The sequence below is a fragment of the Schistocerca cancellata genome, chromosome 1 (assembly GCF_023864275.1).
Source record: "Schistocerca cancellata isolate TAMUIC-IGC-003103 chromosome 1, iqSchCanc2.1, whole genome shotgun sequence".
NCBI lineage: Eukaryota > Metazoa > Arthropoda > Insecta > Orthoptera > Acrididae > Schistocerca > Schistocerca cancellata.
Window position 1 is genome coordinate 117721379 of NC_064626.1, and position 72089 is coordinate 117793467.

Genomic DNA, 72089 nt, shown 5'->3' on the forward strand with positions numbered 1-72089 from the left:
ATGCAGCTTCCACGGAGATTGTTTTGCTTTTGAAGAAAGGAGGATTTTTACTTTATTTTTAACACGTCGGAGAGACTTGTGTTTTCCTTCTCCTTATCCGACAGACAGTTCGGACTGGTCGGGAGTATACTTATTCCTTTGACATGTGAGTCGATACTTTTATTTCTTGTAACTGTTTCCATTACTTATTTTACTGGCCGCCACGAAGCATTTTGAACATACTGTCATGGAACGCGTGACGGGTGTTCCTACCCTATGACTGAGAGGACTAACTCAGGCAGTATTTGATTTTTTATTCTTTTATCAAATTTTATTCTTTCTTTTATAGCGTTTCGGTGCACAGCGCCTGATTCGCTGTCATTATTTTATTTTATATTTTTATGGAGTGTAGGCGCAAAGCGAATCCATCGCTGTCATAAGGGGCATGCACTTTCCCTTCAAGAGGATTATAGTTTTCCTTCGTTGCTTCGATCGCGGTGAAAATACAAAAGAACTTTTCCTCGCAGGAATTTAGTAACTCCGATTTCATCGCTTCACCTTGAAGATCAACGTCTTCCACAGGACGTCGATGCGCAAGGACCCTGCACCGAGGAGTTTCCGCTTTTCAACTGAATGGCCAGTGCAACAGTTCGTCTTTGATGATTGGAAGAAATAACGTTTTCTTTTAAAGCTAAAGAAGCTCGCCGAAGAAGGCGTAATTGGAGAGCGCAAGGCCGGGCTATAAGGGGAGGACGGGCAATTTTTAAAAATGTGTGCCAATCACGAGATGGGAATTGACATATGGGTAACCACAAGCGTCTTCAAAATGTGAAAATTGTTGTGACTTCAGTTCTATGCTTAAATATGTTAACCTTACACATACAAGCAAAATTCTCGTAGATCCATGACGCTGCTATGTGTAAATGCTGTAAAAGCGGAACCATATCTTCACGCCCCTGTTCACGGGATTTTTTTCTTTCAATACCCAATTTTTACCTACAGATAGAAATATAGCAATAGAACGCACATTTTGTACAGAAACAAATGCAATGAAGAGTGAAATAATTTTGTATTACTTCACGAGTCAATGTATGTAATCCCAGTCATGATCTTTAATTCTTCCAGCCCAAGGTGAGAGGGTTTCAGTTTTCTCGGCCACAAGTGAGAAAAGTAGACAGTTTCACAACAAGATATTGTACTATGGTTCCTTAACTGTTCCCAGTAAGCAATGGCACTCTGTATCTATAGAAACGGCGGCAATTTTCGCTTCAGCACAGGGGGCTTTTACTGGAGACTGCCAGGAGTGGACTTGGTGGATGCATGAAGGGAGAAGACCAGACAGAGATGTCTGACGCTCCGCTGACGCTTGCAGAAAACTACATTAAGTATGATTCCCGCCTATAACTGACGGCGAGAGAGATGCATCATCTGTCCACTTCTCATCGAAGCACACTGTCACCAAGCAATGGCCGACGCTTCGAGCACGGCATGGAATTGCCAGGGAGGTGATGCAGCTAACGTTCCTGGTAAATGTGCTAACAGGGCACACACGTCCGTTGGAGTGTATACATATGATGGGTACCGGCTGTGACACAGCAGTCAACCAAAGTGAAATAATGTGACTAATCGTACAGTGTTCCCAGTGTGTCGTTTACCACTTTGTGAGTGGATGCTGTTCTAAAGAGCGCAATTCCCATTTATCTGTAAGCAGCGCACGTGAGCGAATCTAATAGCAGGACTGTGTTACTACGATTGTACAGAGCAACTCTGTCAATACGCAGGTGTTTCAATCAGTAGAGCCATGGTAAACAGAGCGATTCGGAGCGATGTATCGTGCCTGTTACATAAATAATGAGTCTTTGATGTAATTGCTTCAGAGAAATATGAAAGTAAGCCTATCAGAAAAGTAACGCGAGACATGTAGCACGGGTCATGTCTTGCAGAATCGCTTACATCTGAGACCGTCGCTTGTATAGCATCCCTTTGGCGCAGAGGATAGCGCGTTGGACTTCTAATCCAAAGGTCGTGGGTTCGATCCCCACAAGGGAAGGGCAATTTTTGAGTCTCTTCGGAGTCGTGGGCCCGAACACATCGCGCGCTCGCTCCGGCGTGTCGGGCGGTGTTTACGTGTGCTTCGCGGTCGGCGGCGGTTCGTCGCGGTGCCTGTTTCTTCGCTGCGGTAGTCAGCTGAACTGTAAGTTAAGATGGATTCTGAAGACCGAGAAAATAATATCCAATGCGAAATTGATAGAAACGTCACCCGACCGTCTGCTTTCGAAATTCATTCGTGGATGAAAAATGACTTGAAAATTCCTGAAAGTGATGTGCTAGGCTTGCAATTGGACGCGTTCCTTAACTCTTTGTTTGTAAAATTGAAATGTCCGGAACTGTGTGATGCCCTCGTGAGTGAAAACGGTGGTGTACGAAAATTCAAACACTCTGACGGGACAATTAGCAATGTTACTCTGTCTAATGCTGGTTTTGGTATTCGGAATGTGCGAGTATTCAATCTTCCGTTTGAAACTAGGAATGAAACAATAGCTCGTAGCCTTATGCCTTATGGCACAGTTTTGTCGATTACGAAAGAAAAGTGGTCGTCCGCTTACATCTATCAAGTTGAGAACGGTATCCGTAGTGTCAAAATGATTGTGAGGAAGCACGTTCCTTCGTTTTTGGTTATGGCCGGCCACCGGGCTTTTATTTCGTATAGTGGTCAGCCCCAGACCTGCTCCTATTGTAATGCCACAGACCATTTTCGGCAAAATTGTTCTCGGCGTCGGCGCCCTGTGCAGTTGCCGCCCCGTGGGCAAGATGACGACGCGTCGTACGCTGCCGTCTTGTTAGGTGTTCCACGTTCACCGGCACGTTCCGCGGACACGGAAACACCGTTAGATGATGCGGTCGCGATGGATACCGATGCCCCTGCCACCGGTGCTGATTCTGTTTAAGACATGTCCGTACCTTCTCAGTCAGTTCTCGCAGCTACTGTATCGCTTCCGCCTCCGGCTGTGCCTGAAGTTCCGGTGCGGGCCGCATCAGAACCCGTGCAGGTGGCCACCCCCCCAGTTGCTCTTGTGGATACGTCAACCTCAAATTTCGAACTTCAAGGTGTTCCGGACGGGTCTCTTGCCTCACAGGAACCGAAGCCAAGGCGTGAAAGTGTTTCGGAGAGGCGTGGTACTACTGAACGCTTCCGCAGTGCCAGTAGTTCACGGATTTTAGAAAAACGATCCTTTTCTCGCGGAGAACGCAGCCCGTCTCCGGAGTGGAAGCAGGTTCCACGTCCGAAGTCGAAACAAAAACAAAAATCGGTGCAAAAGCCGGCGCACAAGCCCTTGCCCCGCCCCGTAGTCGAACCTCGGCCGTCGGTTGCGGCGGGACGTCGTCAACTACGTCCTGTGCCGAGCAGTCAGCCAGCGCCTACGACAAGTGTGTCGGAAGACAGGCGGGAAGAGGTTGTACGGCAGTTAAAGGAAATGTTGCACCACTCTGATGTAAATCTCGTAATGGACACTATGACGTCTCAGGAAACGAACCCGGCCCAACATTCGGTTAAGCGTAAGGCTGAAGACACTCCCAGCGGCGCACGCGCCCCCCTTCGCAGGATTCCGCGTCCGCACCTCCCACACAAGAACCGCCTATTTTGGCTGCACCGTCTGCACGTTGTGACTGGGCAGACGATATGGAGGAGGAGGGTGGGTCCACCCCTGCCGTCTAATTTGTTTTATTTGTTTTTCCCTATAGTATATGGTAGCACGCCCACCATGTGTCATTGCTACTATTAATCTTAATAAATTGGAGGCACCGGTGAAGTTTGCCAGTTTTGTGGGGTTTTTAAATTACATTGCTGCTGACGTAGTGTTTTTGCAGGAGGTTGTGATAGATCTACTACACTCAATTCCGGGCTATCAAGTTCTCTTGAACTTTGATATCGAGTGTAATTGTGGTACTGCTATTTTAATTCGTGTTGATTTTTGACTATAGTAATGTTGCTACCATTCCTAATGGTCGTGGTGTGGCTTGCACGATCAACAACGTCCGATATATTAACGTGTACGCCCCTTCTGGAGCCGACGGGCAGCCGCATCGCCGTGTGTTTTACAGTAGTGACATTTGTCACCTTTTACGGGGCCCCCACCTGCCTGTAGTCATGGGCGGCGATTTTAACTGCGTGCTGGAAGATAGAGATCAGGAGCCACGGCCGTATAAGTGCCTAGAATTACAGACGCTCGTTACGGAGATGAATTTAATTGATGATGATGATGTTTGGTTTGTGGGGCGCTCAACTGCGTGGTTATCAGCGCCCGTACAATTACCCAATCTTTTGCTCAGTCCAATTCCGCCACTTTCCTGGATGATGATGAAATGATGAGGACAACACAAACACCCAGTCATCTCGAGGCAGGTGAAAATCCCTGACCCCGCCGGGAATCGAACCCGGGACCCCGTGCTCGGGAAACGAGAACGCTACCGCGAGACCACGAGCGGCGGACGGATGAATTTAATTGACTCGTGGTGTTATTTACACCCGCGGGACGTGGGATTTACTTTCTTTTACCCCACGGGAAGGAGTCGGCTCGATAGAATTTATGTTTCTCGTGATAAACAGCACTGTCTTACGGAATCCTCTGCCCACCCCGTGATTTTTTCCGATCATTGTGCGTATGTCTGCCGCTTTCATTCTCTGTTGGCGATTAAACCCCGCGCAAATAGATTATGGAAGTTTAATGTGCGACATCTCTCACACCCACATTTTGCGCCGGTTATCGTGCGTGTGTGGCAGAGGGTGCTGAACTATCGCGGTCTATATGACTCCACTTTGTCTTGGTGGGTAGAATCTGTTAAGCCGGCATTACGTAAGACCATTCTGGAATTCAGTCAGAATGTTGCTCACTGGGAGCGATCTACATTGCAATTTTACGAAACCTGTTTAAATGAGGCCATCCACCTGAACACAGATAATCCCGCTCTTCGGATGGCGACGATTAGGCGTATAAAACACCGTCTTCTGGACTTGAAAATGGAATCGTTGCGCGGATCTGTCGTACGGAGCCGGGCCCCCGGGCCGCTTGTTGATGAAGCGCCTTCCGTATTTCATCAGCTGCGCGAACGCCGGCGCGCAAAGCGACGTTACGTCACAGAGCTGGAATCAGCTGACGGTGCACGTCTCCATAGCCAGGCGGCAATTCTTGCCGAGGCCCACCGTCACTTCGTCGAACTTTTCAGTGAGAAACACACGGATGCTGCCGCGATTTCTGAGCTTCTCCACGACGTTCCATACGTCTTATCCGTAGCGGATCGCCGTCGCCTCACAGAAAATTTTACCGTGGAGGAAGTGCGTGATGTCTTAACCCTCTGTTCCCAGAATAAATCACCGGGCGCTGATGGGTTGCCACCGGAGTTTTATATGCATTTTTGGCACTTGTTTGGCTCGGCCCTGACTGATGTTTATAATGAAATTTTAAATGGCGTGGATGTTCCTGCGTCCTTCCTGGAAGGTATTGTGGTCTTGGCTCCAAAGGTTCCAGTCACCAGGAAACTGTGTAATCTTAGACCGATCACCCTTCTTAATGGTGATTATAAACTCTTTACCAAATGTGTCTCCTTTCGCTTGAGGCTGGTTATGAAAAAACTGGTTAGTCCCTTTCAATACTGTGCAGTGCCGAAACGCACTATCTATGGTGCAGTGTCGACATACCGGGATGCCATTGCCTATGCTTCGACGAATAGGATTCCTTTTGGCATTTTATCCATCGATTTCGCAATGGCATTTGACAGAGTTAGCCACCTCTATCTCCGGCGAGTGCTACGGAAATTTGGTTTCGGTGTACAGTATATAACTATGATTTTTAACCTTTTCAAACATTCCACCTCACGGATTAGCATCAATGGCTTTTTGTCGGAACCTGTACCACTCCGCTGTTCTGTCAAACAAGGGTGCCCTCTGTCAGTGGCGCTTTACGCAATATCCTTAGATCCTTTGTTGCGTAAATTGCACAGTGCGTGCAGGGGAATACGTATTGGGGATGAGAAGCACGTTTGTCGCGCTTATGCCGATGACCTTGGCCTCTTGGTGTCCTCGGCCACCGACTTCGATAAAATACGCGCGGTTCTCACCCAGTATGAACGAGCATCCGGTGCGAGCATCAATACCCGTAAGACGGTCTTTCTGCCCGTTTATGCGGCGTCACGGGGCTTCATACGCCCATGGTTTACAGTGAAACGGGAACACAAAATTTTGGGTGTTCGTTTTCAAGCCAATCTGCTACAGACTGCGTCCTACAACTGGCGTATTGTCTTAAATGGCATACGAGCTCTGGCTCGCCTGTCTGCTACTCGCACCCTAGCATTAACACAGCGGGTGCATCTAATCAATGTTTTCTTGCTCAGTAAGGCCTGGTATCTCGCTCAGTTGTTTCAGGTACCTAAGAATTTGGGCAGAGCCATCACACAGGCAGTCTATTGGCTATTGTGGAGGGGACATATTTTCAAGGTGTCTTACGACACATGTACTTTACCGCGCGAACAGGGTGGACTCGGCCTCATTCATTTTGCTATGAAGGCCGCTGCGTTGCTCCTTCATCGGACGAGCGTCACCATTGAACAAGATCCGTCGAGCCCAACAGCTGTTCTGTTCGTTCTTTATCGTCCGCTATCTGAAGCAGCACCTCTCGACCCGACTACAATACCGTTTCAGTTGCGTTATGTTCGAGAATACTTCTTTCAGAAAAGTTATCTGGCCGCCGACGTACCCGACCATCGAACACGGACTGTGAAAGGTGTCTACCAGGGACTAAGAGGACGGCCAACCGGCAATAAGTTGGAGGCGCGCTACCCGCGAGCTGCGTGGAGGACGGCGTGGGCTCACGTTCACGCTCCCTTCCTGTCACCGGAAGTCAGCAGCTTTTGGTATCAAGTGGTTAACAGAATTATCCCCACCAACGAAAAGCTGCGCCGTATCCACTTATCTCCGTCAAGCTTGTGTGAAGACTGTCGACAAGATGACACCTTAGAACATCGTTTCGTGTGCCTGAGGTCACAGTCGACTTGGAACATTGCCGCCAGGATGCTCGCACTTATCAACCGGACCAGCACTGCCAGTTTTTCTGCGGACACGGCTTTGATCCCGGACTTTAAACCGTATCCGTCTACGAAGCGTGCTGCTACCGCATGGATCGTGGCTCACACAGTTTTCGCCATCCTGCATATGCGACTTACGGGCGACTATGCCTATTTGGTTTATTTGTCTACGCAACATGACCTTACTAAAACCAGGAAAGATTATCACCAACTCTTTGCCAATTTTCTGCAAATTTCACTCGCATTTGCCCACGACAAACTATTATAATATCAACTTCACTGTGCTAACCTTTATATTCCTTCCGTGTTTTGAATTGTCTTCGAGTACGAAACCATGATCACTGCAAATTGAATGAAACAGGAATAGTGCATATTGTACACGTACGATGCTTCCGCTTGTGCGGGACTGCCATGTGGAAACTACGACGAATGTTTCACAACGTTTTATCTTGTGTTCATGTGTGTGTGTGTTTCGCTGTCATTCGGTGCTTTCTTTATGTTTTTATTCATTTTTTCAACGTCTGGTTCCTCCGACATCGGCGTCCATTCACGGATGCGTTGCGCATGCAGCTTCCACGGAGATTGTTTTGCTTTTGAAGAAAGGAGGATTTTTACTTTATTTTTAACACGTCGGAGAGACTTGTGTTTTCCTTCTCCTTATCCGACAGACAGTTCGGACTGGTCGGGAGTATACTTATTCCTTTGACATGTGAGTCGATACTTTTATTTCTTGTAACTGTTTCCATTACTTATTTTACTGGCCGCCACGAAGCATTTTGAACATACTGTCATGGAACGCGTGACGGGTGTTCCTACCCTATGACTGAGAGGACTAACTCAGGCAGTTTTTGATTTTTTATTCTTTTATCAAATTTTTTCTTTCTTTTATAGCGTTTCGGTGCACAGCGCCTGATTCGCTGTCATTATTTTATTTTATATTTTTATGGAGTGTAGGCGCAAAGCGAATCCATCGCTGTCATAAGGGGCATGCACTTTCACTTCAAGAGGATTATAGTTTTCCTTCGTTGCTTCGATCGCGGTGAAAATACAAAAGAACTTTTCCTCGCAGGAATTTAGTAACTCCGATTTCATCGCTTCACCTTGAAGATCAACGTCTTCCACAGGACGTCGATGCGCAAGGACCCTGCACCGAGGAGTTTCCGCTTTTCAACTGAATGGCCAGTGCAACAGTTCGTCTTTGATGATATGAAGAAGTAACGTTTTCTTTTAAAGCTAAAGAAGCTCGCCGAAGAAGGCGTAATTGGAGAGCGCAAGGTCGGGCTATAAGGGGAGGACGGGCAATTTTTAAAGATGTGTGCCTATCACGAGATGGGAATTGACATATGGGTAACCACAAGCGTCTTCAAAATGTGAAAATTGTTGTGACTTCAGTTCTATGCTTAAATATGTTAACCTTACACATATAAGCAAAATTCTCGTAGATCCATGATGCTGCTATGTGTAAAAGCGGAACCCTATCTTCACGCCCCTGTTCACGGGAATTTTCTTTCAATACCCAATTTTTACCTACAGATAGAAATATAGCAATAGAACGCACATTTTTTACAGAAACAAATACAATGAAGAGTGAAATAATTTTGTATTACTTCACGAGTCAATGTATGTAATCCCAGTCATGATCTTTAATTCTTCCAGCCCAAGGTGAGAGGGTTTCAGTTTTCTCGGCCACAAGTGAGAAAAGTAGACAGTTTCACAACAAGATATTGTACTATGGTTCCTTAACTGTTCCCAGTAAGCAATGGCACTCTGTATCTATAGAAACGGCGGCAATTTTCGCTTCAGCACAGGGGTCTTTTACTGGAGACTGCCAGGAGTGGACTTGGTGGATGCATGAAGGGAGAAGACCGGACAGAGATGTCTGACGCTCCGCTGACGCTTGCAGAAAACTACATTAAGTATGATTCCCGCCTATAACTGACGGCGAGAGAGATGCATCATCTGTCCACTTCTCATCGAAGCACACTGTCACCAAGCAATGGCCGACGCTTCGAGCACGGCATGGAATTGCCAGGGAGGTGATGCAGCTAACGTTCCTGGTAAATGTGCTAACAGGGCACACACGTCCGTTGGAGTGTATACATATGATGGGTACCGGCTGTGACACAGCAGTCAACCAAAGTGAAATAATGTGACTAATCGTACAGTGTTCCCAGTGTGTCGTTTACCACTTTGTGAGTGGATGCTGTTCTAAAGAGCGCAATTCCCATTTATCTGTAAGCAGCGCACGTGAGCGAATCTAATAGCAGGACTGTGTTACTACGATTGTACAGAGCAACTCTGTCAATACGCAGGTGTTTCAATCAGTAGAGCCATGGTAAACAGAGCGATTCGGAGCGATGTATCGTGTCTGTTACATAAATAATGAGTCTTTGATGTAATTGCTTCAGAGAAATATGAAAGTAAGCCTATCAGAAAAGTAACGCGAGACATGTAGCACGGGTCATGTCTTGCAGAATCTCTTACATCTGAGACCGTCGCTTGTACAGCATCCCTTTGGCGCAGAGAATAGCGCGTTGGACTTCTAATCCAAAGGTCGTGGGTTCGATCCCCACAAGGGAAGGGCAATTTTTGAGTCTCTTCGGAGTCGTGGGCCCGAACACATCGCGCGCTCGCTCCGGCGTGTCGGGCGGTGTTTACGTGTGCTTCGCGGTCGGCGGCGGTTCGTCGCGGTGCCTGTTTCTTCGCTGCGGTAGTCAGCTGAACTGTAAGTTAAGATGGATTCTGAAGACCGAGAAAATAATATCCAATGCGAAATTGATAGAAACGTCACCCGACCGTCTGCTTTCGAAATTCATTCGTGGATGAAAAATGACTTGAAAATTCCTGAAAGTGATGTGCTAGGCTTGCAATTGGACGCGTTCCTTAACTCTTTGTTTGTAAAATTGAAATGTCCGGAACTGTGTGATGCCCTCGTGAGTGAAAACGGTGGTGTACGAAAATTCAAACACTCTGACGGGACAATTAGCAATGTTACTCTGTCTAATGCTGGTTTTGGTATTCGGAATGTGCGAGTATTCAATCTTCCGTTTGAAACTAGGAATGAAACAATAGCTCGTAGCCTTATGCCTTATGGCACAGTTTTGTCGATTACGAAAGAAAAGTGGTCGTCCGCTTACATCTATCAAGTTGAGAACGGTATCCGTAGTGTCAAAATGATTGTGAGGAAGCACGTTCCTTCGTTTTTGGTTATGGCCGGCCACCGGGCTTTTATTTCGTATAGTGGTCAGCCCCAGACCTGCTCCTATTGTAATGCCACAGACCATTTTCGGCAAAATTGTTCTCGGCGTCGGCGCCCTGTGCAGTTGCCGCCCCGTGGGCAAGATGACGACGCGTCGTACGCTGCCGTCTTGTTAGGTGTTCCACGTTCACCGGCACGTTCCGCGGACACGGAAACACCGTTAGATGATGCGGTCGCGATGGATACCGATGCCCCTGCCACCGGTGCTGATTCTGTTCAAGACATGTCCGTACCTTCTCAGTCAGTTCTCGCAGCTACTGTATCGCTTCCGCCTCCGGCTGTGCCTGAAGTTCCGGTGCGGGCCGCATCAGAACCCGTGCAGGTGGCCACCCCCCCAGTTGCTCTTGTGGATACGTCAACCTCAAATTTCGAACTTCAAGGTGTTCCGGACGGGTCTCTTGCCTCACAGGAACCGAAGCCAAGGCGTGAAAGTGTTTCGGAGAGGCGTGGTACTACTGAACGCTTCCGCAGTGCCAGTAGTTCACGGATTTTAGAAAAACGATCCTTTTCTCGCGGAGAACGCAGCCCGTCTCCGGAGTGGAAGCAGGTTCCACGTCCGAAGTCGAAACAAAAGCAAAAATCGGTGCAAAAGCCGGCGCACAAGCCCTTGCCCCGCCCCGTAGTCGAACCTCGGCCGTCGGTTGCGGCGGGACGTCGTCAACTACGTCCTGTGCCGAGCAGTCAGCCAGCGCCTACGACAAGTGTGTCGGAAGACAGGCGGGAAGAGGTTGTACGGCAGTTAAAGGAAATGTTGCACCACTCTGATGTAAATCTCGTAATGGACACTATGACGTCTCAGGAAACGAACCCGGCCCAACATTCGGTTAAGCGTAAGGCTGAAGACACTCCCAGCGGCGCACGCGCCCCCCTTCGCAGGATTCCGCGTCCGCACCTCCCACACAAGAACCGCCTATTTTGGCTGCACCGTCTGCACGTTGTGACTGGGCAGACGATATGGAGGAGGAGGGTGGGTCCACCCCTGCCGTCTAATTTGTTTTATTTGTTTTTCCCTATAGTATATGGTAGCACGCCCACCATGTGTCATTGCTACTATTAATCTTAATAAATTGGAGGCACCGGTGAAGTTTGCCAGTTTTGTGGGGTTTTTAAATTACATTGCTGCTGATGTAGTGTTTTTGCAGGAGGTTGTGATAGATCTACTACACTCAATTCCGGGTGTGGCTTGCACGATCAACAACGTCCGATATATTAACGTGTACGCCCCTTCTGGAGCCGACGGGCAGCCGCATCGCCGTGTGTTTTACAGTAGTGACATTTGTCACCTTTTACGGGGCCCCCACCTGCCTGTAGTCATGGGCGGCGATTTTAACTGCGTGCTGGAAGATAGAGATCAGGAGCCACGGCCGTATAAGTGCCTAGAATTACAGACGCTCGTTACGGAGATGAATTTAATTGACTCGTGGTGTTATTTACACCCGCGGGACGTGGGATTTACTTTCTTTTACCCCACGGGAAGGAGTCGGCTCGATAGAATTTATGTTTCTCGTGATAAACAGCACTGTCTTACGGAATCCTCTGTCCACCCCGTGATTTTTTCCGATCATTGTGCGTATGTCTGCCGCTTTCATTCTCTGTTGGCGATTAAACCCCGCGCAAATAGATTATGGAAGTTTAATGTGCGACATCTCTCACACCCACATTTTGCGCCGGTTATCGTGCGTGTGTGGCAGAGGGTGCTGAACTATCGCGGTCTATATGACTCCACTTTGTCTTGGTGGGTAGAATCTGTTAAGCCGGCATTACGTAAGACCATTCTGGAATTCAGTCAGAATGTTGCTCACTGGGAGCGATCTACATTGCAATTTTACGAAACCTGTTTAAATGAGGCCATCCACCTGAACACAGATAATCCCGCTCTTCGGATGGCGACGATTAGGCGTATAAAACACCGTCTTCTGGACTTGAAAATGGAATCGTTGCGCGGATCTGTCGTACGGAGCCGGGCCCCCGGGCCGCTTGTTGATGAAGCGCCTTCCGTATTTCATCAGCTGCGCGAACGCCGGCGCGCAAAGCGACGTTACGTCACAGAGCTGGAATCAGCTGACGGTGCACGTCTCCATAGCCAGGCGGCAATTCTTGCCGAGGCCCACCGTCACTTCGTCGAACTTTTCAGTGAGAAACACACGGATGCTGCCGCGATTTCTGAGCTTCTCCACGACGTTCCATACGTCTTATCCGTAGCGGATCGCCGTCGCCTCACAGAAAATTTTACCGTGGAGGAAGTGCGTGATGTCTTAACCCTCTGTTCCCAGAATAAATCACCGGGCGCTGATGGGTTGCCACCGGAGTTTTATATGCATTTTTGGCACTTGTTTGGCTCGGCCCTGACTGATGTTTATAATGAAATTTTAAATGGCGTGGATGTTCCTGCGTCCTTCCTGGAAGGTATTGTGGTCTTGGCTCCAAAGGTTCCAGTCACCAGGAAACTGTGTAATCTTAGACCGATCACCCTTCTTAATGGTGATTATAAACTCTTTACCAAATGTGTCTCCTTTCGCTTGAGGCTGGTTATGAAAAAACTGGTTAGTCCCTTTCAATACTGTGCAGTGCCGAAACGCACTATCTATGGTGCAGTGTCGACATACCGGGATGCCATTGCCTATGCTTCGACGAATAGGATTCCTTTTGGCATTTTATCCATCGATTTCGCAATGGCATTTGACAGAGTTAGCCACCTCTATCTCCGGCGAGTGCTACGGAAATTTGGTTTCGGTGTACAGTATATAACTATGATTTTTAACCTTTTCAAACATTCCACCTCACGGATTAGCATCAATGGCTTTTTGTCGGAACCTGTACCACTCCGCTGTTCTGTCAAACAAGGGTGCCCTCTGTCAGTGGCGCTTTACGCAATATCCTTAGATCCTTTGTTGCGTAAATTGCACAGTGCGTGCAGGGGAATACGTATTGGGGATGAGAAGCACGTTTGTCGCGCTTATGCCGATGACCTTGGCCTCTTGGTGTCCTCGGCCACCGACTTCGATAAAATACGCGCGGTTCTCACCCAGTATGAACGAGCATCCGGTGCGAGCATCAATACCCGTAAGACGGTCTTTCTGCCCGTTTATGCGGCGTCACGGGGCTTCATACGCCCATGGTTTACAGTGAAACGGGAACACAAAATTTTGGGTGTTCGTTTTCAAGCCAATCTGCTACAGACTGCGTCCTACAACTGGCGTATTGTCTTAAATGGCATACGAGCTCTGGCTCGCCTGTCTGCTACTCGCACCCTAGCATTAACACAGTGGGTGCATCTAATCAATGTTTTCTTGCTCAGTAAGGCCTGGTATCACGCTCAGTTGTTTCAGGTACCTAAGAATTTGGGCAGAGCCATCACACAGGCAGTCTATTGGCTATTGTGGAGGGGACATATTTTCAAGGTGTCTTACGACACATGTACTTTACCGCGCGAACAGGGTGGACTCGGCCTCATTCATTTTGCTATGAAGGCCGCTGCGTTGCTCCTTCATCGGACGAGCGTCACCATTGAACAAGATCCGTCGAGCCCAACAGCTGTTCTGTTCGTTCTTTATCGTCCGCTATCTGAAGCAGCACCTCTCGACCCGACTACAATACCGTTTCAGTTGCGTTATGTTCGAGAATACTTCTTTCAGAAAAGTTATCTGGCCGCCGACGTACCCGACCATCGAACACGGACTGTGAAAGGTGTCTACCAGGGACTAAGAGGACGGCCAACCGGCAATAAGTTGGAGGCGCGCTACCCGCGAGCTGCGTGGAGGACGGCGTGGGCTCACGTTCACGCTCCCTTCCTGTCACCGGAAGTCAGCAGCTTTTGGTATCAAGTGGTTAACAGAATTATCCCCACCAACGAAAAGCTGCGCCGTATCCACTTATCTCCGTCAAGCTTGTGTGAAGACTGTCGACAAGATGACACCTTAGAACATCGTTTCGTGTGCCTGAGGTCACAGTCGACTTGGAACATTGCCGCCAGGATGCTCGCACTTATCAACCGGACCAGCACTGCCAGTTTTTCTGCGGACACGGCTTTGATCCCGGACTTTAAACCGTATCCGTCTACGAAGCGTGCTGCTACCGCATGGATCGTGGCTCACACAGTTTTCGCCATCCTGCATATGCGACTTACGGGCGACTATGCCTATTTGGTTTATTTGTCTACGCAACATGACCTTACTAAAACCAGGAAAGATTATCACCAACTCTTTGCCAATTTTCTGCAAATTGCACTCGCATTTGCCCACGACAAACTATTATAATATCAACTTCACTGTGCTAACCTTTATACTCCTTCCGTGTTTTGAATTGTCTTCGAGTACGAAACCATGATCACTGCAAATTGAATGAAACAGGAATAGTGCATATTGTACACGTACGATGCTTCCGCTTGTGCGGGACTGCCATGTGGAAACTACGACGAATGTTTCACAACGTTTTATCTTGTGTTCATGTGTGTGTGTGTTTCGCTGTCATTCAGTGCTTTCTTTATGTTTTTATTCATTTTTTCAACGTCTGGTTCCTCCGACATCGGCGTCCATTCACGGATGCGTTGCGCATGCAGCTTCCACGGAGATTGTTTTGCTTTTGAAGAAAGGAGGATTTTTACTTTATTTCTAACACGTCGGAGAGACTTGTGTTTTCCTTCTCCTTATCCGACAGACAGTTCGGACTGGTCGGGAGTATACTTATTCCTTTGACATGTGAGTCGATACTTTTATTTCTTGTAACTGTTTCCATTACTTATTTTACTGGCCGCCACGAAGCATTTTGAACATACTGTCATGGAACGCGTGACGGGTGTTCCTACCCTATGACTGAGAGGACTAACTCAGGCAGTATTTGATTTTTTATTCTTTTATCAAATTTTTTCTTTCTTTTATAGCGTTTCGGTGCACAGCGCCTGATTCGCTGTCATTATTTTATTTTATATTTTTATGGAGTTTAGGCGCAAAGCGAATCCATCGCTGTCATCAGGGGCATGCACTTTCACTTCAAGAGGATTATAGTTTTCCTTCGTTGCTTCGATCGCGGTGAAAATACAAAAGAACTTTTCCTCGCACGAATTTAGTAACTCCGATTTCATCGCTTCACCTTGAAGATCAACGTCTTCCACAGGACGTCGATGCGCAAGGACCCTGCACCGAGGAGTTTCCGCTTTTCAACTGAATGGCCAGTGCAACAGTTCGTCTTTGATGATTGGAAGAAATAACGTTTTCTTTTAAAGCTAAAGAAGCTCGCCGAAGAAGGTGTAATTGGAGAGCGCAAGGCCGGGCTATAAGGGGAGGACGGGCAATTTTTAAAAATGTGTGCCAATCACGAGATGGGAATTGACATATGGGTAACCACAAGCGTCTTCAAAATGTGAAAATTGTTGTAACTTCAGTTCTATGCTTAAATATCTTAACCTTACACATACAAGCAAAATTCTCGTAGATCCATGACGCTGCTATGTGTAAAAGCGGAACCATATATTCACGCCCCTGTTCACGGGAATTTTCTTTCAATACCCAATTTTTACCTACAGATAGAAATATAGCAATAGAACGCACATGTTGTACAGAAACAAATACAATGAAGAGTGAAATAATTTTGTATTACTTCACGAGTCAATGTAAGTAATCCCAGTCATGTTCTTTAATTCTTCCAGCCCAAGGTGAGAGGGTTTCAGTTTTCTCGGCCACAAGTGAGAAAAGTAGACAGTTTCACAACAAGATATTGTACTATGGTTCCTTAACTGTTCCCAGTAAGCAATGGCACTCTGTATCTATAGAAACGGCGGCAATTTTCGCTTCAGCACAGGGGTCTTTTACTGGAGACTGCCAGGAGTGGACTTGGTGGATGCATGAAGGGAGAAGACCGGACAGAGATGTCTGACGCTCCGCTGACGCTTGCAGAAAACTACATTAAGTATGATTCCCGCCTATAACTGACGGCGAGAGAGATGCATCATCTGTCCACTTCTCATCGAAGCACACTGTCACCAAGCAATGGCTGACGCTTCGAGCACGGCATGGAATTGCCAGGGAGGTGATGCAGCTAACGTTCCTGGTAAATGTGCTAACAGGGCACACACGTCCGTTGGAGTGTATACATATGATGGGGACCGGCTGTGACACAGCAGTCAACCAAAGTCAAAAAATGTGACTAATCGTACAGTGTTCCCAGTGTGTCGTTTACCACTTTGTGAGTGGATGCAGTTCTAAAGAGCGCAATTCCCATTTATCTGTAAGCAGCGCACGTGAGCGAATCTAATAGCAGGACTGTGTTACTACGATTGTACAGAGCAACTCTGTCAATACGCAGGTGTTTCAATCAGTAGAGCCATGGTAAACAGAGCGATTCGGAGCGATGTATCGTGTCTGTTACATAAATAATGAGTCTTTGATGTAATTGCTTCAGAGAAATATGAAAGTAAGCCTATCAGAAAAGTAACGCGAGACATGTAGCACGGGTCATGTCTTGCAGAATCTCTTACATCTGAGACCGTCACTTGCACAGCGTCCCTTTGGCGCAGAGGATAGCGCGTTGGACTTCTAATCCAAAGGTCGTGGGTTCGATCCCCACAAGGGACGGGCAATTTTTAAAAATGTGTGCCAATCACGAGATGGGAATTGACATATGGGTAACCACAAGCGTCTTCAAAAGGTGAAAATTGTTGTGACTTCAGTTCTATGCTTAAATATGTTAACCTTACACATACAAGCAAAATTCTCGTAGATCCATGACGCTGCTATGTGTAAATGCTGTAAAAGTGGAACCGTATCTTCACGCCCCTGTTCACGGGTATTTTCTTTCAATACCCAATTTTTACCTACACATAGAAATATAGCAATAGAACGCACATTTTGTACAGAAACAAATACAATGAAGAGTGAAATAATTTTGTATTACTTCACGAGTCAATGTATGTAATCCCAGTCATGATCTTCAATTCTTCCAGCCCAAGGTGAGAGGGTATCAGTTTTCTCGGCCTCAAGTGAGAAAAGTAGACAGTTTCACAACAAGATATTGTACTATGGTTCCTTAACTGTTCCCAGTAAGCAATGGCACTCTGTATCTATAGAAACGGCGGCAATTTTCGCTTCGGCACAGGGGGCTTTTACTGGAGACTGCCAGGAGTGGACTTGGTGGATGCATGAAGGGAGAAGACCAGACAGAGATGTCTGATGCTCCGCTGACGCTTGCAGAAATCTACATTAAGTATGATTCCCGCCTATAACTGACGGCGAGAGAGATGCATCATCTGTCCACTTCTCATCGAAGCACACTGTCACCAAGCAATGGCTGACGCTTCGAGCACGGCATGCAATTGCCAGGGAGGTGATACAGCTAACGTTCCTGGTAAATGTGCTAACAGGGCACACACGTCCGTTGGAGTGTATACATATGATGGGGACCGGCTGTGACACAGCAGTCAACCAAAGTCAAAAAATGTGACTAATCGTACAGTGTTCCCAGTGTGTCGTTTACCACTTTGTGAGTGGATGCTGTTCTAAAGAGCGCAATTCCCATTTATCTGTAAGCAGCGCACGTGAGCGAATCTAATAGCAGGACTGTGTTACTACGATTGTACAGAGCAACTCTGTCAATACGCAGGTGTTTCAATCAGTAGAGCCATGGTAAACAGAATGATTCGGAGCGATGTAACGTGTCTGTTACATAAATAATGAGTCTTTTATGTAATTGCTTCAGAGAAATATGAAAGTAAGCCTATCAGAAAAGTAACACGAGACATGTAGCACGGGTCATGTCTTGCAGAATCTCTTACATCTGAGACCGTCACTTGCACAGCGTCCCTTTGGCGCAGAGGATAGCGCGTTGGACTTCTAATCCAAAGGTCGTGGGTTCGATCCCCACAAGGGACGGGCAATTTTTAAAAATGTGTGCCAATCACGAGATGGGAATTGACATATGGGTAACCACAAGCGTCTTCAAAAGGTGAAAATTGTTGTGACTTCAGTTCTATGCTTAAATATGTTAACCTTACACATACAAGCAAAATTCTCGTAGATCAATGACGCTGCTATGTGTAAATGCTGTAAAAGCGGAACCATATCTTCACACCCCTGTTCACGGGAATTTTCTTTCAATACCCAATTTTTATCTACACATAGAAATATAGCACTAGAACGCACATTTTGTACAGAAACAAATACAATGAAGAGTGAAATAATTTTGTATTACTTCACGAGTCAATGTATGTAATCCCAGTCATGATCTTCAATTCTTCCAGCCCAAGGTGAGAGGGTATCAGTTTTCTCGGCCTCAAGTGAGAAAAGTAGACAGTTTCACAACAAGATATTGTACTATGGTTCCTTAACTGTTCCCAGTAAGCAATGGCACTCTGTATCTATAGAAACGGCGGCAATTTTCGCTTGAGCACAGGGGGCTTTTACTGGAGACTGCCAGGAGTGGACTTGGTGGATGCATGAAGGGAGAAGACCAGACAGAGATGTCTGATGCTCCGCTGACGCTTGCAGAAATCTACATTAAGTATGATTCCCGCCTATAACTGACGGCGAGAGAGATGCATCATCTGTCCACTTCTCATCGAAGCACACTGTCACCAAGCAATGGCTGACGCTTCGAGCACGGCATGCAATTGCCAGGGAGGTGATACAGCTAACGTTCCTGGTAAATGTGCTAACAGGGCACACACGTCCGTTGGAGTGTATACATATGATGGGGACCGGCTGTGACACAGCAGTCAACCAAAGTCAAAAAATGTGACTAATCGTACAGTGTTCCCAGTGTGTCGTTTACCACTTTGTGAGTGGATGCTGTTCTAAAGAGCGCAATTCCCATTTATCTCTAAGCAGCGCACGTGAGCGAATCTAATAGCAGGACTGTGTTACTACGATTGTACAGAGCAACTCTGTCAATACGCAGGTGTTTCAATCAGTAGAGCCATGGTAAACAGAGCGATTCGGAGCGATGTAACGCGTCTGTTACATAAATAATGAGTCTTTGATGTAATTGCTTCAGAGAAATATGAAAGTAAGCCTATCAGAAAAGTAACGCGAGACATGTAGCACGGGTCATGTCTTGCAGAATCTCTTACATCTGAGACCGTCACTTGCACAGCGTCCCTTTGGCGCAGAGGATAGCGCGTTGGACTTCTAATCCAAAGGTCGTGGGTTCGATCCAAATTAGGGACGGGCAATTTTTAGTAATGTGTGCCAATCACGAGATGGGAATTGACATATGGGTAACCACAAGCGTCTTCAAAAGGTGAAAATTGTTGTGACTTCAGTTCTATGCTTAAATATATTAACCTTACACATGCAAGCAAAATTCTCGTAGATCCATGACGCTGCTATGTGTAAATGCTGTAAAAGCGGAACCATATCTTCACGCCCCTGTTCATGGGAATTTTCTTTCAATACCAAATTTTTACCTACAGATAGAAATATAGCAATAGGACGCACATTTTGTACAGAAACAAATACAATGAAGAGTGAAATAATTTTGTATTACTTCACGAGTCAATGTATGTAATCCCAGTCATGATCTTTAATTCTTCCAGCCCAAGGTGAGAGGGTTTCAGTTTTCTCGGCCAGAAGTGAGAAAAGTAGACAGTTTCACAACAAGATATTGTACTATGGTTCCTTAACTGTTCCCAGTATGCAATGGCACTCTGTATCTATAGAAACGGCGGCAATTTTCGCTTGAGCACAGGGGGCTTTTACTGGAGACTGCCAGGAGTGGACTTGTGGATGCATGAAGGGAGAAGACGAGACAGAGATGTCTGACGCTCCGCTGACGCTTGCAGAAAACTACATTAAGTATGATTCCCACCTATAACTGACGGCGAGAGAGATGCATCATCTGTCCACTTCTCATCGAAGCACACTGTCACCAAGCAATGGCTGACGCTTCGAGCACGGCATGGAATTGCCAGGGTGGTGATGCAGCTAACGTTCCTGGTAAATGTGCTAACAGGGCACACACGTCCGTTGGAGTGTATACATATGATGGGGACCGGCTGTGACACAGCAGTCAACCAAAGTCAAAAAATGTGACTAATCGTACAGTGTTCCCAGTGTGTCGTTTACCACTTTGTGAGTGGATGCTGTTCTAAAGAGCGCAATTCCCATTTATCTCTAAGCAGCGCACGTGAGCGAATCTAATAGCAGGACTGTGTTACTACGATTGTACAGAGCAACTCTGTCAATACGCAGGTGTTTCAATCAGTAGAGCCATGGTAAACAGAGCGATTCGGAGCAATGTATCGTGTCTGTTACATAAATAATGAGTCTTTGATGTAATTGCTTCAGAGAAATATGAAAGTAAGCCTATCAGAAAAGTAACGCGAGACATGTAGCACGGGTCACGTCTTGCAGAATCTCTTACATCTGTGACCGTCACTTGCACAGCGTCTCTTTGGCGCAGAGGATAGCGCGTTGGATTTGTAATCCAAAGGTCGTGGGTTCAATCCCCACAAGGGACGGGCAATTTTTAAAAATGTGTGCCAATCACGAGATGGGAATTGACATATGGGTAACCACAAGCGTCTTCAAAAGGTGAAAATTGTTGTGACTTCAGTTCTATGCTTAAATATGTTAACCTTACACATACAAGCAAAATTCTCGTAGATCCATGACGCTGCTATGTGTAAATGCTGTAAAAGCGGAACCATATCTTCACGCCCCTGTTCACGGGAATTTTCTTTCAGTACCCAATTTTTACCTACAGATAGAAATATAGCAATAGAACGCACATTTTGTACAGAAACAAATACAATGAAGACTGAAATAATTTTGTATTACTTCACGAGTCAATGTATGTAATCCCAGTCATGATCTTTAATTCTTCCAGCCCAAGGTGAGAGGGTTTCAGTTTTCTCGGCCACAAGTGAGAAAAGTAGACAGTTTCACAATAAGATATTGTACTATGGTTCCTTAACTGTTCGCAGTAAGCAATGGCACTCTGTATCTATAGAAACGGCGGCAATTTTCGCTTCAGCACAGGGGGCTTTTACTGGAGACTGCCAGGAGTGGACTTGGTGGATGCATAAAGGGAGAAGACCAGACAGAGATGTCTGACGCTTGCAGAAAACTACATTAAGTATGATTCCCGCCTATAACTGACGGCGAGAGAGATGCATCATCTGTCCACTTCTCATCGAAGCACACTGTCACCAAGCAATGGCTGACGCTTCGAGCACGGCATGGAATTGCCAGGGAGGTGATGCAGCTAACGTTCCTGGTAAATGTGCTAACAGGGCACACACGTCCGTTGGAGTGTATACATATGATGGGGACCGGCTGTGACACAGCAGTCAACCAAAGTCAAAAAATGTGACTAATCGTACAGTGTTCCCAGTGTGTCGTTTACCACTTTGTGAGTGGATGCTGTTCTAAAGAGCGCAATTCCCATTTATCTGTAAGCAGTGCACCTGAGCGAATCTAATAGCAGGACTGTGTTACTACGATTGTACAGAGCAACTCTGTCAATACGCAGGTGTTTTAATCAGTAGAGCCATGGTAATATAAAGGCACATTTGCATGCCGAGCGTGAGCTTCCTCGGAAACTCGAAATATTAATTAAATAAATAATCAGTGACAAATAAATAAAGCCTATGGCACACAACTGCAGCGCTGTGTCGCTGATAAAACAAAAGCACATTTACGTTACTCTTATGTTTGATTAACATAGGGAGAGCTCTGGTAGAAGTGGTGCGAGAAGCACATATTTTATTCTATTGTATGGCACACCGCCATATTTCATGTTATAGAAGAATACTGCGAGTTGCAACCAGACTAGGCACTCGATTCTGTAAAGAATTTATATTTATAAAAGTAAGTAGGATTATGAACTGTAGGCTTATTCATTGAATATATCTGATTTAACTAACTGTGTAACTTTTTTATGTTTAGTAGACAATCACCTCTGTACGACGTATTGGCATGGCTGGCAAATTATTGAAATATTGAGATTTAGATTATGAGTCCGCATCTACCGCAGCAGTCTTTGGAAACGATTTAATTACGAAGTCCGATTATTTCAGTTTTATTTCACGGTCAACTACGAGTAACATTGCATTTACGAAAAAGCCATTGTCAAGCGTCTGATACCGAATAATTAAACGTCCACGTTCCAGATAAGCAAATATCAATTACAATTACAATCACCATCATATAGATAGAATAATTAATATTTAAACAATATTTTTATTTTATTTATTTTATCTTGGCGACTGCGTGTCGGACTTGTTATTTTGTCATTTGTTACATTGTTCTCTTTGTTTCATGTGAAAAATCAACTTTCTGGACCTGGACGTGAATGTATGAGAGATAACAAAAAATCTGAAGATATTTTCCAATTCTAAAATTTGCGGGAAGACGCAATGAAACTTCCAGCAAAATAAGGTAAGACGCAGCATCTTTGCATTAGCAGGCTTGACCAGACGTATAATTCAGTGTATTAGCTTTTCAGTAGATTCTGTAGTGTTTCTTTCGTGCATAACAGTTTTCAGTGATAAATTTCATTCTCAGTACTTTTCCTTAAACAATAACGTATGCAACAATACCAATACACGAGTGTACAATATGGCCGACTTCTGTACGATACGTAGTAACATGGACAGCAGCCATTACCAATAATCTCAAATTCAGTTTATATTTTTAAATTAACAGACAGCCATTGTTGCTACGAGCGATTCATGCTCAACTGCATTTTATTTTAAAATCAGTGTCAAATATTTTCTTGAAACATATATCACGTGTGGCATGGTAATAACTAGAAATCAATACGCAAAAATGGAACAGCAAAGACGTACTATTCAGACGCAATCCGACTCGGACGAGAGACAAATGTTAGAAAATGACTTTACGACAGCAACCGGTAGTGACGATTTATCAAACATTGACGCAAGTGTTGACGGAAATTTTGGCAATAGGCCGTCCACTACAAAAATTTCAAAGTCTCAGTCAGAGCCCATGTTGATGCATGACGTCACGTCTAATGACGCGACGGGGGCACAGACCTTGCAAACAGTAAACATTGCCGACATGTTACAAATGCTAATGAAACAAAACGCAGAAAATATGGCATACATAAGGAAACAGAACGCCGAAAACATGGCAACCTTACAGACACAAAATGACGCAATTAAATCTGACCTCATAGCACTCAAGACAGGTAATGACACTTTATGTAAACGTGTGGAACTTATAGACGCCACACTGACCAAACAGATGACTGAACTCAGTACTAAATTTTCCCAGCTTAATACGAGACAAGAAAAGACTACAACTGACGTAGCACTTTTACAGACACAAGCAAAAAACCTTAATGTCACGTGTGAAGTTCTTACTGAACAAATTCAAACATATCCTTCAGTACATGACAACCTTGAAAAACGAATTACTGACGTACAGAATAAATTTGACAATGTTGAACAACACCTGACTGACATCTTACAGTCTGATGCCACAGCTCATTTTCAAAATATTAATAAAGAATTTCATGATTGGGTAGTGAACAAAGACAAACATTTTGATAGATGCTTACGTGAAAATTTACCAACAATTGTGCACGACTCCGTAGCGCAATACATTACTAATAACAAACAGCTGATCAGTGACGCGGTACAATCCGTCACTGCACCCATGAGACAATTCACCGATCGACCACAGTCTGAATGTAACGAAAATATCAGTCAAAACGCACAGTTGAGGAACCAATATACATTCGAGTATGACACACACATACCGCACACGACAAACACACAAGAACAAAACACACCACGACTACAACACATACCACGATGTGCAAACACAAACACAAGCTATTATCATGGTAAACCACAGCAACATTATCGTAATTACTCGCCAGCTGAACATACCAGTAATTACAGTGGAATAAATCCATATCACAATGCGAAGGAAGAAGAAAGCTTAATGAAACACAGGCAATTTCAGATTTTTATCCCAGAAAAACGAACCATTCATCCAGTGATTTTTCTTAAATCTTTTAGTAACGCATTTCCACGCACTTGGAGTGACCGGAAAAAGATTTCATATATTGTCGGTTACATCCAAGGCGATGCAGCTGTCTGGGCATACAGTCAAGCTGACGTATGTACCACGTACAGTGAGTTTGAGCGTGCTTTTCTGAACAAATTCTGGTCGCAATCCGTCCAGGAGCGACTCAGAAGACAAATTTTAGAACCTGAAACTTTTAACAGTAAAAATGGCAACTTACGCAGATATTTTGAAAAATACTTGAACATGGGACACTTTTTAGACGAACCAGTCGCAACGCGTGATATACTCCGTGCGTTGAAGGCCAAATTGCCTTTCAACATTAAAGAAAAACTCCTACATATCCCGGATGTCGATTCAGATTATTTTTTAACAGCCTTAGATTCGGTTGACATGTTACTTGAAGATCAGCGCTTCGCGCGGCAAAACAGCAGCCACAATGTTTACACTAGTGGTATGCAAAACATGCAGGCTTGCCAACTCAATTCTGGCGCGCCCACAGTTGGATACGCGGTACAGCAAAAACAGCAAACTCACATGCCGTCTCAATACGAAAATCAAAATCAACACGCGTATTCCAATACAAACAATAGTTACAACAGTAATAACACTTCATGCGGCAATCCATACAAAAGGCACCGCGGTAATAACTACAACGATAACAACGGAAACAAAGGCAACAACAAAAACACAAACAGAAATAGAAATAATAATAACTACGAGCCAAGACAGCATCAAGGTTGGACTCGTAACGATCAGTACTTTCATTCAAACTCTGCTTTACCACAGCAGCCATCAGGACAAAATTGGAGCATACCTTACGACCGACAGGTAAGTTATAATGCGCAACAGCAACAACAACCGCAAAAGTTTGGAGATCATAATAGGCAATATCCGAATGTGTATATAATAGAAATGACACCTGATGCACAACCTCAATCTGTGTCAGTACCTAGTACAAATGCTAATCCAACAAACTAGAAACAGTCATTTCTATGCCCCAGGTCGTGGCTGAAGAATTCTTGGGGGGCGACTTCAATGTTAATCAGTTATTTGACACCACACTTGAACAACAGAATAATGATATGCCGAATAATTCTAAACAAAAATTACCTGTTTTATTTATAAGATACAACTACAATAACAATATATCAGATGAACTTTTACAAGACAGTACACAATGTCGTTCAAACACAAATGAAATTGTTTTAGCATCTACTACTGGTGTAGTAGGTGGGATTCCAACTACTATTATCCTAGATACAGGTGCAGCTGTGAGCGTTTTGTCTTTTAATTTCTATAAAAAATTGTGTGAATTGGAACCTGTGCCTGAGTTTCCTGCCCAAAACTGTAAAATAACTACTGCACTAGGTAATAAGTCATGTAGGGTTACGAAGCAAGTTTTTGTAAACATGAAAATAGGTAATGGAACCGTACAATGGCCATTCCTGGTTGTACAAAACCTTGCGACAAATTGCATATTAGGAATAGATATTATGAGCGAGAAGGACTCTATTATAGACTTCTCCAAAGGTAAATGTATTTTAAATGATAAAGGCAGTGTAATTATTATTGATTTGGACAGGAGAACTCTAAAGCATGACAAACACTGTACAGGGTACAAGGTTCAGTTAGTACTTGACAATGACATTCAAGATATCTGACACAGAGATAATGGACTTGAAAACATTGCTTGATCATAAGATAAGTGAAGCTACAGCTCTCAGTGTACATGAACGTATAAAACTACAGGAAGTGTTATCCAAATATTTACAAGTTTTTACCAAACGATTAGGTGTTATCAACACGTATGTATACAAGATTGAAGTTAAGCCTCACAAGATCTTCTACCACAAGACATATAACGTACCGTTATCTCAACGACCTGCTGTGTGGCAAGAATTAAAACAAATGTTAGACTGGAAGGTCATTGAACCATCCACCTCACCTTATTGTAGTCCTCTACTTGCTGTCAAAAATTAAATGGAAGCATTAGGTTAGTGTTAGACGCACGAGCTATTAATGAAATAATTTTACCGGTTCACACAAAACCCGAAAATTTAGAAGAGCAATTACAGAAATTTCTAGATGCAAAATATTTTTCCACAATAGATCTCGCTAATTCGTTTTGGCAAGTGGGTATCACTCCTGATTCACGGAAATATACTGCATTTATGTTCGGGGGGCGAACCTATCAGTTTTGTGTTCTACCTTTCGGACTGAATGTCAGCTCTGGGGTATTCATTACAGCCCTGGATACCGTGCTTGGCGATGATTTAGTTGAGACAGTCACACACTATGTAGATGATATACTGATAGCTACACAGTCTTGGAAGGAACACGTTGGCACACTTCAAAGAATTTTAGAAAAATACGCACACCGAGATCTTAGAGCATTTCATGCTGAATAATGTCAAAGTCATACCCATCAAAATATTGCTAAGCAACTCGAAAAACTCTGTTGTTACAACACAGATAATAAGTAGTGTAGAAATTTTCATTTCAGCGGTTCCAGAGTCGCAGTTGAAGGCAGAAGAACTCTTCTTTCAGCGCGCGCCACCACCTGGAAGACGGAATATCAAAATAAAATTTATGATTACGTAGCAGTGAATGATATATTAATTTTTCACGGAACATTTGTTATTGTAGGTACCACTGACTTGGTATGACACCTGACGAACCGACAGACGTCATCTGTGAAGCGATCTTTTACTTTGAGAAATAGATTAGACGCACATCTCTCAACACGAAAAGCATCTATCAGTAGTCAAGGCCACACAGACACTCTACACACACGCACAAAACGCGAGGAATCGAACATTTTTTCTCTCTTACTATTTTGAATATTTATTGAGTAGTGAAAACGCCTGGTCTTGCCTACTGATGTAATGAATGTTGTGTCTAACCTATCTTAATTTCAGATGACATCACGTGACACAATGTAATAACCTATAGCTATGTAATGATGATGCAAACATGTTTATGTGCAACTGTATTATGTTTATGCTAAGAAAATATGTGACGTGTGTATGTATAATTACTTATTTTTTTAACTGATGTATCATGTAACTGTTACTATGTAAAAATTTGAACAAAACGAGTGCCAAAAAGACATTGCATAGTGAACCTCTGTTCACGGACATTAACGAACATTACTAACTCTGCAACTACGCAGAAACCTATGTGAAAGAAACGGTTAATGCCATTCATTATGCAGCGTATCTATGTAAACGCGATGAATGTTTTCTTTGATTAATAACTACGAACATTTAGGTGAGCTATATTCAGCAAAAAACTGAAAATGTGAAGGGCATAATTCGTGCATCGTCTAGTGACATTACTACAGTACCTAACTTCAAGATGTTAACTGGATTAAATGGACACAAAGTGCCTGTCCAGAAAACAACACGACGGGTGGAAGAATTTTGGTTGGAACTTCAGGGAATGAAATGTTCTCGAAATGTGACGGACACTCTTACCTGGACTGTCCAAGGATCGACGCCAGCTATGTGCCGTCCGAGGTTCTGCAACCAAGCTTCCACGGAATGTAAAAAACGAACTGCACGTGGACCAATTACTCGACGGGTCACGTCTGATCTGTAATAAGCAATGCTTTTAGTCACAACGAACTGCATCACAACGACTATAATGGAAATGGGAAATGGACACGCTTATGTATTAATCACGTTGTTATACAACGATGTTACTGTGATCAAAAAAACTTTACCACGACGATACTAACCTGTAAAAAATTATTGTGCAGCAGATGAATATGAACTGTAATAACAACACGATGCGTATAGGTCAACGCACCTGAAACATACGGACATTTTTCTTTGAAGTATTTCAAAACAATACTATGTAACTAAGAACATTCAACAATCTAAGTTGTATTGTGTTATAACAAATATTGTAAATTTAAAACTAAGTTACCTGTCATAGAATGTAGTCTTCATATGTAATCTTGGTTGAATATTTTCTTTGTGCAACGACTGAGAAACGCGCGCACACGAACAATATGAACTGCAATACTGTGCTGCGTGATCTAACTGTACGATATAAAGGCAGTGCCGGAGTCACACAGACGCTTCTGCGCATGCGCGCACTCTATCTGCCAACATAAGAACTTTTACGGCGCACCCGCGTCATTCAAATTTTGTATATAATGTGTATAATGTGTATAATGTAGGTCATGTAAATAGTTGTAGATAACTTAGATTTTCTTGTGCCTTTAGGTGAATTGCTCGCCTGCAGGTGTGTCCTTTCGCCTCGCAATTCAGGGGGCAATATAAAGGCACATTTGCATGCCGAGCGTGAGCTTCCTCGGAAACTCGAAATATTAATTAAATAAATAATCAGTGACAAATAAATAAAGCCTATGGCACACAACTGCAGCGCTGTGTCGCTGATAAAACAAAAGCACAATTACGTTACTCTTATGTTTGATTAACATAGGGAGAGCTCTGGTAGAAGTGGTGCGAGAAGCACATATTTTATTCTATTGTCTGGCAAACCGCCATATTTCATGTTACAGAAGAATACTGCGAGTTGCAACCAGACTAGGCACTCGATTCTGTAAAGAATTTATATTTATAAAAGTAAGTAGGATTATGAACTGTAGGCTTATTCATTGAATATATCTGATTTAACTAACTGTGTAACTTTTTTATGTTTAGTAGACAATCACCTCTGTACGACGTATTGGCATGGCTGGCAAATTATTGAAATATTGAGATTTAGATTATGAGTCCGCACCTACCGCAGCAGTCTTTGGAAACGATTTAATTACGAAGTCCGATTATTTCAGTTTTATTTCACGGTCAACTACGAGTAACATTGCCTTTACGAAAAAGCCATTGTCAAGCGTCTGATACCGAATAATTAAACGTCCACGTTCCAGATAAGCAAATATCAATTACAATTACAATCACCATCATATAGATAGAATAATTAATATTTAAACAATATTTTTATTTTATTTATTTTATAGTAAACAGAGCGATTCGGAGCGATGTATCGTGTCTGTTACATAAATAATGAGTCTTTGATGTAATTGCTTCAGAGAAATATGAAAGTAAGCCTATCAGAAAAGTAACGCGAGACATGTAGCACGGGTCATGTCTTGCACAATCCCTTACATCTGAGACCGTCACTTGCACCGCGTCCCTTTGGCGCAGAGGATAGCGTGTTGGACTTCTAATCCAAAGGTCGTGGGTTCGATCCCCACAAGGGACGGGCAATTTTTAAAAATGTGTGCCAATCACGAGATGGGAATTGACATATGGGTAACCACAAGCGTCTTCAAAAGGTGAAAATTGTTGTGACTTCAGTTCTATGCTTAAATATGTTAACCTTACACATACAAGCAAAATTCTCGTAGATCCATGATGCTGCTATGTGTAAATGCTGTAAAAGCGGAACCATATCTTCACGCCCCTGTTCACGGGAATTTTCTTTCAATACCCAATTTTTACCTACAGATAGAAATATAGCAATAGAACGCACATTTTGTACAGAAACAAATACAATGAAGAGTGAAATAATTTTGTATTACTTCACGAGTCAATGTATGTAATCCCAGTCATGATCTTTAATTCTTCCAGCCCAAGGTGAGAGGGTTTCAGTTTTCTCGGCCACAAGTGAGAAAAGTAGACAGTTTCACAACAAGATATTGTACTATGGTTCCTTAACTGTTCCCAGTAAGCAATGGCACTCTGTATCTATAGAAACGGCGGCAATTTTCGCTTCAGCACAGGGGCTTTTACTGGAGACTGCCAGGAGTGGACTTGGTGGATGCATGAAGGGAGAAGACCAGACAGAGATGTCTGACGCTCCGCTGACGCTTGCAGAAAACTACATTAAGTATGATTCCCGCCTATAACTGACGGCGAGAGAGATGCATCATCTGTCCACTTCTCATCGAAGCACACTGTCACCAAGCAATGGCTGACGCTTCGAGCACGGCATGGAATTGCCAGGGAGGTGATGCAGCTAACGTTCCTGGTAAATGTGCTAACAGGGCACACACGTCCGTTGGAGTGTATACATATGATGGGGACCGGCTGTGACACAGCAGTCAACCAAAGTCAAAAAATGTGACTAATCGTACAGTGTTCCCAGTGTGTCGTTTACCACTTTGTGAGTGGATGCTGTTCTAAAGAGCGCAATTCCCATTTATCTGTAAGCAGCGCACGTGAGCGAATCTAATAGCAGGACTGTGTTACTACGATTGTACAGAGCAACTCTGTCAATACGCAGGTGTTTCAATCAGTAGAGCCATGGTAAACAGAGCGATTCGGAGCGTTGTATCGTGTCTGTTACATAAATAATGAGTCTTTGATGTAATTGCTTCAGAGAAATATGAAAGTAAGCCTATCAGAAAAGTAACGCGAGACATGTAGCACGGGTCATGTCTTGCAGAATCTCTTACATCTGAGACCGTCACTTGCACAGCGTCCCTTTGGCGCATTACCGCTTGAGACGCGGCAGCGTGCGGACGTTCGGAGCGCTCAGTTTCACTTGCTTTGTTTACGTTGTAGTTGTGCTTTCTGTTTCACGTGATTGTCGTGGTTGTGTGTTAGGGTCATTGTTTTCAGTGTTTGCTGTATGCAGTTAGCCCATTTGGGTTAATTTGCACGATGGTTCCCACGATTCCAAGGAAAAATACCCTGCAGTTCGAGTTTGACAAGGCTACACGATCAGTTCAGCCAAGTTCACTGGAAGTTCATGACTGGATCGTCGATACAATAGGCATAACCACTGATCAAGTTCACACTGCCTACTACGAACTGGATTTGTACTGCTTTTTCGTGAAGCCCCTGAATCCTCTCTTACTGGAACGACTTTTGCAGAAACATGGCGGCGGCGTCGAGTTCCGACATCGCGACGGCACTGTGAGTACTGTCCAAGTTACTAACGCGGATGTCGAGATCTCTAACGTGCGTATTTACAACCTGCCCCCTGAATTAGACAACTGTTTCTTAAAAGATGTGCTCACGGCATATGGCGAAGTGCGTAACATTAGACTTGAAAAGTGGTCCAGGCAGCATAAGTTGCAATGTTTTTCTGGCATCCGATCGGTTGAGATGCAAGTTAAAGTCAACATCCCATCCCATGTATTTGTTTGTGGGTATAAGGTGCAGGTTACATATTCTGGGCAAGCTTCTACGTGTTTTAACTGCAATGAGAGTGGTCATTTACGGCAAAATTGCCCTAAAAGAATGACCGTCTTAAAGCCTAGTTTCCATCAACGTAAGAGGCTCACTTTAGCTGATTTAGTGACAGGCACCCAATTACCAAGTAATGAGCCGTCCCTTTCCACTGATACTGTGACTGTACATGAAAAACCTTTTGAAGACGAGTTCCCTGCTATTCCTCTTGCGAAGGGCGGGGATCAGAACCCTCTCACCCGTCCAGTCACTGTGGTAACGTCCAAGAGACGTCGAACGTGCGACAGTAGTAGTTCAGATGAAGGCGTCTCAGTACCGGTTACACCTGCCCCACTTGATATCAAACAACCAGCAGGCGACATTGAGCTTTCGCAAGACGCTATACCAGCATCAAGTGTTGATGTTACTACTTCTTCGCCCGATGACGGTAGTGCTACGCCCCAGATTGGTTCTTGCTTACCGTCCACGTCTGTCGAGTCGGTTCCCCAACAAACCGATAGTGAACCTCAGCACGTTGCCCACAGCGACGTCGACGGTGTGTGCGCAGGTCCCCAACTCGTATCGCAGCCACGCGACGCTGACAACAAACACGCTGACGAGTGTGTCAACACAGAGCGAGATCTCAGCCTTGCTTGTCAACAACCTGACCGGGAGAGTGTTTCCACACAATCCCAACGTGTGGGTAAACAAGAACTTAGCGCGTCTCCGAAAGGACTCTCCGGCGAGACGCACATGCAAGTTGCTGTAGCAGGGCAACCTGCACAGGAGACCTGTGTCGATTCTCCGATGCCGCTTTCTGCGGAAAAAGTCGCCAGCGTCGGGAGGAACAAAAAGAAATTCCAACCGAACTTGAATGTACCACGCAGCAAACACAAACAGCACGCCCTCTCGGATGCGAACGATGGTGATGGCCACTCTCCCCCAGCTGGTTCACGAATGGATTGGTTTGCCGGAGACGATGATCACGTTAATTTAACGTAGCGCCGTCAATTCCATGGCACAAGCGTACAAGTTCCTGAGTGTTAATGTTAACAGGATCACGTCTGATTTGAAACTTGCAGTCTTTAGGCAGTTCGTATATGAGTCTGCCGCTGATATACTTCTATTGCAGGAATTCCTTGTTTCCGATCTGGTCATTCCCGGCTTCCACTGTATTACCAATGTTGCCTTCGAACTTAGCACTGGTACAGCCATTCTCGTGCGTGAAGGCATCCCCGTCTCGGACGTTGAAACACTGGAGTCGTGGCGTGGCATATGCTGCAAAATATTCGGTGTCACGCTCGTGAACCTCTACGCGCCCTCAGGGAGTGGACACAGGTTCGCAAGGACCGAGTTCTTTAAAGACGAACTAATTTACCTGCTTCGTAAAAATCCGACTGCCCTCATATTAGGAGGAGATTTTAACTGTGTTGTACATCAAAAATATCAGCGGCCGCATTTTAACTATTGTAAGGAGCTTCATGATCTGGTTTTACGAATGAATCTCAAGGATACGTGGGAACTCCTTCACCCTACCCTTGCGAAATTTACGTACTTCACTTCCACCTCGAGTAGCCGCCTCGACAGAATATATGTGTCTTCTCAGCTCGGAGTACATGTTGTTGACTCGGAGGTCATTCCCGTCCCATGTAGCGATCACTGCGCCTACGCCACCGTTATACAACTGGACAGACAACCCACCAAACGATTCAGAAATCACTGGATGTTCAACATTTCCCACCTTCAGGACGCCGATCTCGAGGTACTTGTCACACGAACTTGGACTTTTTGTCTTCGCTCTGTCAATCGATACCGTACGAAAGTAGAGTGGTGGACGTCCTTTGCTAAACCAAAGTTGCGTCGGACTTTGATTTCGTACTGTAATACGCAATCAAGGGATGCAAAGAGGACCACCGAATTTTACTATTCGATTTTAAGGGAGCTCTACGACAAATCTGGCGTCAATAATATTTACACGGCTCAAATAAAGCAAATCAAGGCTAAGATGCTCAGTCTCAAACGTAAACAACTAGAAGGATTAAAAATCAAGTCAAAAGTCAAATCTTTTGTTCAGTCTGAGACAACTTCCATGTATCATCTTATTAAGCATCAGACGAACCGTAGACGCTTATTTATAGACGAACTGGCAACTGATAACGGGGAGCTTCTCACTCGGCAACCTGACATAGTCACGGCAATCCAGAGGTATTATCACGGCCTCTACTCGGACTACCCAACCAATGATGGCTTGACTGCTACTGTATCCCAGTTGATGGACACGTCTGTTACTGAGGATGATAATCGTGACTTTCTGGCTGCGTTTAGTGTCGAGGAGACTTTAGAACTTATTGTTAAGTCGCCAGCTAACAAAGCCCCAGGACTGGACGGCCTTCCCAAGGAGTTTTATCTTCGGTATTGGGATGTAATTGGTGTTACTTTTACAGAAATTTTAAATGAAATCATTGCTGGGGCGCCTGTTCCTGCTGCGATGAAGGAGGGTAAAATTGTCCTTGTTCCCAAACGCAAAGGGTGTAAGCGATTTGATAATCTGCGCCCGCTCACCCTGCTCAATTTTGACTACAAAACTATAGCCAGAGCTGTTAACACTCGAATGTCTCCGCTTATTCACAAAGTTGTCAGGCGGCACCAGGCGTGCGTGCCAGGACGGAATGCCATGTCTGCGATGTCTGAAATACGGGACCTCATCTCCATTGCCTCAGTCACCAACCTGCAATGTGCGCTGCTTTTTCTAGACTTTCATAAAGCTTTTGATCATGTGAACCACCGATACCTTTTTCACATAACGGACAAAGTAGGACTCGAGGAAGGGGTGATAACAGTCCTTCGCAATTTGATATCGGGTATATCAGCGAGGATACAAGTCAATGGACAGCTGACGCAACCGATATCCATTAAGCGGGGTGTCCCCCAGGGCAGTCCACTCTCTATGTCACTTTTTGTGCTGTCACTGGAACCCTTCCTTCGGTCTCTTTATCACCAGTTGTCAGGAGTGTCAATGTCCGGTCACACATTCATAGTCCGTGCGTACGCTGACGATGTTGCCGTACTGTTACGCAGTGACGACGAGGTGGTCCGTATTAAACGGGCGATCGACCAATATAGTGAAGTGTCTGGAGCACAACTAAGTGCCCGGAAATGTAAAGTGCTCGATATCAGAGGTTTCGAGAGCTTGACTATACCGTGGGCGCATGTTGTGGAATCTCACAAACTACTCGGAATCACCTTGAATAGGTGCCCTCTCAAAATGGCGGCCTCCAATTGGAAGTCAGTGACGCATCTGATACAGGGTACCATTGTCGAATGTCGATGGCGTGCTGTGAACATTATCGAAAAAATCAGGATTCTCAATACCTACATCTTCTCCAAGGCGTATTATGTTGCACAGTTCTTTCCCATTCCCAAGCTTCAGGCCAAAAAGATCATGCAGGTTGCCAATCAATACATCTGGAAGGGAAACATATTTAAATTGTCCTCCGATACGCTGGTCAAGTCGAGAACTACTGGTGGGCTTGAGTTAGTTAACATCGCCGGGAAGGCAATGGCCTTGTACATCAAGCGGACCACGACTTTACTGCATGACAGCCAATGCACTGTTACTCAACAGTTGTTTCTCACAGTGCGTCCAGCGAGTGTGCGACCACCGATTGACGTCGGAAAAATCCATTACAAATTGAAACACATCAGAGAATTTTTCATTCATGTTAGTTATGCAAATGTGGGTGTTCTACGGTGACGACCACTGTCAACTCGGGACTTGCAACGTGAGTGGGCAAAGTCGGCGGCCCCAAATACAATAGAACAGAAGTATCCGACTACCGACTGGACAACGGTGTGGGCCAACGTCAGCTTGAAAGTACGCTCTTCGGATGTTGCATCAACCTGGTACAGGGTGGTCAATAACACGATTGCCACTAATGAAAAGCTGCATGCAATTGGGTTAAGTGACACAAATCTCTGTCTCTGTTGTGGGCTCATCGATTCTCTGATCCATCGGTTTACCTGCGGTGGCCATGCACTGAATTGGCGGTGGGTCAAGAAGAGGATCGCTGTACTATCAAGGAGCGCGGAAGACAATCTGCAGCTGGATATCCTCATGCGTCCCGACAAAAAGTTTTACCCTGCGACGAAAAATAATACAGTCGTGTGGATCCTGGGGCACTATGTTAACTATATCATTAATGTTCGTGGAGAGGACGATTTTATTAGTTTTCTAACCTACATGGAGCTGGCATACTGGAAAATGCAAAGTTTCACTGACAGTAAAATATTATTCGGCAACATGATGGCCATCACTTTTGAAAAACATGGCATAGGATGACCACATTGGACGATGGAAGCAAGTCAAGAAGAACTGTATTCTGTTTTATTTCTATTTTTTTTTAGTTATACTTTCTGTTACACCTGGTCAATGTATTTCATTTCATTAGTCTTCCTTTAATTGTTGCTTCTCATGATACTTTCACACCTCTAATGGAAGAGGAATGTCTTTCGATATGGATCACAACACACAAACGACACACGACAAAGAAGAAATGTTCATTTACAAATGTGTCAGTACTATACACCTCGGAGCAGAGGGTTAACAACTATCACCGCCAAAAAATAATATAACAGCAAAAATGTGAAACAAAGATTTATAACAAGTGTCTGCTTGAAGGAGTGCTGCTTCACACGCAGAAGGTCCCCGGTTCGATCCCGGGCGGGAACAGTATTTCCCTGCCTATGTCGTATTGTACTCCAGTGAGCCACGTCGTGTGTGGATCTGCTGCATGTCCCTCCGTTTTGCAAGTACCACATTTATTGAATTTCTTAGTTACGATGGCAACATCACTACAAGTTGTCTGTAAAGTAAGGTGCACACAAGCAGTTTCCGCTGTGTAGCGGTTATCACGTCTGCCTAACACGCAGAAGGCACCCGGTTCGAAAAAAAAAAAAAATTAAATAAAAATGAAATTGGCGCAGAGGATAGCGCGTTGGACTTCCAATCCAAAGGTCGTGGGTTCGATCCCCACAAGGGACGGGCAATTTTTAAAAATGTCTGCCAATCACGAGATGGGAATTGACATATGGGTAACCACAAGCGTCTTCAAAAGGTGAAAATTGTTGTGACTTCAGTTCTATGTTTAAATATGTTAACCTTACACATACAAGCAAAATTCTCGTAGATCCATGACGCTGCTATGTGTAAATGCTGTAAAAGCGGAACCATATGTTCACGCCCCTGTTCACAGGAATTTTCTTTCAATACCCAATTTTTACCTACAGATAGAAATATAGCAATAGAACGCACATTTTGTACAGAAACAAATACAATGAAGAGTGAAATAATTTTGTATTACTTCACGAGTCAATGTATGTAATCCCAGTCATGATCTTTAATTCTTCCAGCCCAAGGTGAGAGGGTTTCAGTTTTCTCGGCCACAAGTGAGAAAAGTAGACAGTTTCACAACAAGATATTGTACTATGGTTCCTTAACTGTTCCCAGTACGTAATGGCACTCTGTATCTATAGAAACGGCGGCAATTTTCGCTTCAGCACAGGGGGCTTTTACTGGAGACTGCCAGGAGTGGACTTGGTGGATGCATGAAGGGAGAAGACCAGACAGAGATGTCTGACGCTCCGCTGAAGTCATGATCTTTAATTCTTCCAGCCCAAGGTGAGAGGGTTTCAGTTTTCTCGGCCACAAGTGAGAAAAGTAGACAGTTTCACAACAAGATATTGTACTATGGTTCCTTAACTGTTCCCAGTACGTAATGGCACTCTGTATCTATAGAAACGACGGCAATTTTCGCTTCAGCACAGGGGGCTTTTACTGGAGACTGCCAGGAGTGGACTTGGTGGATGCATGAAGGGAGAAGACCAGACAGAGATGTCTGACGCTCCGCTGACGCTTGCAGAAAACTACATTAAGAATGATTCCCGCCTATAACTGACGGCGAGAGAGATGCATCATCTGTCCACTTCTCATCGAAGCACACTGTCACCAAGCAATGGCTGACGCTTCGAGCACGGCATGGAATTGCCAGGGAGGTGATGCAGCTAACGTTCCTAGTAAATGTGCTAACAGGGCACACACGTCCGTTGGAGTGTATACATATGATGGGGACCGGCTGTGACACAGCAGTCAACCAAAGCCAAATAATGTGACTAATCGTACAGTGTTCCCAGTGTGTCGTTTACCACTTTGTGAGTGGATGCTGTTCTAAAGAGCGCAACTCCCATTTATCTGTAAGCAGCGCACGTGAACGAATCTAATAGCAGGACTGTGTTACTACGATTGTACAGAGCAACTCTGTCAATACGCAGGTGTTTCAATCAGTAGAGCCATGGTAAACAGAGCGATTCGGAGCGATGTATCGTGTCTGTTACATAAATAATGAGTCTTTGATGTAATTGCTGCAGAGAAATATGAAAGTAAGCCTATCAGAAAAGCAACGCGAGACATGTAGCACGGGTCATGTCTTGCAGAATCTCTTACATCTGAGACCATCAGTTGCACAGCGTCCCTTTGGCGCAGAGGATAGCGCGTTGGACTTCTAATCCAAAGGTGGTGGGTTCGATCCCCACAAGGGACGGGCAATTTTTAAAAATGTGTGCCAATCACGAGATGGGAATTGACATATGGGTATCCACAAGCGTCTTCAAAAGGTGAAAATTGTTGTGACTTCAGTTCTATGCTTAAATATGTTAACCTTACACATACAACAAAATTCTCGTAGATCCATGACGCTGCTATGTGTAAATGCTGTAAAAGCGGAACCATATCTTCACGCCCCTGTTCACGGGAATTTTCTTTCAATACCCAATTTTTACCTACACATAGAAATATAGCAATAGAACGCACATTTTGTACAGAAACAAATACAATGAAGAGTGAAATAATTTTGTATTACTTCACGAGTCAATGTATGTAATCCCAGTCATGATCTTTAATTCTTCCAGCCCAAGGTGAGAGGGTTTCAGTTTTCTCGGCCACAAGTGAGAAAAGTAGACAGTTTCACAACATGATATTGTACTATGGTTCCTTAACTGTTCCCAGTAAGCAATGGCACTCTGTATCTATAGAAACGGCGGCAATTTTCGCTTCACACAGGGGGCTTTTACTGGAGACTGCCAGGAGTGGACTTGGTGGATGCATGAAGGGAGAAGACCGGACAGAGATGTCTGACGCTCCGCTGACGCTTGCAGAAAACTAACATTAAGTATGATTCCCGCCTACAACTGATGGCGAGAGAGATGCATCATCTGTCCACTTCTCATCGAAGCACACTGTCACCAAGCAATGGCTGACGCTTCGAGCACGGCATGGAATTGCCGGGGAGGTGATGCAGCTAACGTTCCTGGTAAATGTGCTAACAGGGCACACACGTCCGGTAGAGTGTATACATATGATGGGGACCGGCTGTGACACAGCAGTCAACCAAAGTCAAAAAATGTGACTAATCGTACAGTGTTCCCAGTGTGTCGTTTACCACTTTGTGAGTGGATGCTGTTCTAAAGAGCGCAATTCCCATTTATCTGTAAGCAGCGCACGTGAGCGAATCTAATAGCAGGACTGTGTTACTACGATTGTACAGAGCAACTCTGTCAATACGCAGGTGTTTCAATCAGTAGAGCCATGGTGAACAGAGCGATTCGGAGCGATGTATCGTGTCTGTTACATAAATAATGAGTCTTTGATGTAATTGCTTCAGAGAAATATGACAGTAAGCCTATCATAAAAGTAACGCGAGACATGTAGCACGGGTCATGTCTTGTAGAATCTCTTACATCAGAGACCGTCACTTGCACAGCGTCCCTTTGGCGCAGAGGATAGCGCGTTGGACTTCTAATCCAAAGGTCGTGGGTTCGATCCCACAAGGGACGGGCAATTTTCAAAAATGGGTGCCAATCACGGGATGGGAATTGACATATGGGTAACCACAAGCGTCTTCAAAAGGTGAAAATTGTTTGACTTCAGTTCTATGCTTAAATATGTTAACCTTACACATACAAGCAAAATTCTCGTAGATCCATGACGCTGCTATTTGTAAATGCTTTAAAAGCGGAACCATATCTTCACGCCCCTGTTCACGGGAATTTTCTTTCTATACCCAATTTTTACCTACAGATAGAAATATAGCAATAGAACGCACATTTTGTACAGAAACAAATACAATGAAGAGTGAAATAATTTTGTATTACTTCACGAGTCAATGTATGTAATCCCAGTCATGATCTTTAATTCTTCCAGCCCAAGTTGAGAGGGTTTCAGTTTTCTCGGCCACAAGTGAGAAAAGTAGACAGTTTCACAACAAGATATTGTACTATGGTTCCTTAACTGTTCCCAGTAAGCAATGGCACTCTGTATCTATAGAAACGGCGGCAATTTTCGCTTCAGCACAGGGGGCTTTTACTGGAGACTGCCAGGAGTGGGCTTGGTGGATGCATGAAGGGAGAAGACCAGACAGAGATGTCTGACGCTCCGCTGACGCTTGCAGAAAACTACATTAAGTATGATTCCCGCCTATAACTGACGGCGAGAGAGATGCATCATCTGTCCACTTCTCATCGAAGCACACTGTCACCAAGCAATGGCTGACGCTTCGAGCACGGCATGGAATTGCCAGGGAGGTGATGCAGCTAACGTTCCTGGTAAATGTGCTAACAGGGCACACACGTCCGTTGGAGTGTATACATATGATGGGGACCGGCTGTGACACAGCAGTCAACCAAAGTCAAAAAATGTGACTAATCGTACAGTGTTCCCAGTGTGTCGTTTACCACTTTGTGAGTGGATGCTGTTCTAGAGAGCGCTATTCCCATTTATCTGTAAGCAGCGCACGTGAGCGAATCTAATAGCAGGACTGTGTTACTACGATTGTACAGAGCAACTCTGTCAATACGCAGGTGTTTCAATCAGTTGGGCCATGGTAAACAGAGCGATTCGGAGCGATGTATCGTGTCTGTTACATAAATAATGAGTCTTTGATGTAATTGCTTCGGAGAAATATGAAAGGACGCCTATCAGAAAAGTAACGTGAGACATGTAGCACGGGTCATGTCTTGCAGAATCTCTTACATCTGAGCTCTACACATGCACAGCGTCCCTTTGGCACTCTCGCCGCGTCAGCCGTGCTGTGCGGACGTGTGCTGAGTTTCGTGCGCCGCGGTCTGCTGTGCTTCGGCGTGGTAAGTCGCAGTGCTTCTTGCATCGTTGCAGAAAGTGTACGCTTATTGAAATTTGAAATATGAATCCGTGATGGCCCACTTGAACAGACAAGATACTTCGAAATACTCGTTTGATCGTAATTACGCCCGACCTAAACTACACGAAATCGGAGAGTGGTTGGAAAACGAAGTGAAAGTTGATTCAGAGGATGTCATTGGAGTGCATCTTTCGATAGTGAGCAGCGTTGTATTTGTGAAATTGAGGAATGCTAACTTATGTGACAAAATAGTTGAGTCTTGCGGAGGAATTATGAAGTTTAAACATTGTGATGGAAACGTAGGCGAAGTCACCGTAGCACATGCAGGATGTGGAATACGAACGATCAGGATATTCGAACTACCATTCGAAATACCAGCGGAACAAATAAACGCAGTGATAGCGCGGTACCGGAAAGTTGATTCAAATGGTTCAAATGGCTCTGAGCACTATGGGACTTAACAGCTATGGTCATCAGTCCCATAGAACTTAGAACTACTTAAACCTAACTAACCTAAGGACATCATACAACACCCAGTCATCACGAGGCAGAGAAAATCCCTGACTCCGCTGGGAATCGAACCCGGGAACCCGGTCGCGGGAAGCGAGAACGCTACCGCACGACCACGAGCTGCGGACACGGTAAAGTTCTAAGTAATGTTGCCGAACGGTGGTCCCACGCGCGCAAATTCCAAGTTCTCAACGGAGCGAGAGAATTAAAGATCGATTTGCACAAACATGTACCGTCATACATCAGCGTCTGTGGATACCGAGGTATCGTTATATAGGACGGCCAGCCAAGGACATGCGCGGCTGCAACTCTCCCGGCCACGTCCGCGCTGTGTTTACAGCGGCGAGTGGCGGAGCTGCCGGTTGGAGAGGCGTCGAGACCGCCGGCTATGACTGCGCTGCCAGCGACTTACACTACGGCTGCCCGCGGCCCAGTCCTGACCCCAAGCCCTGATGTGAACACGGAGAACCATCCAACCCGAGAAGAAGCCCAGATTGCCACCACTGACACAACAGAACCGAGACCACCCGAACCTACGGAAATCGTGACAGCTGTAACGGTTTCAACACAACAGACACTGAAAGATATTGGGGGCCACAGCAAATTCTTCGATTCGTCCGCTGTTGAGAATGACATGCAAGAACCATCTCGGAATGAGCAACCTCATAGTGAACCCATTTCTCTATTGACACCATCATCCACCAAGAGCATGGTCGACAATTTGTCTCGAAACACGACCCGCTTAGAAGATTTGAAGAATGCTGAGGAAGACAACATCCGACAGCAGCCGGTGAAACCTAAACGACAAACACGAAAACAGAGCCCTGAAGAGATTCAAGAACTGGAGAAAAAACTCTCACGTACCAAAAAAATTCTTAAAACAGATCGAAGCGGAAAGCAAGGCGTGGTAGACATCGGAAAACCAGACATCCCCAACCCGAATGCGGACGTATAGATGAACCTCGTCCCTCCAATTGAAGAACCAATGGAAACTGTGGACCTGATACGGGGACAGCATCGTCTGACGACACTGAATGCGCTTAGTTGGACTACCGAATGACGCAGGCGTATAAAATCGCCACGGTCAATGTAAACAGAATAGTTTCGGACTTAAAGTTACAATCTGTGAAGGACTACTTATATGCCGCCGACATTGATATAGCGATGTTACAAGAGGTAGTTACGACAAAATAGCGGATGTGTACGGATATGAGGCGATCTTAAACATAGGCAATGAATGTGGAACGGGAATATTGCTCAAACACGGCATACCATGTACAGCAAAAGCCATACTTGAATCTGGACGAGGCATAACTGCACAAATATATGATCTACTTCTTGTCAATATATATGCTCCCTCTGGATCCAGCGGAAAACGAGCAAGGGTCAATATGTTCCGGGACGAAATTGTCCCATTAATAACGGATCCTCGACTACACACAATTTTGGGGGGACATTTTAACTGCGTATTGCGTCCAGTAGATCAAGTCCCGAACTTCAACTCTTGTGAGGAGCTGTTGATGTTAACTAACGGACTAGATATGATAGATGCTTGGTGCCATCTTCGCCCGCACACCCGAGGATACTCTTACGTATCCAGTACTTCGGCAAGCAGACTCGACAGGCTGTAGGTAACGAAAGGTTTTATCCATAATGTAACTGACTGCGAAATTTGGCCTCTTAACTTCTCGGATCACTGCGCATTTCATATAACCGCGCAGCACACTAAACAAAAAACATTCCTGGGAAGAGGCGTATGGCAGCTAAACGTGTCACTTTTGGAGGACGCAGTACTGAAACAGGAGATCCATGATATATGGCAGCGTTGTCTTCGGACGCAATCCAGATATCCAACATGCATCATGTGGTGGCTACAGTCTGCGAAACCGCAGATAAAAAAATGCATCACACGATATGGTCGCATGAAAGCGTACTGACGAAAACGCACCTTGGAGTATCACTTTCTTTGCCTCCGCGAACTATATGATGGGATTAGTAGAAAACAGCTCCAGAATAAAACGCACTAAAGCAAGAATAACGGCGTTGGTACGACATTCACTAGAGGGTAAAAAAGTTCGATCGCGTCCTCCGACTGAACTGACGCAGGAGAATACGTCCGTATATCACGTGATAGGGAAGCCAAGAGAGGTAAACAAAAGTTACTCCATACTCTCAGTGATGAACAGGGGAACGAATACGATCAACAAGTTACAGTAAAAAGCTACGTGGTGCAATATTATACAGATTTTTATTCCGCGTCGGCGACTGATTCGACGGCAAGTAAGCCGCTTTTATCTTACATTCAATTCACGGTCCATCCGACTGACAATGCCGACCTTGTAGCCAACATAACTGAGGAAGAAGTATGTGCCATAATCAAAGATTCGCCTACAAAGAAATCTGTTGGTTTAGATGGCCTATCCATAGAATTTTATGCTTGTTTTTGGCATAGGTTCAAATGGCTCTGAGCACTATGGGACTTAACATCTGAGGTCATCAGTCCCCTAGAACTTAGAACTACTTAAACCTGACTAACCTAAGGACATCACACACATCTATGACTGAGGCAGGATTCGAACCTGCGACCGTAGCGGTCACGCGGTTCCAAACTGAAGCGCTTAGAACCGCACGGCCACACCGGCCGGTCGCACATCATAGGACCGGAATTCACCAAAATATGCAATGAATTATTGGGAGACGTGCAGATGCCATCTCAGTTTACCGAAGGACTGATTGTTCTGATCCCCAAAACACCACGTAGCACTACGCTGAAGAATTTTCGACCACTAACTCTGCACAATTCCGACTATAAAATCATCACCCGACTAATAAACTGCAGACTGAAGACGGTACTGCCAAAAGTAATTGGCCCTTATCAAATGAGTGCTGTCCCAGGGAGATCTATGTCTAATGCATTATGTGAATATAGGGACATAATATATTTGTCGTGGCTATGTAAATGCAATGTTGGTCTCATGTTTTTAGACTTCGATAAGGCTTTTGACCGCATCAACCACCACTTTCTACGAACTGTAATGCAACGGATAGGATTCAGTGTTCATTTTATTCAGATCATACGCAAATGTTTAGTCGGAACTTCCTCTCGAATCAAAATTAATGGCCAGCGAAGTTCACCAGTCCCGATCAAGTAATCAGTGAATCAGTGAGACAAGGCTGCCCCCTTTCTATGGCACTATACGCAGTCGCCGTAGAACCGTTACTGTTAAACTTGCATCACAGGTTACAAGGTCTACAGGTGTTAGGTACAAAAACAGTGTGTCACGCTTATGCTGATGACATCAGTGTAGTAGTTAACACGCATTCAGAAATTGAAGTAGTTCAACAAATAATCCACGCTTACGCCACTTCTTCCGGAGCCAAACTCAATTAACACAAATCGAAAATTTTACCTGTCGGACCCCGTATGGAGAACATTCAAAGAACATGGCTACAAAGGACAGAGAAGAAGAACCACTTAGGTATGATTCTAATGTCCAACCCAAGAGAGATGACAGTAGCCAACTGGGATCATAAACTAAACATATTCAGGGCTTCTCTCCATGAACAGAAAACTAGAACGCTCAGTCGGATACAGAAAGCTCTCTTGATTAACAGCTATGCGCTAAGCAAAATATATCACATCGCAGCAGTGTTACTAGTACCCAAGAATACAGTGCAAAATCTTTTAGCCGCAGCGTATTGGTTCATATGGAGCGGAAACATCTTTAAAGTCACCATGCCAACCATGGTGTTAACCCGCGCCGCTGGTGGTTTGGGCGTCAAAGACATCAAGAACCAATGCGCTGCCATATATATGGACCGAATCCGCAAAATACTGCAGACACCCCATCCGACAATTACGAAAACGTTATTCAACAGGTTAGCCCCAACGAGCTACAGAATGGTGGGTAACACATGCAAAACCTAAAATACGAACTTTACTAAAACGCTAAACCTTTGAAAGGAAACAGTGGGAAAGACAGACAGTGGAATTCTACTTCCAGTGCCTAAGGGAACTATACGCAGATACCGCCAACGTATCACGTCACACCATGGGAATAGAACGGATCAAGGCCGACATAACCACTCTGAAACGCCAGCAAATAGAAGGAGTTAAAATAAGATCGAGAGACACCAGCGGCATTGAGAATGAAAAAACTGCGCTTTTCCACCTTCTGGCCGAATTCAAAAGAGGACGCCGGCTGCATATAAGTTCTCTCCGAAATGATGATGGAATCCAACTTATCCACCAGCAGGACATCAAAAACTTTGCCCATGACTATTTCACGACACTGCATGCTGAAGGGGACACTGGCGACAATGACAATTGTGAGGCCTTTTTAAACTGCGTTTACCAGACTGTGACGGATGCAGAAAACGGAGAACTGGACGTTCCTATCACTACAGAAGAACTGTACGAAGCGTTGAAATGAAGCCTGAGGAACAAATCCTCTGGGCCCGATGGGTTACCCGTAAAGGTTTAACCAAAGTACTGGAATTTAATCGGTAGTCCGCTGACTGGAGTGCTCGACGAACTACGTACGTCTGTCACTATTCCCTGTGAGCTTTTAGAAGGGCTTATAGTGTTGGTTCCTAAAAGTGCCGGTACTAATGATTTGACAACCATGCGTCCTACATCGCTCTTAAACGCTGACTACAAGATCTACATCTACATCTACATACATACTCCGCAATCCACCATACGGTGCTTGGCGGAGGGTACCTCGTACCACAACTGGCATCTTCTCTCCCTGTTCCACTCCCAAACAGAACGAGGGAAAAATGACTGATTATATGCCTCTGTACGAGCCCTAATCTCTCTTATCTTATCTTTGTGGTCTTTCCGAGAAAGGTAAGTTGGCGGCAGTAAAATTCTACTGCAGTCACGTTCAGATGCTGGTTCTCTAAATTTCCTCAGTAGCGATTCACGAAAAGAACGCCTCCTTTCCTCTAGAGACTCCCACCCGAGTTCCTGAAGCATTTCCGTAACGCTCATGTGATGATCAAACCTACCAGTAACAAATCTAACAGCCCGCCTCTGAATTGCTTCTATGTCCTCCCTCAATCCGACCTGATAGGGATCCCAAACGCTCGAGCAGTACTCAAGAATAGGTCGTATTAGTGTTTTATAAGCGATCTCCTTTACAGATGAACCACATCTTCCCAAAATTCTACCAATGAACCGAAGACGATTATCCGCCTTTCCCACAACTGCCATTACATGCTTGTCCCACTTCATATCGCTCTGCAATGTTACGCCCAAATATTTAACCGACGTGACTGTGTCAAGCGCTACACTACTAATGGAGTATTCAAACATTACAGGATTCTTTTTCCTATTCATCTGCATTTATTTACATTTATCTATATTTAGAGTTAGCTGCCATTCTTTACACCAATCACAAATCCTGTCCAAGTCATCTTGTATCCTCCTACAGTCACTCAACGGCGACACCTTCCCGTACACCACAGCATCATCAGCAAACAGCCGCGCATTGCTATCCACCCTATCCAATAGATCATTTATGTAGATAGAAAACAACAGCGGACCTACCACACTTCCCTAGGGCACTCCAGATGATACCCTCACCTCCGATAAACACTCACCATCGAGGACAACGTACTGGGTTCAATTACTTAAGAAGTCTTCGAGCCACTCACATACTTGGGAGCCAATCCCATATACTCGTACCTTAGTTAAGAGTCTGCAGTGGGGCACCGAGTCAAACGCTTTCCGGAAGTCAAGGAATATGGCATCCGTCTGATACCCTTCATCCATGGTTCGCACGATATCATGTGAAAAAAGGGCGAGTTGCTTTCTTTCAGCAACTTCTCTGTCTCAAGGAAATTCATTATATTCGAACTGAGAATATGTTCGCGAATCCTGCAACAAAGCGATTTTAAGGATATTGGTCTGTAATTTTGAGGATCCGTCCTTCTACCCTTCTTATATACAGGCGTCACCTGTGCTTTTTTCCAGTCACTCGGGACTTTAGGTTGGGCAAGAGATTCGCGATAAATGCAAGCTAAGTAAGGAGCCAACGCAGTAGAGTACTCAAGATAGTTGCTAGGGTATTGCTTCGTCGATTGAACACCATTGCCGGTCGCCTCATCGGTCAATATCAGTCTTGTGCTATCCCAAGGACAATGCAGCAAGAACTGGAAGAATACCGGGATGTAACAGCTGTCGCCTCAGCGTCCAACTGCAGAGTGGCCATCATGTCATTAGACATGGACAAAGCGTTTGACAGTGTCATGGCCTATCGCCTAAGACCTAAATCTACCTGCCGTGTCATGGCGAAAATGGGAATCAAATCTTCTTTCGCCGATATCATCAGGAGATTACACACTCATGCCACTTCAAGAATTCTTGTCAATGGCCAATGCACAGCAAGAATTCCCATCCTAGCGTCGATACGACAAGGCTGTCCCCTCTCGATACTGTTATTCTCGTTATCAATCGAGCCTCTTTTACGATCATTACCTGTCAAGCTCCCTGGAATTGAAATTGGAGGCAACAAATTTGTCTGCAGATGTTACGCTGATGACCTGGCCGTGTATCTGACTGATCCGACGAATGTTATGAAGATACAGGACGTGATTCAAACATATAGTTCTTGTTCTGGAGCTGAAATTAACGTCAGTAAAGCTTGCATTTTACAGTTACACAGTTGAACAAGCGGATATCATCAAACGTCTGGCGATACGGTTTAGCAAATTCCCTGTCAAGACAGCGACCTGGAATTGGAAAATGAGGCTCAAGAGTCTCCGGGCGATATTACGAGAGAATTACAACCGTTCTCTATATATGGTACAAAAAATCACGCTCATAAATCTTGCTATACTTCCTAAGGTATGCTACCTCGCAAGTATTTTCCCTTTGCCTTCAACAATAGGGAAACGAATTGAATCTGCTCTAGCGTGGTTCATATGGAGAGGCGAATCCTTAGGGTAGATTATCAAACCACGACTCTGCCCGAAAAGAGAGGTGGTTTAGGTCTCACCAACGTTAGAGACAAATGCAGAGCTCTGTTGATATCTCGGACGGCAGAGGCCCTAGCAGCGGGTGATGGAAATCTCGCAGCTTAAGTTCTGAATGCAGCGTCTCCTCCAGACAACAAGGTGCCAGTTATGGTCGGCCATATAAATTATACGATGTCGCTTATTAAAACATATATTATTGAGAACAGCTACATCTGACAAAGGGTAAGGAACTATAGAAGCAAGGAAGTTTATAAAGTAGTTATAGAAGATACGTGTGCAAGCAAATTAGCGGGGAAATTCCCCACAATCACTTGGAGGCGAGTTTGGCAAAACAACCTTACCGTCACATGTAAGAGCTACGTGGTATTGCGCTTTATACAACACCATAAGCACAAATGAGCGTCTCTTTAAGAGCGGCTTGTCAAATACCGCCCAATGCTTGGACTGTTAGACAACTGGTACTCTACTTCACCGTTTTACTTGTGGTACCGCTAACGAGGTATGGCTATGGGCACGCCATAAACCGGCTATCATGAACCGCACGACTAATGACAATATAGCTCTGGAAGATCTGCTCGCTCCCACAAGATGGCCTTATCCAAATCAGAAACGACTTTCAACCTATTGGCTCATGGGTAAGTTCGTAGTGTTCTGCTTGGCAAGGAAGAGCAAATCTCTAATAGAATTTCAATACGACCTCACGCAAGAGTAAGCGAAAATTTCCCAGCAAAGAAAATGGAAGGCCCAGATGGGTGGCTATTTGCCGGCAGTTTTGAACACAGTGTGACAAAGCAAAGAGCGCTGTCTACATATGTAGTCATGTCTTACTGCCTTCTCGCACTACAGAAGGAATTTGATTTAACGCAAGCATTCTTATCCTAAATGGAAAAGAATTATCTTCAAGATTCTTTATATTCACATAACGTCTTCGTTTCAATTTTCAGAAAGCTTGTCTGTTTGTTTATGAGTGCACGGCGCATGGATAGTGCCCTTAGAGTAAGGTTTTGTGTTTTGGAGAAATATAAAGGAAGATTTAGGTCTTAGGCGATAGGCATGCCAAAAACCACCATTTATGTTTGAGTTAAACTCGTACGAAAAAAAAAGAAAAACCAGGAGAGTACCTTCGTCATTATCTAGAGCAACAACGATACAACTACAAGGGTGCACCGTTGGGTGCGGGGCGCGCTCCAAGTTAAGAGAGGCCGAGATAGTAAACTTAATCTGGAAAGCGACTTACAGGACAATCCGGACATGCCTGTGGACTCAATGGACTCTAATTCTTCGAGAAGACTAACTTGAAGTCGCCATACGCTACAATTGATTCCATGTGGCGAGGGTAAGAAGGAGAGGCTCCACTGACGCTTGCTACGTTAAGTATTATACCCGCCTGTAACTGACGGAGAGAGAGAGCATCATCTGTCCAGTTCTACTCGAAGCACTGCATGAAATTGCTATGGAGGTGATGTAGCTAACCTCCCCGGAAAATGTGCTAACAGGACACACACGTCAGTTGGAGTGTATACATATGATGGGGACCAGCTGTGACACAGCAGTCGATCAAAGGAAAAAAAAATGTGACTAATCATACAGTATTTCCAGTGCGTCGTTTACCAGTTTGTGGGTGGATGCTGTTCTAAAGAGTGCAATTCCCATTCATCTATAAGCAGCGCACGTGAGCAAATCTCATAGCAGCAGCAAATCTCATAGCAGCATCGTGTCACTATGTTTGCAAAGAACATCTCTGTCGATTCGCAAGTGTACAAATCAGTAGGGCTATGGTAAACAGAGCGATTCGACGAGGTATCCTATCTGCTGAATAAATAATGATTCTTTTATATATTTGCTCCAGAGAAGTATGGAAGTTAGCTTAACAAGTACACTGCGCATCAAAGTCTTGTAAAACAGATCAAAAAAGTAATGCGAGATACGTAGCACTCGTTATGTTTTGAAGAGTCATTTACATCTGAGCAGAACGTTTGCACAGCGTCCCTTTGTCGCAGAGGATAGCGCGTTACATTTTTAATCCAAAGCTCGTGGATCCGATCCCTATAATGGACGAGGAATTTCTAAAAATAAATTTAATTGCATGTCAATGCTTCAGCATAGAACTGAGCTCACAGCAATTTTGGCCTTTTGAAGACGGTAATGGTTATCCATATTCCAATACCCATGTTGCTATTGGCGTAATTGCCCGTCCCTTGTGGGGATCGAATCCAGGAACTTAGGATTAGACGCTCAACGCGCTATCCTCTGCGCGAAAGGGACGCTGTGCAAATGTTCTGCTCCGATTTAACTGAATCTGCAAGACATGCTACATGTCTCGCAATACGTTTTTGATCAGATATAGTCATTCCCACTGTTTCACTAGACTTCGATGTGCATTCTAATTGTTAGGCTAACTTTCATATTCGTCTGAAGCAGTTGGATCAAAGTCCCATTATTTATGCAACAGACACGATACATCGCCACTTATCGCTCTGTTTAACATAGCCCTAATGATTTGTACGCCTGCGTATTGACAGAGATGTTCTCAAAAAGGTTCAAATGGCTCTGAGCACTATTGGACTCAACTGCTGAGGTCATTAGTCCCCTAGAACTTAGAACTAGTTAAACCTAACTAACCTAAGGACATCACAAACATCCATGCCCGAGGCAGGATTCGAACCTGCGACCGTAGCGGTCTTGCGGTTCCAGACTGCAGCGCCTTCAACCGCACGGCCACTTCGGCCGGCAGAGATGTTCTATACAATCATAGTAACAGAGTCCTGCTACTATTAGATTCTCTCACCTGTGCTGCTTATAGATGAATGGGAATTGCACTGTTTAGAACAGCATCTATTCTTCTACTGACACGTATTTTTCAGAGAGTTGTAAGCCATCAACATTATTGTTATATTAAATACACTCCTGGAAATGGAAAAAAGAACACATTGACACTGGTGTGTCAGACCCACCATACTTGCTCCGGACACTGCGAGAGGGCTGTACAAGCAATGATCACACGCACGGCACAGCGGACACACCAGGAACCGCGGTGTTGGCCGTCGAATGGCGCTAGCTGCGCAGCATTTGTGCACCGTCGCCGTCAGTGTCAGCCAGTTTGCCGTGGCATACGGAGCTCCATCGCAGTCTTTAACACTGGTAGCATGCCGCGACAGCGTGGACGTGAACCGTATGTGCAGTTGACGGACTTTGAGCGAGGGCGTATAGTGGGCATGCGGGAGGCCGGGTGGACGTACCGCCGAATTGCTCAACACGTGGGGCGTGAGGTCTCCACAGTACATCGATGTTGTCGCCAGTGGTCGGCGTAAGGTGCACGTGCCCGTCGACCTGGGACCGGACCGCGGCGACGCACGGATGCACGCCAAGACCGTAGGATCCTACGCAGTGCCGTAGGGGACCGCACCGCCACTTCCCAGCAAATTAGGGACACTGTTGCTCCTGGGGTATCGGTGAGGACCATTCGCAACCGTCTCCATGAAGCTGGGCTACGGTCCCGTACACCGTTAGGCCGTCTTCCGCTCACGCCCCAACATCGTGCAGCCCGCCTCCAGTGGTGTCGCGACAGGCGTGAATGGAGGGACGAATGGAGACGTGTCGTCTTCAGCGATGAGAGTCGCTTCTGCCTTGGTGCCAATGATGATCGTATGCGTGTTTGGCGCCGTGCAGGTGAGCGCCACAATCAGGACTGCATACGTCCGAGGCACACAGGGCCAACACCCGGCATCATGGTGTGGGGAGCGATCTCCTACACTGGCCGTACACCACTGGTGATCGTCGAGGGGACACTGAATAGTGCACGGTACATCCAATCCGTCATCGAACCCATCGTTCTACCATTCCTAGACCGGCAAGGGAACTTGCTGTTCCAACAGGACAATGCACGTCCGCATGTATCCCGTGCCACCCAACGTGCTCTAGAAGGTATAAGTCAACTACCCTGGCCAGCAAGATCTCCGGATCTGTCCCCCATTGAGCATGTTTGGGACTGGATGAAGCGTCGTCTCACGCGGTCTGCACGTCCAGCACGAACGCTGGTCCAACTGAGGCGCCAGGTGGAAATGGCATGGCAAGCCGTTCCACAGGACTACATCCAGCATCTCTACGATCGTCTCCATGGGAGAATAGCAGCCTGCATTGCTGCGAAAGGTGGATATACACTGTACTAGTGCCGACATTGTGCATGCTCTGTTGCCTGTGTCTATGTGCCTGTGGTTCTGTCAGTGTGATCATGTGATGTATCTGACCCCAGTAATGTGTCAATAAAGTTTCCCCTTCCTGGGACAATGAATTCACGGTGTTCTTATTTCAATTTCCAGGAGTGTATGTTGTTAATGACCATAGCGATAATAATACAAATAATAACAATAGTAATACACTGAACTGCACTTAAGAAACTTTATTATTTTAATATTTATGCAAGGTATATTAGAATAAAGACATTTCCACCAAGAAGTCTTTCTCAATAACCATCTGTCCATCTGCACATACGAATTTCTTTACTTCGTACTCACTGCAGTTTGGACACGAGAAGGTAAAGTGTGTTTTGCATAATGTTTTTTGGCAGCATGCACGTTTAGTAGAGTTTCTCGTTGTTACTAGTTTAGACACACCTGCCACTCCTTCAGGGTCCTGGATGCTCCTGGCCATTCGCAAAGAATCTACTGTTCTTGGAAAATGTTTCGTTGATGCAACGTGCTCTGCAGCCGGAGACTTCCCATGTTCATCCAAAAATTTTCTCCTTCTAGTCAATTTTTTTGCCTTTCAGTTAGGGTCAAGTCCACAAGACATAGGCATTCTATGCAGCAACATCAAGAATATTGTAGAAAACTGTCATGAGCCATGTATTCGTTTTTCGTTTGCATGTATATGCACCTGTTACCTGATCGTGCGTGTCTACAGCCCCTTTCGTTGAATTGTAATCTGAAATCATTTTTGGCTTTTTATCAGCCCTGTCACTTATTTCCCAGCATGGTGGACAGTGCTCATTAGTACAACATTCTTATTTCTCTTAGGACACCGTAGTGTCATTTGTGACGTAAAATGAAGAGCTATGAACCTCCTTGTTGGTCTTATTTTGTGGAAGCTCTAGCTTATTTTTACGTACGATTCCTAGCACTGTCAGTTTCCTTTTCAGCTGCGGGTGTCCCGAATTGAAAGACGTAAAAAAAACTGTCACGTTTTACATTCTGCCCTCGCAAACCAGAGGTAAGATCAGCAACTACTCTCATTCCCTGATTTTTTTCTGGTGCCGCTCCACTCTGATTTCCTGTATAAATTTGGACTTCCTGTACATATGAAGATTTTCTGTCACACAGAGTCCACGTCTTGATATTTTGCCAGTTTCCTTGTGGATTTCTTATCAAATCGAAAGACGCGCGGTAGTGTACACAGTGTATCTAGGGACATGATTGCTCGAAATATGTTGCGCCCAGTATCCTTGTCCCACAAACTTTTTGTAGATTGTCGATGAGAGTGATATACACCTGTAACGAATAGGAGTCCCACGTACGCGTGAAAAAGAGAATCACCAATGTTTCTCCATTCTTTTCCATAAACTCATTGCCTCTCGATATTTGAAATCTGTATTATGACGTTCGAAGCGGGTAGGCTGCCATGTTATGCTGATGGTTGCAACTGCCATTCTATGTTCCCGTTTTTGAAATAGAGGTATCTACACTACATTGAACAGGCTGTGGACTGTCGTCAATGTCAGCACAACTATCGGTTTCAGATGTTTTACTGACATGATCATCGAATTCGGAAAGTGATCCTTCACGCGCGGGGTAGCCGCGCGGTCTTGGGCATCTTGTTAGGTTCCGCACGGCTCCCCCCTCGCTCGGGCAATCGCGTGTGTGTCGTCCTTAGTATAAGTTAGTTTAAGTTAGATTAAATAGTGTGTAAGCTTAGGAACCGATGACCTCAGCAGTTTGTCACATAAGATTCTTCGTCTGTTGAGCTATTTACCGATTATTCCACCTCAGCGTCAGTCAGTGATGTAATCGCCATGTCACAACTCAGACTGATCACAACGATAGAGAACGCAAACTCAGCAGAAACAATGGATAATTCGAACAGCTGAAAAGTAATGGCAAGGCCATGGCTGTAAACGCAGCGCCTATAGGGACTTGCGAATGTTGAGAGTAGATATGAATAATGAAAATCGTTACTACTATAAAATACGAGACAACCAGAAAGTGTATGACATTAGAGTAATCATATTAATGTCGGGTGACATTCACCCAAACATTACGTATGCAACCCTTACGTTTTATAACTAAATAACTTAAAATATATTAAAACTTCCTTAAACATATACATCCCTTCCATTTCAAGGCAAAGTCACAAAATTTCAAATTTCATAAAGTTATTTTGATATTTAAATAAAAATAAATCAAATTTACAACCCTTTCAGATTATTTAGACCCGAAAAGAACAACAGGGTTAATTACGCAACAGATAATATACATCACCGAATCGTTGTGTTGACCATAGATGATTCTTACACCTGCCTATCGACAGAGATGTTCTATGCAATCATAGTAACATGCTCCCGCTGTGAGATTCGAGCAGGTGCGATGCGTTCAGGTGAACCAAAATTGCCGGCCGTGGTGGCCAAGCGGTTAAAGGCGCTACAGTCTGGAACCGCGCGGCCGCTACGGTCGCAGGTTCGAATCCTGCCTCGGCCATGGATGTGTGTGATGTCCTTAGGTTAGTTAGGTTTAAGTACTTCTAAGTTCTAGGGGACTGATGACCTTAGAAGTTAAGTCCCATAGTGCTCAGAGCCATTTGAAACATTTGAACCAAAACTGCATTCCTTACAACAGCATCTGTTTACCATAGCCCTACTGATTTTTACACCTGGGTATTGACAGAGATGTTCTGTACAATCATAGTAACACAGCCCTGCTAATAGATTCGCTCACGTGCGCTGATTACACATGAATGGTAGCTGCACTCTTTAGAACAGCATCAACCCACAAAATGGTAAACCACGTACTAGAAACACTATATGATTAGTCACATTTTTTTGCTTTGGTCGACTGCTATTTCACAGCTGATCCCCATCATATGTATACACTCCAACGGACGTGTGTGCCCTGTTAGCACATTTACCATGGAGGTTAGCACATTTATCTCACTAGCAATTTAGTGCAATACTCGAAGCGTTGGCGCGAATCGAACCTGGACAATCAGGTTGTTGTTGTTGTTGTGCTCTTCAGTCCAGAGACTGGTTTGATGCAGCTCTCCATGCTACTCTATCCTGTGCAAGCTTCTTCATCTCCCAGTACCTACTGCAACCTACATCCTTCTGAATCTGCTTTGTGTATTCATTTCTTGGTCTCCCTCTCCGATTTTTATCCTCCATGCTGCCCTCCAATGTTAAATTGGTGATCCCTTGATGCCTCAGAATATGCCCTACAAACCGATCCCTCCTTCTAGTCAAGTTTTGCCACAAATTTCTCTTCTCTCCAATTCTGTTCAATACCTCCTCGTTAGTTATGTGATCTACCCATCTATTCTTCAGCGTTCTTCTGTAGCACCACATTTCGAAAGCTTCTATTCTCTTCTTGTGTACACTATTTATCGTCCATGTTTCACTTCCATACATGGCTACAATCCATAAAAATACTTTCAGAAACGACTTTCTGACACTTAAATCCAATTCGATGTTAACAAATTTCTCTTCTTCAGAAACGCTTTCCTTCCCATTGCCAGTCTACATTTTACATCCTCTCTACTTCGACAATCATCAGTTATTTTGCTCCCCAAATAGCAAAACTCATTTACTACTTTAAGCGTCTCATTTCCTAATCCAATTCCCGCAGCATCACCCGATTTAATTCGACTACATTCCATTATCATCGTTTTGCTTTTAATGATGTTCATCTTATATCATCCTTTCAAGACACTGTCCATTCCGTTCAGCTACTCTTCCAGGTCCTTTGCTGTCTCTGACAGAATTACAATGTCATCGGCGAACCTCAAATTTTTTATTTCTTCTCCATGGATTTTAATTCCTCCACTTGAGAAGGAATTAAACGAAAACTGTCGCAGTTTCTAGAGATACAGATTACCGTTATCTAATGGACACCGTTAAGGAACCATAGTAAAATACCTTGGTGTGAAACTGTCTGATTGCCTTACATTGCGGCAGAGAAAACTGTAATCCACTTTGTATTCTAATCACTGATTCTCAGTATACTTATTCCTTAATCAAATTTGTCAAGTAATATGTCTCTGTTTCCAGCCAATAGCTCGATACGAAGTATCAATACAAGGAATGAGAACGATCTACACAAAAATGTGAACTCACTTACCTTGGCCCAAAAAAGGGTCCAATATTCAGGAACACGCATTTTCAATAAACAGCCAGCAAGCAATAAAAACTTGGTTCCAGATAAAGCTCAACTTAAACAGAGTTTGAAAGACTTTTTGATAGGCAACTCCTCCTAGTCTATAAATGAGCATTTAAAGAGCATTTTCCTACCATGTGTGTTTATGTACCACATCCAATTTTCTGCCACCCACTTTCCTGCATATAATTTAGATCTTTAAATCCCCTACGTTGCACGTTACGGATATTTTTTTACTCCCGAGTGTGTTGGCTATCCTTGGAATGCAACGGTCGGTATTCTTTTGTTTCTACTGTTTGTAAACAACAAGCTTTCAAACACGCGGCTAGTTTTGTTCAAGAATGATTGCGAGTAGTTGTTATACTTACGTTTGTAGTGCTTGTTTACGTGTGTTTTGTCGTGTTTCTTGAAGATGACGAAATGTAAAGGCATTTTCAAGAAACGACAATTTAGAGGAAACAAGTTTAGAAATCTTTCTGTACAAGGGGCTATGTCGCCTGGCAACGATGTTTCTAACTAATTCTTCAACAAGTGCATCATCAAACAAGCTCTCACCATTTCAAGAGAGTTACAACGAATTTACTGCAAGTGACAAGGGATGCAGTAACATTATTATAAATTTGAGAATATTATCAGATGTAATTTCTAAATTTGTACAATTTAGACAGTGTGGTGAGTCACAGAATGTGAAAATCTGTGAGAGTGCCAGTGGGAGAAAAGGCCTAGCAATTGCTTTGGATTTAATTTGCACAAAATACTCAGCTGTGATTTCATTTATGAGTTCTTCAAAACCAGATGCAAGTGGCCCTTTGAAATCAATACTAGATTTGTTTGTGCTTTACGATCCATTGACAAGGGCATGGCTGCAGGGAGAGCATTTTGTTCAGTGATGAACTTACATCAACCACCAAATGAATTTGAAAAACTGGCTGCAATATTAGAGAAAGCTGTATGTGAGGTCAGTGAGGAAAGCATGAAACGGGCTGCTAGGGAAGCAGTGGAAGAAAATGATGGATGTTCGGACATTGCAGTTGCACTTGATGGGAGTTGTCAGAAAAGTGGACATACTTCTCTGAATGGAGTAGTGACTGCCACGAGTGTATACGCTGGTAAAGTATTAGATGGAGAGATAATGTCTAAATATTGCAAATGTTGTAAATTCAATGAATATAAAGGCTACAACTGTGTGGCTAATTTTAGAGGAACAAGTGGTGGTATGGAAGTTCATGGAATACAACAAATATTTCATTGCTCCGTAGAAACAAGAGGCGTACGGTACACCAAATATTTGGGCGATAGTGACAGTAAGGCATACAACAATGTGGTGAACTCTAAGCCACATGGAGATGCCATTATTAGTAAAATAGGATGTGTAGGCCATGTTCAAAACCGTTTGGGAACACGGCTGAGAAAACTAACTGTTGTTATGACAGTTAAAAAATTAGAAGATGGAAAACTGTTGACCGGACAGGGTCAGTTAACTAAAACTGAAATAGAAAATTTGCAGGTATACTATGGACAGGCAATTAGGAGAAATAAGGAAAATCTGGAGGCAATAAAGAGAAATGTTTGGGCCATATTATTCCATAAGTCCTCTACTGATGATAAGCCATGTCATGGATTGTGTCCATCAGGAGAAAATTCGTGGTGCAAATACAATAGGGCTCAGGCAACTGCAGAATCTTATTCTCACCAGCATTCTCTTCCTGCTGCTGTTATTACAGCAATTAAACCTATTTTCAGAGACTTGGCTCATCCTGCCCTTCTAAAGAAATGTCTGCAGACACGGAACCCAAATGAATGTTTCAACAGCATAATTTGGAACCGCCTTTCTAAAACTGTATTTGTAGGCATGCATACAAGGAAACTAGGAGTTTGTGATGCTGTTATCACATTCAATTTTGGTAATATTGGAAAATGTTGGGTACTGAAAAGGCTGCGTCTAATATGGCCAAGAAAGCAAGACAAACACCCAGGAAGTTGAAAAAGAAGCTGGAAGACCTGCTAGAGGCCAAATAAGGGCTATCATACGCAGCAGGGCAGTTTTAATTAACTGTAAGTAATAAATTTCAAAAGTTTTTCCTTTAAAGGCAATTTCCAGCAAACTAAAATTTTCAGTACATATGCCCCATTATATCAGAAACTACCATAGATAAATGAATGAAATTTTCAGAGACTCTGCATAACATAAAAATTCACCTCTGGTACTACATCAACCTAATGTGCCACCATTAGGAAGTTCACAAAAAATATTTTGTGCAGAAAAATCTTAATATCTTTTGTTAATAAATTTAAAAAAGTATTTCTTAAAAACTACAAAATGGATAAAGTATATTTTAATACAGTTGACTCTATTAGTATCATGTAACATACAGTAAAAATATTAAGGTCCTGCATCAAATAGTTCTTTCAGAAATGGGTCAAATACTTGCCTAAATTAACATGGGTTAGATAGGCAGGATGTGGTCCCCTTAAACATACAAGTAAATGTCTCGAAAACCTTTTATCCATGATGGTGTTATATGTAAATGTTATAAAAATGGTATCATCTCTTCACGTAAACTTCCTTTCAGTACCCAGTTTTTATCTATCGACGGGGACATTATAACAGATACGACATTCTGTACAGAGGTAACTCCGCTCAAGAGTGAAATAATTTTTTATTACTTCACAACTAATGTATACAATTTCATTCATTATCTGTAATTCTTTCGACCCAAGATGAGAGGCTTACAGTTTTCTCTGTCATAAAGTGCGAAAAGGTGACAATTTCACAACAATATAGTTTGCTATGGTTGTTTAAATATTTCGATTATGTAATAGTAACTTGTATGTCTAGAAAATGTAACAAAAAACTAGTCTGATTATCTGAATATTGCATTGTATTAATTTTCATCATTTTTATAACGAAGGAAACTGCTATGAAAGCATAAATCTTTCTCTCATTAATTAACTGTTGCTTACTAACAGACAAATTTTATCTGTGCATCATAAATAGACACAGCATCTTCTTTACCATGTAACGTAGCCATTATGTGCTCATAACCCCTTTGCCAAACCAATGAAGTTCACACGATACTACTGTGGCATAATAAATCGTACCCGGAGCAACGTGTTTGGGAGAGATCCTTAATATGGCGTAGCACTGAAACTACGTCCGCTCCCGGTAGCTGAGTGGTCAGCGTGACAGAATGTCAATCCTAAGGGCCCGGGTTCGATTCCCCGCTGGGTCGGAGATTTTCTCCGCTCTGGGTCTGGGTGTTGTGCTGTCCTAATGATCATAATTTCATCCCTATCGACGCGCAAGTCGCCAAAGTGGCGTCAGATGGAAAGACTTGCACCCGGCGAATGGTCTACCTGACGCGAGGCCCTAGTTACTCGATACAAAAATAATTGCAATTACGTATTTTCATAATAACATGAAGAACATCAAGAACGGCTTGTTAAATTCGAAGGAAGTGGTTCCTTCTGACGCTAATCGTTGGTGGGAGATGGAAAGCGGTGTCACAAAACTAAAGCGTTTCTAACTTTTGTGGCGTAGCTTTTTTCCCTTCATCTTACATATTTACAAAACTTGTAACTGACGACAGTGTGTAGAGAATTCTCCACGTTCTTTTCGAGACAAATAATAGCTCATTTACTTGCATTCGACGTCTGTTTAATAGCAAACACCGCGCTGCAGCACTCATCTCCAAGCATAGAGGTGTGGCGATATCCATCTCACCCTTGGAGGTTAAGATCTAACCCACTCACACATTGAATAGATTCTAACCTAACCTAACATCCTTGACCCTGCCGCAAACTGACGGAGGAGGTCGCACTCGCTGTGACCAAGCTGTAGTCAGTACACAGGAGGCAAGCGGCACTGCAGATATGTCACAGACGTAAAATTTCTAATCAGCGCAGACTAGGGATTATTAATTGTTAACAGACTGCTGGCAAAAATTAGAACACCCTTTCAGATGTTTCCAATTCATTCAAGGTCTGGTACCGCGCGCCGCGTAATTTGAATCCCCGCCAGAAGTCATGGACGTCGAAGACCCATAGAGGTCTCTGAACCATCGCGCCGTAAGCTGTGGCGGCGCGCGCCTCCTGGCCCGCATTTACAGCGAGGGCGCCCTAGTGGAACAAGTGGTTGCAGCGGCCAATAGCGGCGTCCCCGATCGAGTACTTAAGCGCAAGCCTGTCGGCCAGCGCTTTCGTCACCGACGATGTGCCGCCTCCGTCGTCCAACTCAGTTCCGCCGTCTGCAGGTCGGCGTGCTGTGGCAACAACCGACTCCTCCACGGTAGAGCAGTCCATCATCCAGAGGTTGCGGCAACCCCGCTTTCCCTCTGAACGCGAGATGCAGCCTTTTCTTCGGGGCCTAGTGTCATCGCTCCAGGACGGGTCTTATCCCTTCTTTGACCACCCGTACCCCTACACTCTGCCACGTTTTCGGCCTCCCCTCCCCCATCACCCTAATCGCTTTACCCAGTATCAGCTCAGGTGGCTCAATTTCTTGACCAGGAAGGAGTTACTCCTCATTGACAAATATCCCATCTTCTCGAGCAGAGAATGGCAACTAATGGCCGAACTCTTGGAACTCCATGTGACGGGCCGTCCCCCCGCCGAGTATCGCCAGTACTTCGACTTCGGATAGCCATGCAGTGCGAGGTCATCATCATCATCCGTCAGCGTGAGTCATTCTCCCCTCCGGCCAGCCATTTCGGCCGTTCGTTTTCCGCCTCTCTAACTATTCCTCTGCCTATTCTTTCATCTTTCAAAAAAAAAAAAAAAAAAAAAAAAAAAACAGCACAAGTCACGTAGAAGAAACACCCGCCATGTTCTCCCTTAGCATCACCCCGCCATTTCCGAAGGAGAAGCGCGTACGCGCTAGAACTTCGTTTCCTGGAGAGGGTCCATCCCTCAGCAATGTGCGAAGTGGCCAGCGCTTTCGTGTTTTCTTTACGAGTGGACGTGGTTGTCTTGTTTGATTCGTGACTCTGTTGTCCGTTCTTGTTGTGTCGTAAGGTCCTTCGTTGGTCGTGTCCGTCCTCTCCCGTTGTGTTGTTCGCGGGCCGCTCCGCGGGTCCCGCCGCGTTTCCGTCACGACAACCCCGCGACTGTTCCGGTCGCCGTTACAACACAAGGTTTGTTCTTGCAACAGTGCATATGGAGTACATGAAATAATTACATTTATAGATCAATAGCACAAGCGATTGTGATGTACCAGTTACCGACATATGCTAAAACATCCACATTAGTGCAACGTGTAGCACGCACGGGCGGCAATGCAGGCGCTGACTCTGGCATGCAGCGGATCGTACAGACGGCGAATACTGTGCTGGGATACTTTGTTCCACGTTTGCTGGACCTCTTCACGTAGTTCTGTAACAGCTGTCGGTTGACAAGTCGCACGACTCACTTCTCGTCCCATCACACCCTACACGTGCTTCATTGGAGACAAATCAGGCCATTTTGCTGGCCAGGGAAGTTGCTGGTACGTCTTGTGGGACACATTGAGTTTCAGGGGCAGTGCCTGAGCGAGCGTTATCCTATTGGCTAAGGCCTGCAGTGGGATCAGTGTGCCTTGGATGAATGCACTCTATGAGACAGCGTTGACCAGGTCTGCGTCGTACATGCAAACGACCGTCATTTGCGTGCAGGCAGAATCTCTTTTCATTGCTAAACACCACGGTTCACCATTCCGTATTCCAACTGATGCACTGACGGCACCACTCGAGCAGTGTACGTCGATGCCGTGGCGTGATTGGAAGACAGGCAGGAGGTGAGAGCGTACCCGCAGTTCCACACCGGTTCACAGCAGTCCGTGTTGACACGTCTGGTCTCACAAGCCCTCCTATCTGCGCTCTGGTAGCTGCACGGTCTGCCACTGCTGCTCATGCAACACCTCGATCCTGGCGGGCGTCTGTGCTGCGTTGGGGGTCCAGAAGCTCGTCTACAGGTGCGAGAATGTTAACCTGACCACTGATACCTGCATCGGTGCACGTAGTGTGGTAGTTCTCCATCCCGCCATCCGGAAGACCAGAATTTGACCCCTTTCAGACTTCCTCTTTTGGCTGTAGGAATCACGAGTACGTCTCCTTGGCATGGTTGCATACTTGCTTCGGACGTCTGCACCACAATGAGGCGTCTGTCTACGGTCATTCCCTATCAAAGTGTAGACACAGATGGCTTTCTAGTAGCTATGCCACTAAGTTACCTGTTCACGGACGGCGCTGAAACCATTACTAATTCACCTGCTATCCCGCAGGTGACATTTGCTGTCATCGAATAAAAATCGACGCCGTCTTTCCAGGTGTACTGCGTTTTTCCGGCAGTGTACAGTACTGGCCATTATAATTGCTACACCAAGAAGTAATGCAGATGATAAATGGGTATTCATTGGACAAATAAATTATACTAGAACTGACATCTGATTACATTTTCACGCAGATTGGGTGCATAGATCCTGAGAAATCAGTATCAAAAACAACCATCTCTGGCCGTAATAACGGCCTTGATACGCCTGGGCATTGAGTCAAACTGAGCTTGGATGGCGTGTACAGGTACAGCTGCCCATGCAGCTTCAACGCGATACCACAGTTCATCAAGAGTAGTGACTGGTGTATTGTGACGAGCCAGCTGCTCGGCCACCATTGACCAGATGTTTTCAATTGGTGAGAGATCTGGAGAATGTGCTCGCCAGGGCAGCAGTCGAACATTTTCTGTATCCAGAAAGGCCCGTACAGCACCTCCAACATGCGGACGTGCATTATCCAGCTGAAATGTAGGGTTTCGCAGGGATCGAATGAAGGGTAGAGCCACGGGTCGTAACACATCTGAAATGTAACGTCCACTGTTCAAAGTGCCGTCAATGCGAACAAAAGGTGAGCGAGACGTGTAACCAATGGCACCCCGTACCATCACGCCGGGTGATACGCCAGTATGGCGATGACGAATACACGCTTCCAATGTGCGTTCACCGCGATATCGCCAAACACGGATGCGACCATCATGATGCTGTAAACATAACCTGGAATCATCTGAAAAAATTACGTTTTGCCGTTCGTGCACCGAGGTTCGTCGTTGAGTACACCATCGCAGGCGCTCCTGTCTGTGATGCAGCGTCAAGGGTAACCGAAGCCATGGTCTCCGAGCTCTGAAAGTCCATGCTGCTGCAAACGTCGTCGAACTGTTCTCGAAGATGGTTGTTGTCTTGCAAGCGTACCCATCTGTTGACTCAGGGATCGAGACGTGGCTGCACGATCCGTTACAGCCATGCGGGTAAGATGCCTGTCATCTCGACTGCTACTGATACGAGGCCGTTGGGACCCACCACTGCGTTCCGTATTACCCTCCTCAACCCACGGATTCCATATTCTGATAGCAGTCATTGGATCTCGACCAACGCGAGCAGCAATGTCACGATACGATGAACCGCAATCACGTTAGGCTACAATCCGACCTTTATCAAAGTCGGAAACGTGATGGTATGCATTTCTCCTCCTTACACGAGGCATCACAACAACGTTTCACCAGGCAACGCCCGTCAACTGGTGTTTGTGTATGAGAAATCGGTTGGACACTTTCCTCATGTCAGCACGTTGTAGGTGTCGCCACCGGCGCCAACCTTGTGTGAATGCTCTGAAAAGCTAATCATTTGCATATCACAGTATCTTCTTCCTGTCGGTTAAATTTCGCGTATGTAGCACGTCATCTTCGTGGTGTAGCAATTTTGATGGCCAGTAGTGTATTTATGTGGCCTCTGGTAGCGGACATCGGTAGGAGCTGACGGACTTGTTTGTGACGTATTCATCTGAGTTAATCGCCCTGCACAACGACAATATTCTTCGCGGAGGAGATTATAATTGTGCCGTTAATGCCAAGGATCAAATTCATCATACCAACGTTTGAGAGAAGTTTGGGAGTCTTATTCTCGGCTTCCATCTGCGTGATGCGTAGGAGAAGCTATACGGCGAACAACTGTTCTATGCTTATGCCGCCCCCTGCTCGGCGAGCCGCATTGATAGTATTTACGTTTCGCGCAGGAGGAAGTAGTAAATGACGATACTTCCAGCGTCAATTTTTCCCACCACTGCACGAGAACCACCACCGCTCCCCATTCCACCGGGGAAAGGGTTACTGGAAGCTCAAGTCAGTCTTTTTCGAGATTATGAGCTGCATGTGCAGAAAGCGCGCGCCTGATGACAGCCAACTCTCCGATCCCGCCCCCTTTACAAGACGACACGGGGATGTTGCGTCAAGGTGGTTAAGCCTAAGCGAAGATCCAAGGCTATGTTGTATGCCAGGCAAAAGGAATTTTGGGGGAAGTATTCAACTGAAACGTGTTACCAAGGTTTATGTGAACAATAAAAAGACCCTGCCCAGTTCCGAAACTGTCCGCAATATTAAGAGGTGTAATGCAAGAACATCGGCAATTTAGAGGACAAACTGGAAGGCTACATAATCCGTATGCAACCCCAGAACGTTGCGTCTCAGGGAACTGCCTCCCTGTACCACCTTCTCAGAGCGTTCCGGCTCTGCAACTGCCGACGTCACGGATGCTGCAGGGCAGAAACTCACCAGCACTCGCGACGTGCGCAGTCACGCGCATGCGCGTTTCAGTGATCTCTACCGCAAACAATCGTAAACGCACAGACCTGTGATGCTCTGACGCGTAGGATATCCACCCGTCTCACCTGGAGGATGCGCATACCCAGGAATCTCCTTTTGACAAAGAAGACACCTACGAAGCCATTCATAGGGCAACAGACAAGAAAACGCCAGGACCAGATGGGCTGACAGCGACGCGCTTCAAGCATTATTGGGAACTTCTTGGGGAATGTTACAGGCCACTGCGAGCGAATTCCCTATGGCTGGGGATTTACACCCACAATTCAAAGAAGGGATTATGGTACTCGAACTGAAGAAGGACAACAGCAGACACTAAGCATAATGCACTCTATTACTTTATTGGATGCTGATTTTAGAATAGCGACAAGAGCTGTGAACACTCGCATGCAAAACATCTTAGGTACGATTCCGTATGACCGTCAACACAGTGCTGTTCCAAGAGCAGTACCATAAACGGCGCATGTACCTTTCGGCACATCATCACCATCTATGCAGAGTACAAGGAATCTGCTGCGCCACTCTTCTTGGACTTCGACAAAGCATATTACAGTATCACTCACGATTATTTACATACTACGATGCACGCAGTGGGTTTTGGTCTCCAGTCCATGAACACTATCCGAAAGGTCACTATGTATGCAACGTCTCGCATTTTGATAAACGGACGCTCAAGCCAGTGAGTAAGTCTCGAGCAATCTATCAGGCAGCGATTGCCCTTATCGATGTCATTGTACGCCATCGCTGTAGAACCCTTCCTGACCACATTAACATAAGAAACGTCACGGCTGGTGATTAGTAGTATCAACCATCGATGTATAGCTTATGCAGATGACCTATGCATTGCAGTCACAACTCAACAAGACACTACGACAATTGGCCATACCACTCAGGAATTAGCAGCAGCATATAGCACCAAGTTGAAAGATACAAAAGCCGTTCTAATGCAAATCGGAATGGGCGTCCGCAGTGATGAGGACATGGAATGGTGCAGCGCCACCTATAATCATAAATCACTGGACGGATACCCAGCCAAGATGAACACCAGTAACTGAGCGGACATATTAAATAAGGGTAGGGCAGTCCTTAAAACATACAGGGACAGACAGCTTAATATATGGCAAGAAGTTCAAAACATTAAACTTATAGTTCCCAGAAACTTTAGTTACCTGGCGCAGATTCTTTCCGCGCCACCCCTTGTGGTTGCCAGCATTCAGAGAGCCTTCTGCTGGTTTGTGATGAGGAATAACATCATCAAGGTCGACTTCGATGCCTTGGTCTTGCCATGTACGAAGAAGGGTCACAGCTTCCTCGATGGAACGACGCAGATCAGGGTCCTCTTAATCAATCGCTTCCGGAAGACTGTTGAAACGCCTAAAGACTACACATCCAGGGTCGCATTAGACAGATAGCGCTCAATTCTACTTGGACCACCCATTGATGTATCAACGATACCTCGAATGTTTCCTTAAGACAGTACTGTTTAGAGTTCAGTTAAATCAATAAAAGACCGTCCTAGTGATTCAAGTTCAGCCGGTCTGACGAAAAAGGTAGTTTATGACTCAGTCAAAATAACTACCAGAAAGAACCCAGTGGAACAGAAACGCTGCATTATAATAGAGACATTACTATATTTGGAGGAATATCATCAGTGACATCCTGCCAAGTGCTGTCAAATCTATCTGGCACATGGCAGTCAGTGAGAATATATCTACCAACAACGAGCTGCACAAAATTCATACCGGGCTTCTCCTACCTGTGTTACCTATGCATTTGTGGACAAATTAAAGTGTCTCACGTGTGGGCCTGCGAAGCAAATTACTGACCTTTTATCCAGGAGACTGGCAATCATCGATCGCACCACACAGAGTCTCACTGACAAGGCAGAACTTCTCTAGCCACAGAACTTATGCTGCCCCGGACAAAAACCAACACTGCCACCTGGGTGCTAGATCACACCGTTGCGAACAGAGACTTTTACCGAATACCGCTCTTATGCTGAATATGAACATTTTAAAACCTAACGTGACCTCTACTACTCTTCGAAGTATGGGAATGTGTTAGCAAAATCTTGATCTGAGCACTGACTGGCACAAGAATATCAAGTAAGCTCCGAACAAACGGACAAAGAGAAGAAGCTCCTTCATTTCATGGAGCACCAAGAAGTCCTTGCTTTTAGCTGTTTCCTACATTCAACGACTGTTTTAACATCATATTTATCTACGTTTCCAAGAAATGTTCTTTATTTTATGAAGGACATCCTCTTTTATTCTCAAGAAGCAGAGAATTTAGTTGTGGCAGGGGTAAAATACAGGGAGCGAAAGGCTATTTACAATTTGTATAGAAACCAGATGGCAGTTATATGAGTCGAGGGGCTTGAAAGAGAAGCAGTGGTTGGGAAGGGAGTAAGACAGGGTTGTAGCCTCTCCCCGATGCTATTCAATCTGTATATTGAGCAAGCAGTAAAGGAAACAAAAGAAAAATTCGGAGTAGGTATTAAAATCCATGGAGAAGAAATAAAAACTTTGAGGTTCGCTGATGACATTGTAATTCTGTCAGAGACAGCAAAGGACTTGGAAGAGCAGTTGAACGGAATGGATAGTGTCTTGAAGGGAGGATATAAGATGAACATCAACAAAAGCAAAACGAGGATAATGGAATGTAGTCGAATTAAGTCGGGTGATGTTGAGGGTATTAGATTAGGAAATGAGACACTTAAAGTAGTAAAGAAGTTTTGCTATTTGGGGAGCAAAATAACTGATGATGGTCGAAGTAGAGAGGATATAAAATGTAGACTGGCAATGGCAAGGAAAGCGTTTCTGAAGAAGAGAAATTTGTTAACATCAAGTATAGATTTAAGTGTCAGGAAGTCATTTCTGAAAGTATTTGTATGGAGCGTAGCCATGTATGGAAGCGAAACATGGACGGTAAATAGTTTGGACAAGAAGAGAATAGAAGCTTTCGAAATGTGGTGCTACAGAAGAATGCTGAAGATTAGATGGGTAGATCACATAACTAATGAGGAAGTATTGAATAGGATTGGGGAGAAGAGAAGTTTGTGGCACAACTTGACCAGAAGAAGGGATCGGTTGGTAGGACATGTTCTGAGGCATCAAGGGATCACCAATTTAGTATTGGAGGGCAGCGTGGAGGGTAAAAATCGTAGGGGGAGACCAAGAGATGAATACACTAAGCAGATTCAGAAAGATGTAGGTTGCAGTAGGTACTGGGAGATGAAGAAGCTTGCACAGGATAGAGTAGCATGGAGAGCTGCATCAAACCAGTCTCAGGACTGAAGACCACAACAACAACAACAACAATCATTATACCTGCAACTTTTTACTCGTGTTGTATGCGTTTATTTTTTGTTGCTTACAAGGGCGACATTATTCTTTATTGCAAGAAGAGAATATTTCATTGCTTCATTCAAAACACTTCGGTTATGGAAAAAAGAATAATAATGGCAAAGACGCCAGATCATCGAAGGCACTTACGGCAAGCATAGGGAAGGACTAGAGGGGAGGAAGGAGCCCCGGAAAAAAAATAAATAAATAAAAAGTGAGAGGGAGACCTGGGTTCAAATCCCAACCTTGGTATAAATTTTCTTTCATCGTTTCAGTCTGCATATACACACTAGTGTTGTCTGCCGTACAAAGTTTGTAGCGATCGGAGAGTATCGATATCGACTACCGCCGTTCGATTTCAATCGATGCCGATTTTCCCAGCACCCACCTCGCACAGTGCCTTCTTGGAGGGCGCACAGATTATTCTTACACTCAAATGAAATACTGTGTAACGAATCAAAGCTTCTTTTATCGAAATTATTGTTACCAGCCCACTAACAGGCAGTCAAAAACAAAGAACATATGCAGTAACTAGACTCTCGCTAATCTGGCCGTTGATTGCGCCCAAGGGTACCGGATTAACGGAAGTTCCGGGTAATTGAGAGTGAAATTTATTTTAAAAACGTAGGGGATATATTTTATTAAATACAAAGATACAAGTTTAGAAACGTAGAGGATATACTTTATTAAATACAAAGATAGAGTTTTAAAATATGGGGATATAATTTATTAAATCCAGAGATACATTAATTTTCAAAGAAACCTTTGTCCTTCACGGTGTATATAACTGCAGAATAGTATCAACCATTATGAAACATGTTCCGAAATTTAACTGTCGCAGTAGTGACATGCGACGGCGTCATACTTTTATCACGCAACCGTGTGTATCTGGTTGAATAATGTACTACAGGTAGACGACTGAATCTTCAGCACCATTGGTGTGAGAAATGTTCATGCTCTCTCCTTTTATGTCCTCTTCTCCATCACTTCCATTAATATTTTCCTGTACGCTTTTAATTATTTCTTAGTTTGTTAAAGTTTGGTCTGCCCACAGTTTTCCTCATTCATCCATTTAGCAACATCTTCATCATCAGTTTATCCTCCTCCTGGAACTTGCGGAACATATCAGGTTCCGAAGTACAAATAACTGATGATTCCGAATTGACTGGCCCATCGCTGTCGCTCAGTACTGGGTCCAATTCTGCATCAGTGGATGGCCACACTTTTCTCCAGTTCTTCATTACGTTAGTATTCTCCACTTCATCCCATGCTTCGGTTGCTTGATAAACAACATCGCATAGGGTGATTGCTTTCCACACTCACCATAGTGGCCGTAGAGTGGGCTTCATATTCGTTAATCAAGGAGACAAGAATTGCATGTCGCCGAATGACGTGTAATAGATTCAGAAATTCCCTGATCCATGGGCTAAATCAGGGCTGCCACATTAAATAGAAGAACGAGTGATTATATACCATCGGACATTAGTCACATCAGAGGATGACTATGAGCATGGTGAATAATAAGGATAGCTTTCAGAGCTGGTACAAATGTTTCGTAGAACCACCGAGAGAATATTTCTTTATCCATTCATGTTTTCTTCTGAGCGTAATTTTGCATTGGTAGTTGCTTATGCCACTGTGTCGAAACCGACGTGGATGTTCGGATTTCGCGATCACAATGAGCGGTAGCTATGACTCCCATTTGTGTTACAACACGCCATTAATGTTATTCGCTGCTTCTGTTGCTTGTACCCACGACTATCCTTCTCATTCTTGGCAGATAATGTCTTTGAAGCAAGCATCTTGTAAAAGAGACAGGTTTCATTAGCATTGTACAAAGCACTATTGGTTAAGTCTTCTTCCTCCATTATCTCCCGTATCTACTTTGCAAACTCTTCAGCATCTGTTTCGCTAGCTAAGTGACTTTCCCCCGTGGCTGTCAGCTATCGAACGCCATGTCTTTTTATCCAGCTTGGTGGCCTACCCTCGCCTGCCGCCAAGTTGTGTGGTAAGTGTTGCTGCTTTTTCCTTTATTATCGGGCCACTGACTGTAATTCCTTTATTGCGCGGTTGCACGAACCATCTGTAAACAGCTACGTCCAGTTCTTCATTCTCACTCTTTCGTATATCCTTCTGTTTTCCCAACTCACTATTCATTTGGGTTGCGTCCTGTCGAATGACATCATCTTTCTTTTTGATATCATAAATAGTTGCTCGTCAAAATTGTACTCAGCTTTCTGCGAGGAACCTCTGTTCAATTTACCAAAAATTTCTAGTTTCTACTTGACGTCTGGCGTAATGTGATTCCTTTTAAAAGATATTATACTGAACCGTAAGAATGCCACGATTTCAAATACAAGGTGTGACAAAAAAGTAAAGGGAATTTTTGTGGGTTTTTTTTAGAAAAAGAATCTTTATTTACTCGTCAACATAACTTTGTCCCTTTCAAAGTAGTTCCCCTCAGATTAATACACTTGTGCCAGCGCTTTTTCAAATCTTGGAAGCACTTCTGGAACTCACTTTTCGTTATGGCGTTCAGGTACTTCAAAGATCATGTTTGTATCTCATGAATGATGGCAAAACGACATTCTTTCACGGTTCCCTGTAGCCTCGGGAATGGAAAGTAGTCGCTGGGGGCCATGTCCGACGAATACGGTGGCTGAGGCAACATAACTGTTTATTTTTATTTTTATTTACTTATTTATTTATTTATTTTGCCAAAATATCACAAACAAGCATTGAGGTGTGAGCGGGATCATTATTATAATGCAATTTTCACGAGTGGTTTTACCACAATTCTGGACGTTTTCTTCGGCCTGCTTCATGCAGACGGCATATAATCTCCAGATGGCATTTCTTATTGACCGTACGACCATAACGAAGCAACTAATGGTGCACTATCCAATTGCAATGAAACGACACAGTGGGAAGAGCCTTCACACGTGATCGACCTTGTCGAAGATTTTTTCGTTTTTTGCTCTTCAGGCAGTTTCCAAAATGGCTCAAATGGCTCTGAGCACTAAGGGACTCAACTGCTGTGGTCATCAGTCCCCTAGAACTTAGAACTACTTAAACTACCTAACCTAAGGACATCTCACACATCCATGCCCGAGGCAGGATTCGAACCTGCGACCGTAGCAGCAGCGCGGCTCCGGACTGGAGCGCCTAGAACCGCACGGCCACCACGGCAACGACTGAGCTTTGGTTTCGACGTCACTGCCATATACACATGTTTCGTCACCTGTTATAATCATCTTTGGAAGCCATGGATCACTGTCGATTTCACTCAGAAGTTACTGGGCGACGTCTACGCGACGATATTTTTGGTCGAAATTAAACAATTTTCATATTCAAAACATCCGAAAAAAACTGATTGGCATGAGCTAAATGATACACTATCATCAGCAACCTATCTGATGGTGATACGGTGGTTTTTCTAGACCCGTTTTCTTTACTTCTTCCACATTGTCGTCAGTAATTGTTGTGCTTGGATGTCCAGGCCGGTCATCGTCTTGACGTCCTGTCGACTCTCTTTAAAACGCTAATACCACTCATAATCTCTTATCTTACCGACAGCAGATGCGCCTAAAGCCACGGCAACATTTCGAATGCAGTGTT

General features: G+C 44.5%; 9 non-coding genes across 9 annotated transcripts; all 9 read left to right on the forward strand.

Moving 5' to 3' along the window:
- The first annotated feature begins 1956 nt into the window (after positions 1-1956).
- On the forward strand, positions 1957-2029 carry Trnar-ucu (transfer RNA arginine (anticodon UCU)). The gene has a single exon. It is a non-coding gene; the product is annotated as a tRNA-Arg (tRNA).
- Positions 2030-9567: 7538 nt separating this feature from the next.
- Trnar-ucu (transfer RNA arginine (anticodon UCU)) lies at positions 9568-9640 on the forward strand. The gene has a single exon. It is a non-coding gene; the product is annotated as a tRNA-Arg (tRNA).
- A 7174-nt stretch (positions 9641-16814) lies between these two features.
- Positions 16815-16887, forward strand: Trnar-ucu (transfer RNA arginine (anticodon UCU)). The gene has a single exon. It is a non-coding gene; the product is annotated as a tRNA-Arg (tRNA).
- A 1220-nt stretch (positions 16888-18107) lies between these two features.
- Trnar-ucu (transfer RNA arginine (anticodon UCU)) lies at positions 18108-18180 on the forward strand. The gene has a single exon. It is a non-coding gene; the product is annotated as a tRNA-Arg (tRNA).
- Positions 18181-20692: 2512 nt separating this feature from the next.
- Positions 20693-20765, forward strand: Trnat-ugu (transfer RNA threonine (anticodon UGU)). Its single transcript has one exon. It is a non-coding gene; the product is annotated as a tRNA-Thr (tRNA).
- An 8700-nt stretch (positions 20766-29465) lies between these two features.
- Trnar-ucu (transfer RNA arginine (anticodon UCU)) lies at positions 29466-29538 on the forward strand. The gene has a single exon. It is a non-coding gene; the product is annotated as a tRNA-Arg (tRNA).
- A 6885-nt stretch (positions 29539-36423) lies between these two features.
- On the forward strand, positions 36424-36492 carry Trnag-ucc (transfer RNA glycine (anticodon UCC)). The gene has a single exon. It is a non-coding gene; the product is annotated as a tRNA-Gly (tRNA).
- A 1482-nt stretch (positions 36493-37974) lies between these two features.
- On the forward strand, positions 37975-38047 carry Trnar-ucu (transfer RNA arginine (anticodon UCU)). The gene has a single exon. It is a non-coding gene; the product is annotated as a tRNA-Arg (tRNA).
- Positions 38048-39266: 1219 nt separating this feature from the next.
- Positions 39267-39338, forward strand: Trnar-ucu (transfer RNA arginine (anticodon UCU)). Its single transcript has one exon. It is a non-coding gene; the product is annotated as a tRNA-Arg (tRNA).
- The last annotated feature ends 32751 nt before the right edge of the window (positions 39339-72089 follow it).